General features: G+C 34.7%; 5 protein-coding genes and 1 long non-coding RNA gene across 11 annotated transcripts; 2 read left to right on the top strand and 4 right to left on the bottom strand.

Moving 5' to 3' along the window:
- Positions 1-7,333: 7,333 nt before the first annotated feature.
- On the top strand, positions 7,334-7,957 carry LOC140814356 (B3 domain-containing protein Os01g0234100-like). Its single transcript, XM_073173304.1, has one exon. The coding sequence runs from the start codon at positions 7,334-7,336 to the stop codon at positions 7,955-7,957; it is 624 nt and encodes a 207-aa protein (XP_073029405.1).
- Positions 7,958-10,466: 2,509 nt separating this feature from the next.
- On the top strand, positions 10,467-23,505 carry LOC140813764 (autophagy-related protein 2-like). Of its 3 annotated transcripts, XR_012114006.1 has the most exons (15): positions 10,467-11,035; positions 11,414-12,465; positions 12,942-13,090; positions 13,770-13,945; positions 14,081-17,308; positions 17,396-17,508; positions 18,367-18,574; positions 18,794-18,907; positions 21,424-21,531; positions 21,616-21,748; positions 22,034-22,236; positions 22,471-22,667; positions 22,795-22,870; positions 22,950-23,069; positions 23,275-23,505. XR_012114006.1 is itself a non-coding variant. In XM_073172476.1 (14 exons), exons 1-13 carry the CDS (start codon positions 10,832-10,834, stop codon positions 22,868-22,870), a joined length of 5,961 nt encoding a protein of 1,986 aa, XP_073028577.1. In that variant the 5' UTR covers positions 10,467-10,831; the 3' UTR covers positions 22,871-22,919; positions 23,275-23,505. The 3 variants fall into 3 exon arrangements, 1 of the variants encoding a protein (XP_073028577.1); XM_073172476.1 differs by lacking the exon at positions 22,950-23,069 and having other exon boundaries at positions 22,795-22,919; XR_012114007.1 differs by lacking the exons at positions 18,367-18,574; positions 21,616-21,748; positions 22,034-22,236; ... (2 more) ...; positions 22,950-23,069; positions 23,275-23,505 and having other exon boundaries at positions 21,424-21,485.
- A 369-nt stretch (positions 23,506-23,874) lies between these two features.
- On the bottom strand, positions 23,875-29,272 carry LOC140813765 (uncharacterized). 2 transcript variants are annotated; one of them, XM_073172478.1, is made up of 5 exons: positions 28,872-29,272; positions 28,193-28,251; positions 25,966-27,313; positions 24,085-25,866; positions 23,875-23,986 (listed from the first exon to the last, which is right to left on the bottom strand). In XM_073172478.1, the coding sequence occupies exons 3-4, from the start codon at positions 26,249-26,251 to the stop codon at positions 24,113-24,115; spliced, it is 2,040 nt and encodes a 679-aa protein (XP_073028579.1). In that variant the 5' UTR covers positions 26,252-27,313; positions 28,193-28,251; positions 28,872-29,272; the 3' UTR covers positions 23,875-23,986; positions 24,085-24,112. The 2 variants fall into 2 exon arrangements, with proteins under 2 accessions (XP_073028579.1, XP_073028580.1); XM_073172479.1 differs by lacking the exon at positions 23,875-23,986 and having other exon boundaries at positions 24,270-24,332; positions 25,093-25,866; positions 28,872-29,271.
- Positions 29,273-29,544: 272 nt separating this feature from the next.
- LOC140814944 (uncharacterized) lies at positions 29,545-30,087 on the bottom strand. Its single transcript, XR_012114214.1, has 2 exons — positions 29,865-30,087; positions 29,545-29,770 (listed from the first exon to the last, which is right to left on the bottom strand). It is a non-coding gene; the product is annotated as an uncharacterized lncRNA (long non-coding RNA).
- Positions 30,088-35,025: 4,938 nt separating this feature from the next.
- LOC140815117 (protein CHROMATIN REMODELING 25-like) lies at positions 35,026-50,516 on the bottom strand. Of its 3 annotated transcripts, XM_073174230.1 has the most exons (22): positions 48,761-50,516; positions 48,346-48,400; positions 42,466-42,843; positions 41,993-42,079; positions 41,639-41,879; positions 41,451-41,576; positions 41,300-41,356; positions 41,133-41,219; positions 40,945-41,040; positions 40,685-40,735; positions 39,925-39,999; positions 39,733-39,819; positions 38,636-38,727; positions 38,424-38,556; positions 37,294-37,413; positions 37,100-37,213; positions 36,897-36,980; positions 36,759-36,830; positions 36,616-36,674; positions 35,954-36,110; positions 35,772-35,870; positions 35,027-35,694 (listed from the first exon to the last, which is right to left on the bottom strand). In XM_073174230.1, the coding sequence occupies exons 3-22, from the start codon at positions 42,765-42,767 to the stop codon at positions 35,332-35,334; spliced, it is 2,502 nt and encodes an 833-aa protein (XP_073030331.1). In that variant the 5' UTR covers positions 42,768-42,843; positions 48,346-48,400; positions 48,761-50,516; the 3' UTR covers positions 35,027-35,331. The 3 variants fall into 3 exon arrangements, with proteins under 3 accessions (XP_073030330.1, XP_073030329.1, XP_073030331.1); XM_073174229.1 differs by lacking the exons at positions 48,346-48,400; positions 48,761-50,516 and adding an exon at positions 43,552-43,764 and having other exon boundaries at positions 35,026-35,694; positions 35,954-36,032; XM_073174228.1 differs by lacking the exons at positions 48,346-48,400; positions 48,761-50,516 and adding an exon at positions 43,552-43,763 and having other exon boundaries at positions 35,026-35,694.
- A 3,685-nt stretch (positions 50,517-54,201) lies between these two features.
- Positions 54,202-58,949, bottom strand: LOC140815118 (protein CHROMATIN REMODELING 25-like). Its single transcript, XM_073174231.1, has 11 exons — positions 58,805-58,949; positions 57,754-58,131; positions 57,289-57,375; positions 56,934-57,174; positions 56,746-56,871; positions 56,595-56,608; positions 56,426-56,512; positions 56,239-56,314; positions 55,977-56,027; positions 55,223-55,297; positions 54,202-54,558 (listed from the first exon to the last, which is right to left on the bottom strand). The coding sequence occupies exons 2-11, from the start codon at positions 58,053-58,055 to the stop codon at positions 54,466-54,468; spliced, it is 1,152 nt and encodes a 383-aa protein (XP_073030332.1). The 5' UTR covers positions 58,056-58,131; positions 58,805-58,949; the 3' UTR covers positions 54,202-54,465.
- Positions 58,950-60,948: the final 1,999 nt, after the last annotated feature.

Genomic DNA, 60,948 nt, shown 5'->3' with positions numbered 1-60,948 from the left:
AGCCTAGGCGCTAAGGGACAAGCGCTGCGGCGCTAATGCTCACGAACGACCGGCGCCTAGGCGCCACATACTCAGCGCCGCGGCGCTAATGGCGGCGAAACAAGACTAAATGGCTTCGACTTACGGTCCAACGGAGGGATTAAAAAAGAAAAGAAGGGTTCAGAATTAGGAAGGCCGTTTTGTGGACGAAAAATACAGGGAGAAGAGTGGGAGTGAAGGCGAGAGGAAGGCAAGACACTGCGAAGATCAATTACAAAGACGAAGAGTGACGAATCTGGGGACAGAGACGACACTTCGGATTTGTTATCTGTCTTTCGTGTTTATCATTTCTCGTATTTCAATGTCTAAAACTTTGAACATGCGTTGTTTTTATTTCAATTTCGTCATGAACTAATTCTATTTTCTAGAGATTGACGTAGTCCTTGTCGAACCTATACTATTGACGTTTTGAATTTTCATTGAATTAATTCTTCATGTTTATTTGTGATTTCTCGTCTTTAATGATTTTGGATTACTGGCAATAATTCGACTGACTTGATAATTGAGATCTAACACTCGAGAGAGGTGATCAAAATTAGGACAGGGGAAATCGCATTGTCAGATGTTTATAGCGTGCGAAAGACGTATAACTTTGGCGAATCCATGAGAGAACCTTGTGTGCATTTATTACGTGTTACATGATTTTGAATAAACATATTAAAATCGGTAATAGAATATGCATATCTGCTACTACCATCTTATGCATATGGAATCTTGTCGTGGCTCAAAACTCAGAGTCATAAAACATAGCTGGTCGAACATTAATCTTATAACATTTTGCTTTCAATACCGTAGGCACTCTTCTATCGCATAAAACTCCTTATGTTATCATCCATTTCATCCATCATGCTCTAATCCTATGGACTATATCCTCTCTAACGTCCCTAGTCTATTGGACGATAGATCCTAAATAGTGAAAAGCTTCACACTCTGTGACGTCTATATCTTGGATCTCAATTGAGCTACCCATTCGTCTAGATTCAGGACCAAATTTACTAGCTAGGTATTCTGTTTTTAACGACTAATTCTAAAAGTTTTACTTTCAAGAGCTCTATGCCATCTATCTAATTTTTTTATTTAAACCTTTTTCAGTTTCACCCATTTGAACAATAACATATGCAAACAACGTACACCAAGGTACCTCATTAAGAATATGTCCCGTCGGCTCATCCATAACCAAAGCAAATAGGTATGAACTTAAAGCCCATCCTGATAAAGTCCTACTGTTACAAGAAATTCAAATGACATCCATCTAACAGACCTAACACTAGTGATTACTCTTTCATACATATCTTTAATGATTTCGACGTAGCATTGATGCACATGCTTCCTTGTAAGTGTCCACCAGTTTAATTCTACGCACTATATCGTAAGCTTTCTCTAAGTCGATAAATACCATATGTATATTCTTTTGTTGTTCTATATATTTCTCTATCAGTTGTTAAATAAAAAAAATAACTTCCATTGTAGACATACCCAACGGAAAACCGAATTGATTATGTAATATAGTAGTTATACTTATAAGTCTCTGCTCTATGACTTGCTCACATAGCTTCATCGAATGACATAAGCTTAATTCCTCTACGATTTGAGCAATCTTGTATATCCTCTTTATTCTTATAAATCGGTTATACAATACCATGCCACCGAGATTCTGGTATTTTTCTAGTATCTAAAATCCTATTAAAGAGCCTAGCTAGCCATTGGACCTTAACTCCACCTAGACATTTTCATACTTCAATTGATATATCATCTTGTCCAACTGCCTTCCCCAGGTTTCATCTTCTTCAGTGCTTCTCTTACTTTCTTAACACTAACTCTACGATGGAAAACTAGATGTCTTTACTTATTCCATCTCATGTTTACCAACGCTTAACTCCTCCGTATTTGTCCCATTGAGTAGGTTCTTAAAGCAACCCTCCCACCTATTTAGAATAGCTTTATGGAACGGATCATCTGCTGTACAGAGGACAACAGCACAAAGTGATGTTCTATTATTTTTTTTTTTTGGTTTCAATTGGACTTGATTTCAATTGAGTTTGCAAAACACAACCCAAATTGTATTATTATTAAAATTTAAAAATAAAAAAAATAATTCAATGATAAATAATTGAGTAACTCTACTTAAAAAATTAAACTAGAAAAATTTAATTAAAGTATAAATTTTTAATTATATATAATTGAATTTATTTTATAGGAAATAATATATATAATTTATTTTTATTAAGTTAAATTAATTTTAAAATTAGATATTATTATATTAGTAATAATATTTTTACTTGTTAACAAATTTTTCATATCAAGAAAAAAAATTCTACTCCGATCTTAAAAAATGTTTACTTGTTAAAAAATTCCATACTTGTTAACTTAAAATTTGTACATACCAAATAAATTTTAAATATCAAATTCAAGCAATAAATGTGTGATATTAGATGTCATTCTACTAATATTTTCAATAAGGAGCTGCATTTAGAAAAATACACTTTCATGAACCTTGTGAAATTATTTTAGTAAGTATAAGGAAAACATTTTTACTCATTGGCATATAAAAATTTTATAAAAAAAATGACTATGTGTTGGAACTTTTCAAGTTCGCAATCTTGATTTTGATGTTAACAAAACTTGTTATTGTGTTTCTAACATATTTACTCAAGTGTGAAGTTGCAAACACAAGAAGCAAGCTGAAACTGAATTTTGCACAAACTAAATTTCTGGCGAGCTTCGGTGTTTTGAAGATATCTCTCAACTGGATGATCCAAATGACAATCCGTGAATTGGAGTGATTAGAAAACTCAATTTGGAACAAATCGTATTTCACGTCAGTTGGGCAAAATCGGATGTTATCAAGGGCTAACTGATCGCTGAAGTGACGAACTGATTGCACGAAAACAGCAATCAGTTGGCTTTGAGCAGCTGTGGTATTTTGGTCATATCTCTCAGCTCGGTTATTGAAACGAAGCGATTCAGTATGCGTTGGAAAGATAAGACAAAGATCTACAAATCATTCTTATAAGTCAAAGTCTGAATCGAAGCTTACGATGCTGATAAATGACGATGAAGCTACTGGTTCTGCACAGCACACCAGTTGACCTGCAGTTGAGATGCTGACCAGTTTGAACCGCTGACCAGTTCAACCGCTGACCAGTTTTCAACCGCTGACCAGTTTGAACCGCTGACCAGTTTTCAACCGCTGACCAGTTTTCAACCGTTGACCAACCAGTTTAAGCTCGGGAAAATGTCCAGCAAAGCGAATATGACCGTTGAGAAAGTTTCTGTACTGTTTCTGGAGTTGCAACGGTCAAATTCGCTTTGCTGGACATTTTCCCGAGCTTAAACTGGTTGGTCAACGGTTGAAAACTGGTCAGCGGTTGAAAACTGGTCAGCGGTTCAAACTGGTCAGCGGTTGAAAACTGGTCAGCGGTTGAACTGGTCAGCGGTTCAACCGTTGACCAACCAGTTTAAGCTCGGGAAAATGTCCAGCAAAGCGAATTTGACCGTTGCAACTCCTGAAACAGTACAGAAACTTTCTCAACGGTCATATTCTTGTGTCCAACGTATATATCAGTATTGGGGCTTATAATAGCTCGGTTCTTGAAATATTGAACACCGATGAATTAAATCAAGTTTGGTTAAAAACCAAAATCAAGATTGCGAACTTGAAAAGTTCCAACAATCTCCCCCTTTTTTATTCACACAAAAAGGGGGAGAAATATGTTAGTTGAGTTGATTGTTTATCCAAGTTTTGTGATCATCAAAAAGGGGGAGATTGTTGGAACTTTTCAAGTTCGCAATCTTGATTTTGATGTTAACAAAACTTGTTATTGTGTTTCTAACATATTTACTCAAGTGTGAAGTTGCAAACACAAGAAGCAAGCTGAAACTGAATTTTGCACAAACTAAATTTCTGGCGAGCTTCGGTGTTTTGAAGATATCTCTCAACTGGATGATCCAAATGACAATCCGTGAATTGGAGTGATTAGAAAACTCAATTTGGAACAAATCGTATTTCACAATGTTTTACGTCTTTGTGTAAAGACTCACTCAACTAAACTTGTAAGCTCAACTCTCTCATATATGTGTGAGTGATTGTGTGTGTGAGGAATTTATCTTTTACAGTGCACATCTCAAATGTATCCTCACACAAGGGCTTGTGCTCTCAACTAGCTGATTTCTTCATGCTAACTGCCCATGCTTTGAATCCCCTTCCAAAGCTCTTATTTGATCTTCAAGATGTTGTATTTATAAGCCCCAATACTGATATATACGTTGGACACAAGAATATGACCGTTGAGAAAGTTTCTGTACTGTTTCTGGAGTTGCAACGGTCAAATTCGCTTTGCTGGACATTTTCCCGAGCTTAAACTGGTTGGTCAACGGTTGAAAACTGGTCAACGGTTGAAAACTGGTCAGCGGTTCAAACTGGTCAGCGGTTGAAAACTGGTCAGCGGTTGAACTGGTCAGCGGTTCAAACTGGTCAGCATCTCAACTGCAGGTCAACTGGTGTGCTGTGCAGAACCAGTAGCTTCATCGTCATTTATCAGCATCGTAAGCTTCGATTCAGACTTTGACTTATAAGAATGATTTGTAGATCTTTGTCTTATCTTTCCAACGCATACTGAATCGCTTCGTTTCGATAACCGAGCTGAGAGATATGACCAAAATACCACAGCTGCTCAAAGCCAACTGATTGCTGTTTTCGTGCAATCAGTTCGTCACTTCAGCGATCAGTTAGCCCTTGATAACATCCGATTTTGCCCAACTGACGTGAAATACGATTTGTTCCAAATTGAGTTTTCTAATCACTCCAATTCACGGATTGTCATTTGGATCATCCAGTTGAGAGATATCTTCAAAACACCGAAGCTCGCCAGAAATTTAGTTTGTGCAAAATTCAGTTTCAGCTTGCTTCTTGTGTTTGCAACTTCACACTTGAGTAAATATGTTAGAAACACAATAACAAGTTTTGTTAACATCAAAATCAAGATTGCGAACTTGAAAAGTTCCAACAATCTCCCCCTTTTTGATGATCACAAAACTTGGATAAACAATCAACTCAACTAACATATTTCTCCCCTTTTTGTGTGAATCAAAAAGTCATATTTTCAAAACCTTTTAACAAAATTTTCTCCCCCTCAATATTTAAAAATAATAACTCCATTAAAATCTTAATGAGGTCTCCCCCTATATTTTTGAAATTTTGAAAAATGTAAAAGAAGAGAGATAACTCACCAATTTTCTTCATGGCTCATTTTCTGCTGCAGCACATATGCTCTGTCTTCAACAAATAAACTGTATTTTCTCGGGCATAATTAGGCTGCAAATTTTATACCGCTGTAAACCTCTACGAGTCTAGTTTGCAACGCAAAAAGCGGTTTGTCATTTGGACACTCGAGCAAGGAGATATGCCATTTTTCCCATGGTCGCTACAAGCTGCGCGAAAATTCAGTTTTGCATATATATGTGTAAAAAATCTGAAATTTCGAATTTTAAACATCAAAATCAGTTTCAATGTTCTTTCAAGAACAACCCGCTCTGATACCACTTGTTAGGATCGGTTAGGGGGATCACCGTTGAGCTACAATAGCTCGGTTCTTGAAATATTGAACACCGATGAATTAAATCAAGTTTGGTTAAAAACCAAGCGGAAGATACTCGAAATAATCCTTCGTAGAAACAGATTAAATAATTTGTAAACCATTTAAAATATATGCAAGTTGAATGAGTAAAAGTATTTCAGTTGAAGCATTTTATCAAACACTTGGTATGCAATATTTCAAGAACCGAGCTATTGTAGCTCAACGGTGATCCCCCTAACCGATCCTAACACTATATATCAAATATCAGATTTTGAAAAATCTCACTCATTTTTCATCTATAAGATTCATGTTGAACAATTCTCGAATTCTAACAAATCAATATCAGATTATGAAAAACTAAATTGATGATTTTTTTGTTTGGTCGTTCGAAAACAGTACATTTAGCTTTATTTGCAGATATTTATTTTTTATATTTTTATCATATGATTAAAAAAAATTGTCTTATATTTGAGTTGATGATTATTTATCATAATACAATTTATATAAATATAATTTTTTTAAAATAAATTAAATAATCTTGAAAATAAAAATGTGTACATAATCGAATTTATTAATGTAGTTGGATTAAAAATAATTTAGGTTAAGAGTAAAATTAATATTTAACATTATAATACAATTTATATAAATAATAATTTTTTTTATTAATGTGTTTTGCAAGCCCAATTGAAACCAAAAAAAAAAAAAAAAATAGAACAGCACAAAGTGTCCTAGCTTTATCTTGCATTAAAACATTGACATCTTCATGTTTGATACGCTTGATATAGCTCAAGTCTTTGGTGTTTCAATTTTTAGCATTCGCTGTCTTAAAAATATATTTCTCTCGTTCTTTTGTACCTAACCTCTCATACAATAATTATAAACTCTTTTATCATTATCTCATACTGCTTTACTATTGAGTCTCTTAGCTTGTGTATACAACTCATACGATTTTTGGTCTCTAACTTCTAGTAAGTTCTTGAACCTTATTTTCTTCTCCCTAATGGCTTATTGCACCTCATAATAATAATAATAATAATAATAATAATAATAATAATACATATACATAAGCATAAATGAATAAAAATATATTTATATTAACGTCTACTGCTTGGTAATATAGTTATTATACAAAGATAGAAGTCCAAATTTAAATAAGTAATATAATTAATTAGTTTGATTAAACTAAACGGACAATTTACAAGTGCAACATTTATTTATTTTGAATATAACTCCGCAAGGGAAGTTGGAAGGATAGCACCCCCCACCAGTACCTGACTCCTCGGATTCTGAGGTCTGCTTCTTTAATTTCTTGCTTGATTTGAGGTAGCTAACCTCCTAAAGAAATGGAGACCAAGCAGAAAACAAAGAAGCAAGAATATTAGAGAATTAGCTTTATTAAACTGGAGTTCAATGTTTGGAATGGAGTGCCACGTTTCGTATAGTATAACTACCCTTCTGTTTTCGTTTATTTCACGCAGCCGCTATCTTTCGGAACAAGTGGTTATGTAATCTTGAATTTTCTTGGAAACTTCCTTCACTTTTTTCGTCATTTTATGTGGAATGCTCTTCATCCAGGCTCTCTTCAATTTAAACAAACTATTTTGTTTACTCATAATTTTGTTTTTGACCACTAGCTTTACCATTGGACTAGGGAATTAAGCGCTTTTTATTACCAATATGTCTCCTAATTATGGCGATCTTTATCTACTCTTAGAGCAATGGGAATGGTGCGAACTCGATCGGGTGGTGGTATCAGTACTTCTAAAGGATCTGTTGTCAAATTTCAAGATGCGAAACAATTCAAGGATTTCAAGATTTGCGTTGATGCTCTAGTTGTTGACTCCGAATTACCAGCATTTGAAAAATTAAAGTACTATGAGCTCTGCTGCAGTCAAAAAATGTTTCTTCATGGCCATCTTATTCAGGGTCTTGGCAGTAAACTAGTTGTCGCGATGATTTGCAAAACAGCAAATATTGCTGCCGCAATCAAATCTTTGAGTCTAGTTCCCTCTCTTCAAGATTTGAAACGTTGGGATATAACTCTTAAATCTTTTGAAGACTTGGGCATGGGCGTTGGATTTCTACGTGCACGGATAGATAAGCTAGTCGAGATTTCGCGCAAATACGAAACTGTCAATGAATCATGGTATGCAATATTTGAGCATGTTGAAGAGAAGACAAGAGCTTTAAAGAAGGAAGTTTCGACCATGGACGCATTGGCAGAAAGCATAGCGGGCCTCAAAGCATCAATAGAAAGCGTGGAGGATGAGATGGATGCCATCAAGGAGGAAATGAAAGATATCGACACAGAGTACTTCGAAGCCGCCGCTGCTCCTTGGTGATCATAGCTTGAAATTATGTGGGAAAATTGGATGACACCGGCAGGCAAAGCTGCGATCCTTCTGATATTTAAATTACGTTTGTTCATGATTTAAAATCTTGGTGTAGTTATTTGACTACATAGATTCTCGCATGAACATATTTTGTAGTGATCTTTAATGTGGAAATCAAGTCATATTTATTCTAAGTAACTGTTTTATTAGTTTGTAATAAATAAATGGAAAAAATTACAATTTTGGTCATATGATTTGTCTTTTCTCTATTTTGGGTCATGTTATCGATCTATTTACGATTCCAAAACAGACCTACTTTGTTTACATATATATATTTGTGTGTGTGTAGATATAGTGTATATTTCAAATTTTACGGTCAATGAGAAGTCTCTATTCCAGGTTATGATTAATTTTATAAATGATGAAATGAATACATTTTTAAATAATAATATGTCAAAAGTGAAAATTTTACAAATTTATTCACAATAAACTTGAAAATTGATCCACACCGGGGCCTTTTCTACTTCTTTCAATAGTTTGTCTTCGAGGCAGAGTATATCTTTCTTTTTCATCCAGTGATGTCGGCATCTCCTCCTTATTCTAAGCTTTTGCCAATTTTTTTAGAATCAAGATGGCTTTCATCTTTAAAATCGTTTTTTTCCAGTGAAATTGTCTATATCGAACTTCGTTGATTCCATCGTGTGTTAGGAACTAAATTATCAAATATCTAACTAATTTGAGAGAGAAAACAATCTATTCAATTCATAGATTTAATTTACAGAAAAAAATAAAAAACTCTCAGATCGCACTCTCAAAGCTCTCGTCTACTTGGGATTAGGATTCCTCAACTGGGAATGAGATGATTTAAACAATGAGCTGAAGCCTCTATCTATAGAGGATATTCTGCACATGTTAATGGGTGTGAATGGAAGATGACAGCCATTGAAGAATCAACAATAGCTGCACCTACCGTCGAAGAAGTGGACCCTCTAGACGGTGGCTGTAGATTTCCAATTTGAGTTCTTCGTCGTGTTTTCTTTTCCTACATACGGAGTCACTTGTAATGGGATCAAGTTTTTTCTCACGAACTCCCAATTTTCAAGAACACCACAAAACCAGAAGGCCTAGAGCTTATCTCATCCTTTAATGAGCATATATCTTCTCCCACCCCTTTCTCTCTGTTGCTTCCTTTTTGTCTGGAATCAGCTCCAAAGGCTAATCACGATTATGGGCCTTTTCCTTATTGGGCCAAAATTTAAGTCCTCGGCCTTCCAATTTTCAAGCCCGAACCATTTCCAATCGATATAAATTCTCGAGACAGAAAAATGAAGTTCTAGGCCTTAGAGTTCGACGAGCTGCTGCTCTATGGTAAAAATAACTTTCCTTCATTCTAGAAATTTTGTATGATAAACGAGACAGATAGTTTCGATCAACCTACGAGGTGTACTTGTAGAATTTACTAGTTCGGTTTAGCTACTTCATTTTGACATCCTTGATAATTAGGATGGCTTCAAATAAGTAGAAGATCTCGAACTCGATATCTCGTCTTAAACTTGAGACATTGATGTCAGATGAACATACATTCAATCTTTTATATCTTGTGGGTAATAATTGTTTTTGTCGGAGAAAACATCTTCTCCGATTGATGTTTAATAGATAATTTAAACCCCGTTATAAGTTATTAAAATAGTTTTTTTTTATATATATATTTTCAGTTTTTTTAAGGTGCTTATTTTTAGAACTGTTTTGGGAACGTGGTTTCTGGAAAATATATTTCGGATATAAGTGTTGAAAATTTTGGTATTGCACCTTGGTTCTCCTATTTTTAGGTAATTTATTTTAAGCCACAATTTTTAATTTTTTTTATTGTAATAAAGTTGTTTTCATAATAAAATTTTTTGTTAGAATATATTTGAAAATATAATAGTGGTTATGATTTTATATGTATGTATCAAGCACTATATCTGAATTTAATTTTTTGATATTTAATTATTTTTATAAAAAAAAATATTTTGCCTCCCCAATTTCAATTTTCTAACTCCGTCCATTGAAGTAAGCTCCAACTTTCAACATCCGAAATTCTGTTAAGAGCAAATGATAGTTGATGCAAAAACCATATTGAAAAGACTAGCATGAAAAAAATTATCCCCACGTGATTATTCGAGTTGGTATAGTAGAATAGACCAGCTAAGCACTTGATCGGTATTTATAGATTTGATTCATCCCGATCAGCAATTCTTTCTCAGACGAACCAATCTCTTTTCAGTAATATATTTATAGATTTGATTCATCCAGACCAACAATTCTTTCTCAGACTGAACCAATCTCTTTTTCAGTTATTACTTAACTTAATTCTCAGTTTGAATGAGAATGATCGTTCCCATTTTCAGGTATTACTTAATTTATAAAAACTTTAACTTATAGTAACTAATTTAAATCTATATATTCATTAATAATTATAAATATTTTATGTATCGTTTCATTCTATTTTTTCTCTCATTCCTATCATGTCCTTGATCAAATGTAGGGAAAACATCCGAGATGCTTCCCAGTAAATCATCAGAAGTTTACGAACCAACATCGTTATAGATTAAAGAAAATGAATTTCCAATGAAATTATCGTTTCCAAGCACGGGTTCCCCGGAAACACAAGTCATCTCGATTTAATCTCAACTATTTTATCCCCGAAAACCCGGCAAAGTTTGAATCTTCTTTTATCTATCGGGTGTTGATTTCTTTCTATCTTCTGAATATTGCTTTCATGGAGGCTGAAGCCTTCATATGCAGAGTTCTCGTTCAGCTGTTCATATACTTCGCTGAAACCCTTATTTTTCACGAAATAACAAAAGGGTTTGAAGCGAGTTGCAGGTAGATATAAGGAAGATGTTCACGTGGAGTATCGCCAAATCCGCTGAGGCGATGTTCTCTCGCTGGGCGGTGAAGCGTCTTTGTAAATTCTTATTGAAGAAAAAGTTGGGTCAGTTTATATTGGGAGATATTGATCTTAACCAGCTTGATGTTCAGCTCAGAGCAGGAACTATTCAGCTCACCGATCTTGCGCTAAATGTCGATTATATAAACCATAAGGTAGGGGGAATATGTTTTGTTCGTTCAATACCTTATTTTATTGTTTTGAATACTTTATTGGAGTGTTGTACTGATTTTCAATTATTGCACTGAATTTGGTTTGGTGTCTCTAGTTTTAAGAGAATATATAGTTTATGGAATCATGTATGATGATAAGTTTGAAGCTGGTTTGCTGCCGGGAATCTAGTTTAGTCGATTGTAATCATTAGTTTTAAATGATCCCCCAAAAGTTTGAGTACATTCGCTCTGCGTCAGTGCCACACCCATGAATTTGGATCCACAGGGTGCATTTTCTGGATTTTGTTTGGACGAGTTAAGGTTGGGGATGCATGAAGAATTTGAATTATTGTACTGCTATTGATAGTTGTTATTTTTCAGTTAGGGACAGCAGCAGTTTTTGTGAAAGAGGGGTCCATTGGATCGCTGAAGGTGACTATGCCTTGGAAGGATGGTGGTTGTCGAGTCGAAGTGGACGAGCTTGAGGTCGTTCTTGCTCCACGAAGAGTGAAGGTTTCTGAAGATAAACACGAAAGTTGCAGCGACCCAAAAAAGGACCATACTAGTTTCAGCCATGTTTCTAGCAATCTAGAAAATGAAGTTGTGAACAGTGAGATGACAAATGTTGTTGTAGATGTTCATGAAGGAGTTAAAACTATTGCCAAAATGGTGAAGTGGTTGCTAACCAGTTTTCATGTGAAAATTAAGAAACTAATTGTAGCATTTGATCCACTTCTGGAAGAAGAAAATAAAAAAGGATTAGATCAAACATTGGTACTTCGAATCGGTGAAGTAGAGTGTGGAACACATATCTGTGAAGATTATTCTTCTAGCAGTTCCACCAAAGTTCATAATTTTCTTGGCTTTAGTCGGTTAACAAACTTCATGAAATTTCAGGGAGCGGTTCTTGAATTGCTTCATATGGACGGTCTTGATCACCAGTCACCGCCTGAAGTTCGCACCGAAACAACTCATGTTGACTGGTTTTCAGGACACAGTTCATCTGGTTCCATGACTACGATAGTTTCTGGAGAAAAAGGAGGTTTTTCCGGGAGTCTCAAATTAAGTATTCCGTGGAAAAATGGTTCTTTAGATATCTGTAAAGTGGACACAGATCTTAACATTGAGCCTCTTGAATTAAGACTTCAACCTAGCAGCATCAGATGCTTCATCTTTCTGTGGGGTCTATTCAAAGATATTGGTGAAGAATGCCAAGACCATAATCATCATGGACTGCCAAACAGTTTGTTGGCTCCAAGCTATTGCATACCTCCTGACAAGGGGACGTTAAGTAATGAAGGCTTTGCTGGTAACTTCTGCGTGATGGAGAAAGAACCAACAAATGCTCTGCTATCGGAGTCCCATCTTATATCTGATTGGGTGAGTAAAATCCAGAAAGATCGAAATAACGAAGAACCAGACTTTGGAGCAAGGTAGGTATCTGTGTTTGCATTTAAAGTTTTCTGTAATCTTTTCTCAACCTAATGGTTTTAGAACAAAACAATCTACGAGTCTGGAACAGACAAAAGAGACCAATTGTCAATTGAGAAAGTGGGAGAGGTACAATGCCCTTATCAAATCTAAGATAGACTTTTTGTTCCAGACTCTTAGATAGTTGGAAAATCAGAATGGCCAGAGGACCAATCACCAAATTTTCAACCTTCTTATCTGACCACTTTCATATGTTCTTGATTAGAAAATGCAACCAACTTAAATGACTTGTATAATGTGTTAGTAATTGAAAAGTCTTGTGACATTTTGTTTATCTGTGCTATTAAAATAATCTCGTTGTAGTTTTTCATTGAGACTATAAATGTCCGCTTTTTGGTCACCAGATCATATGTTAGCTTTTCGTCAATAGTTTAGTCCATTTAAACACTTTCCTTATATGTTATTCATTTCTTGGCAGCGTGGACCAGTTTTTTGAGTGTTTTGATGGGCTAAGAAATTCACAATCAGCTTTAGGGAACAGTGGCATGTGGAATTGGACTTGTTCTGTGTTTAGCGCAATAACTACTGCATCCAACCTTGCGTCTGGATCGTTACACGTCGTCTGTGGTATGCACTTTACGTCTCGGACCTTCGCATCTATTCATTTTTTAAATTCATATGATTATATATGATTTCAGAATTAGTCTTTTTTCACCTTTTTTCACTTTCTCGTTTACTCCTCTTGTGGCTAAGTGGGCGAGCGAAGAAGTCGGATAGTGAAATGTGGTGTGCCATGTGGTGAACAGAAGAATAACGTTAATTTATATGTTTGGTGGGTTGGGAGTTCTGAATTTATTTCAGTGAATGATTGATGTTAACTTTGCCGAGCATTCCCTCATCAACTGATAACTGATGATAGAGATGATAGCACCATTGGCTTCACTGCTTTGGTGCTCTGGTGTTTAATATCGTGAATATAAGTGGTGTGAGTACATTTTCTATTGGCAGTTATAAAAAAACAGTGGCACTTGGATCATCTTATTGTTGCAAATGCTTTATTAAGCATGAGATTCATTGTTTTATGCACACTCCATATGAAGCTATGGAGTGATTATGTTGTGGAGTGCACCTTGTTTGGATTTTGTTTTGTTGTGCTGGTGTGCCTTCCAATTTTGTTTTCATAATTGAACTACATACCCTAATTTCTTTACATTTTCTTCCTATGCGAATGCCTGTTAAATTTTGCTTTTTTGGTTTTGTATTTATCATAGAAAACTGATATAGCTTTCTCTTCTCCTTGGTGCAGAGCAACAGCATGTTGAAACAAATTTTAATGTGAGCATTTCAAAAATATCCCTTCTTTTTTCTTTTACTGATGAAGACCAGAAAGAGCCCTCAAAAATCAAGAATGATGAGGGCGATGCTGCTTTTCATATTCGTTGTGTGTGTGCCCAATTGGTGGACCTCTTGGTTGTCTTCCAGGTATTTGGATCAGGATATTTTATTACTCATTTTTTTATACGACATTCTCTTGCTGTATTTTAGTAATAATATGTGATGAACTTGATTTTCTCAGTATTTTACCGCTTTAACATAAATATATTGCAAGGTTTACAGGTACGCCCTCGAGAAATGAAATTTGAATCGACTGTGCACCATATCCAAGTAATCGATCACTTGTATTCCGAGAATGAATCAGAAAGTCTCCAGGCTCATGGTTGTAATGGGAATTCCAAAAGTGAAATTTCCTTGATCCAACAAATGCAAGATGGTGTACAAAGTGCTCTCCGAACTTTTAAAAAGTCGAGTAAATATCAAGGATTAGATCATTGCAGTGGTTGTCTTGTTGATATTTCATTGAGTATCCGGGACAACAATAGTTGTAGTCATATATCGAATAGAAATGATTTTCATGGCAAAGACGCCAGTGTAAAGTTGCTTCAGACCTCTGGCATCAGTCAGTGCCATGTCACAGTGAACTCGGGTTCTTCTGGTGGCTTGTTACTGGGACCAACATCTTTTTCCTTGAAGCTGGCGCCTTTTGTTTTCTGGGTGAACTTTGATTTAATCAGTATGGTGTTAGATTTTATGAATGAAATGACAAGTTGTATCAAACAAACTGCCTTGGAGAGTGGTTTTGTGTTGAAATCAGAAAGTAAAAGATACGGGCCCTCGCCTCTGGGTGATCAAGGAAAGATTTCACTTCAACAGGGATCCAGTATGACTAAGAAAAGCCTGGAGGGTCATATATTCTTTCCAAATGCTAGAATAATACTCTGTTTCCCGCTCAGAGGGCATAAAAATTATAGCAACTACTTGTGTGACGAACAGTTTATTGCTTTTGACATTGTTTCATCCAAAATTGGAGGGATGGAGAATCAGTCTGCTAAGACAAAGCCTTTGGAAACAAGCAAGAGAGATGTTATGGATGCATCATGCTCCTTGCATTTGTATTTGGGTAATTTATTTTTATTTTACATCTCCTCAAGTTTAGTGGATAAGAGTGTTGGAAGTGGAACCTACAGGCAGGAGCCCAGATTTGCTGTTGAGAAGATCGCTTCTGTTACGAAGGGAACTGGTCATCTGCCTATCATTTGTATGTTTTGGCAGGAGGGTGCTGTGACTGGTCCTTGGATTGCAAAGAAAGCCAAGCTTTTGGCTTGTCCACCGGAGAATGCAAGGAGTAAAGATAATCCTGGTGGAAAAGGTTTTGAGTTTGCCTCAGTAACCACTGTTAAGGATATTACTGATTTTGATACTCATTGTCGACAAGAGATTAGGTCGAGCTCTGCATATTTTTTGCATGCACAATTACCTCCTATAACCATTGATCTAGGAAAAGATCAGTATGAGAACATATTTGTGCTCCTAAATCAAGTGATAGAGCATTTTCCGTGCATTGTTCCTGATCCAGTCCGGACAGAAGAAGAGGATTCTACATCTCAAACATCAGTTTTAGTGGAATGCGGCTCTATTACACTTTCTGTTAACATAGAACAAGCATGTGATGTCAAGTACTCTGCACTTAAGGAACTTCCTGGTTCTTGGCATGGTTTGACACTCCAAGTGTACAATTTTGAATTACTTTCTGTGTCAAATATTGGAGGAATAAGGAGTGCCAATTTCCTCTGGGTGTCCCATGGTCAGGGCAGTCTGTGGGGTTCAATCACCAAGGGTGTACATAGAGAGTTTCTTTTGATATCATGTGATGACTCTACAATGGGGCGAGGTAATGGAGAAGGTTCGAATGTTTTGTCATCTAAGTATTCAGGTTCAGAAATTATAAACTTGTGGGATCCAGAGGGTAGTCATAATTTTACTTCAATTACTGTCAGAAGTGCCACTTTCATTGCCATCGGGGGGCGCCTAGATTGGTTCAATACAATATTTTCTTACTTTAGTCTACCATCTTCTGAACCTGATCAAGCAGGTGATAAGAGTCTGGATGAAATTCGTGGATCTTCTTTTGTTCTTAATTTGGTTGATGTTGGTTTAAACTATGAACCATACTTTAAAAAACTGATGGCTGGTGAAAGTTCAGATGTCATATCTTCTGAAATGAACGCCAGTGAAGCTATGGGTGAACTGTACGTTGCTTGTCTGTTGGCAGCATCTTCCTTTAAACTTTTTAACACAAGTGTAGATGATTGCACAGCAGGGGAGCACAAAATTAGACTTCAAGATCTAGGTTTGCTTCTATGTACAGTTTCTGAATCTAAGTTAGTTAGTGGTACCTACAGTGCAGAACATCTTAGGAAGACTGGTTATGTCAAAGTTGCCCATGAGGCACATGTTGAAGCACTTCTAAGGACAAACTGTGAGAATGGCCATGCATGGGAATTAGAATGTGAGGAGTCACACCTCGTGTTGAACACGTGCCATGATACAACATTGGGGTTGGTTAGATTGGCTGCCCAACTGCAAAAACTTTTTGTGCCTGATATGCTAGAACATGCTGTGCACTTGGAGAATAGGTGGATAAATGCTCAACAGGTACATGAGAACATGGATGAGAGGACCTTAGGTAACGAGTCTCCTCCATCGGTTTCTCACACTCGGACTTCAAGTCTAGATAATAAACCCAAGACAGGCAACTTGATGGATGAAATATGTGAAGATGTCTTTCAGCTGGATGTAAACGCAGATGGCCAAGCTAAATTTTTTGAACCACATCTTCGGTCGTTGTCAACTGATATTTCTTTTGGCGAACAAAGTTGTGGAGATGTAGAACATCTCTCTGCGGATCTGCCTCATACTAGGAATTTTTCGGCTCTTGAAGTCCGAGCTAGCATGGCTACATCATTAGATGAAAAGATCCCTGAGTTAATCGAAGAATATTTCTTGTCTGACCTACGCCCACTTTCGGAATTATCTTTGAAGAGCCAGTCATCTGACATGTTTTATTGCAAGTCTGGTACTGTTGGAGTGGCCCAAACTGGAAAGTGTGGCTGGTACGAGGATACATCACTTAGAATTTTAGAGAATCATGCTTCAAAAGTGAATGTGCAGTCTAATGTTCGGCAACTTGTTGAGATTGAGGCGTCTTCAAGTGATTCAAATAATGGTTATGTGGGTAAAGCAGAGGGTTGCATAATTTTGAAGAATATGAATGTTGTTTGGAGAATGAATGGTGGTTCTGACTGGTACAACTTTCAGAATATTTCTCGGCCTTCTGCAATACTGACTTCTGGAAGGGATGCAACCATATGCTTTGAACTTGCACTGTCTGGGATAGGATTTGAATACAAATTTTACCCTGATGGTGAAATATCTGCATCCAGGCTCTCTCTTACTGTTCATGATATCTGCCTGAATGACAAAAGTGATCATGCACCTTGGAAGCTGGTATTACTCAATTTACTGATATTTATTGTACTGATCAAATATTTTGTTAGCGCTATTATCTGATTTGTAACTAATCTGATTGTTAAGGTGCTTGGTTATTATCAATCTAAAAAGCATCCAAGAAAGTTCTCTTCGAAAGCAGTGAAGCTAAATTTAGATGCTGTTAAACCAGAACCTTCAATTCCTCTAGAAGAGAACAGGTATAATTTGTCCCCCACCCCCTTGTTTTTCTCTTTAATTAAATTTCTTGGCTTTGATGAGTACGCTGCTGTTGCTTTAATTGGTTAAATCAATGAATGTAAAAGATAGAAGGAAGGTGAAAGGAGGGGCAAGATTGGGATGGGGGAGGATGAGGCATCCCCTCACCACATTCAATTTTAATTGTTACAAGAGCCATTCTGTTTATGTTCTTTGCCCATGTTCAAATGATAAATACGCACCAAATAGTGGCCCCTCCATAATTTTGTCACAAATTTGCATTGAAGCTCCATAGAAATGTAAGTTGCATGTTGTGATCTGCAAGCGCATGTTCATGCTCATGGAATTAGATCATTTCAATAGGATGCATAAAATAGAATTCTCTATAAATTATCTGTGAAGTGGAAAGAAGGTTATGAAAGAAATGCAATTAAAATAGAGATAGCAGACACGTTGTTTGTAATAAGTTGAACCTTCTGAGTTCAAGCTAATTGTTTTCAAGCAGTTTTATTCTCTGATCTGAAGTATTTATGTTTGAGGATTGATTATCTTGTGGAATCGATAATTTCTGCTTCCTGTGCCACAGCTGGTCTCTTAAGTTTATCCTTTTGAAAATGACACGAACATATAATTCTTAAGTGTTCTTTCCCTGCGTGTAATTCGTTTGGTAATGTTGTCAATCATCAAACGGCATTCCTATAAATTTTGGATATTGATGAATGATGCACCCCTTTTTCTCTATATCATCCGTACAAGATTTCGTACCTAATAGCTGAATTGAGTGACCATATCTTAACCATGTGTGTACGTTTGTTGTTCCCATACGGTGCTTTATTTTCTTATTATTATGTCCTTGCCAGGTTACGCATTGCTTTACATCCCATGCGGCTGCATCTTCATCAGAGTCAACTTAATTTTCTCATCAACTTCTTTGGAAATAATAATTCATCAAGTGAACCCTCCCCCAATACTTCTTCCTTTTCTGATAAACCAGAAGAGCAACCAGAGACGAGTGGCAATATTCTGGGTTCAGTCATCAGTGTAGAGGCATTCCTTCCTTACTTTCAGGCTAGTTTGAGTATAATTTCTGAGTAGGCCTAGTTTGAATTCATATGTTAATAGCTAGGTATCTGGACACACAATTGAGTGTCTGTATTTATCAGGAAAAGGACGGTGTTAGCCCTCTCTATGTGATATGTGCTCTGCTTATATCGATGTTGCATAGCTGATTGTTTCAATTCTAACTCTCTCGATGTCACTTGCTCATCATTCTTTGCTTTCTTACAGAAATTTGATATATGGCCTTTGCTGATTCGAGTTGATTATAGTCCTTGCCATGTCGACTTAACTGCTTTGAGTGGTGGCAAGTATGTTGAACTCGTTAACCTTGTTCCTTGGAAGGTAATTTTTTATTTGTTGATTTCAAGTATGTTAATGATCCGCTGCTTAATTTTTGGGGTCCACCAAAATTGAAAGAATCCCATGAATTAGTGAATTGATAAACTAATTGATTAATGAGGCCGAAAACTATTACACTGGAATCCACAGAGTTTCTGATATTCACGAAACATGAGTATGTGGTGTTCTGCATGGCTACTGCACTAATCTGACATGGATTTGGGTGTATCTAAACTTTAGAAGATTATGAGAGATAACACATTCGTGTAGATTATGGTTATATTCGTCGTGCCCTATATGTGTCATTCGCCTTTCCTATTTAGAGCTACATAAACAGGTTGTTAGAACTAAGTTAGTTCTTAAATACATCTTTTTCTAGAAAAATAATAAACGTAATTAGATTATTTTCTTCTGATGTATTACTGTTTATTGTTTTTACCCAATGCCGTAAATGATGGTAGGTGGTAGCGGGGCGGTCAGTGACCGCCTACCGTCTTGGCCCCTAGGCTGTTGAATTTTTTTTACTATTTTTATACGTAATTATATATAATCCTGCAATATGTGCATAAATTAAATGTGGGTGAATGAATTGGCTATTATGTTTTGAATAGAAAGTATATAATGTATTAAAAATTAGGTTTTGTCTAATTTTGTTGACTTTTGCCCGCCTCACCCTCCCCGCCTCACCTTTGACCGCTTACAAAACCGCCCAAGGCAAAGGCGGTGTAGTCAATGGTCCCCTCCCGCCTAGACGGCCGCCTCAGCCGCAATTGATAACACTATTTTTATCATATAAAATATTTTTTATTGTTTCTCATCATACGGCATTTTGTTATTTTTACGTACTTCATTTATTTCATGCTTTTCTGATTTTTTTTTATTTTTAAAATATACTTTATGAATTTATGTGATTTATATATACAAATTGTATTTTATGTAAAATAGTGTTAATTTGAAAACATAGCCAGATCAGTTCAGAACTAGATTAGTTGCTTCTGATATATATGTTTCTGGAAAATAAATAAACATATGTCTAGCTTCTTCTGATATACTATTGTTTATTGTCTTACCATATAATTTTTTTTATTTTTTTCTTCATAACCAAAATCACTGTTTTTACCTGGTTCATTTTGTCCACACTTCTCCAATTTTTTTTAATTATTAATCTTAATTTTTCTTTAAGTGGTTTATATTTACAAATTATCTTTTTACGTAAATCCAATTAATAAATTATAGTTTTTCGCGTGTTTTTTCTTAATATTTATGCTTGGATATTATTGATTTATTTAATTTTATTCAATTTTTTATATTTTAGATTTAACATATATTATAAAATTTAAATTATTTCGAATATTAACATTTTATTGATTATTTTTACTTAGTTAAAAGTAATATCCGCAAAAAAAAATATCTAATACTTGGTCTCTTTGGCCATTTAAATAATCAAGACCTATTTTCGAGTATTTTTCCCAAACAAGCACTCGTTTCTTTGTTTTATTAAAAACATTTTCAACTCTCAAACAGATAGATGTCCACTTGTTATTCATTTTTTTTTAAAGAATGTTTCTCCAATAAGTAGAAGAAAGAAACAAAATAAAACACGATGGCTCCCAGATAGAACCATTGGACTTATTGATAGTTGCCATTTGCTAAGTCAGTATCATGATTTACCCCATGTCTAAATATCCATGTATACCGGCACTGGGATTCTGAGAAAAGAAACAAGCAGCATGCATTGAGTTGTGAACTTGTAGATGTGTTGATCTGCACGTTCATTTTACCTGTTTGGTTTATTACTCTCCACATTTACAATTTTTCGTTGCTAAATCTTGTATCTGTCAATAAGTTTAGTGTTTTTACGTCTTGTTTGCAACTTTGGGTGCTTACATTTCAAACAAGGTTTTCTTTAACACAGGGCACTTAACATTTGTAGTTTACTCCCTTTACTGCATATATGCATGCATGTCGCAAATATGGAATATTTGCTCCAGAACTTTCTGATTCATTTAACATCAGAGAGATCAAACATCAGATTAATTCCTACTTTAAAGTTTTTCTCAACAAACGTGCTAGCTTTGTGATAGATGTATGGATATGGACATCTATTATCCCGCTCCTAATTTTTGTTTGATATGGTGCTGACGAGGCCCTTTGTCTCTCGTTTTCACAAGAAATTTGTGAAAATCATAATCAATCTTGGTATGGTTTTGCTAAAACTATGGTTAAATGACTGGCTTCTTGAGGGTAGTTCTGTGTAGTAATGCGTATACTCGTGTAACTATTGCAAATTTAAATAATGGACGATGCATAGATTTGCCACTCTGATTGTTTGCATGAATTTGTTATAACCTCATAATCTTCATAGTATTTTTTCTCCTTGAGTGGTGTCATTGATTATTGAGTGGACCTGGGTATGCGAGTTTTTCTTTGACTAATAAGCTAAACGAGCTGGAGAGCCAAACTGTTTATCCCACTTTATTTTCCAATTAAATGTTTCATCTTCATGGCTTCTGATGCAGGATGTCGAGTTGCAACTCAAACATGTGGAAGGAGCTGGCCTCTATGGCTGGAACAGTGTCTGTGAAACAATATTAGGAGAGTGGTTGGAAGATATTTCTAAAAATCAGGTTGAACAAAATTTTACTGTTTCACTTTCTATGAATTCTGATACGGTGAATCCACCGAGACTTGACGATTTACATTTTCCTTAGATTCATAAATTGTTGAAAGGCCTCCCTCCTATCAAGTCACTGGTTGCTGTTGGTTCTGGCGCTGCAAAGTTGGTGTCTTTGCCTGTGAAGAATTACAGAAAAGATCATAGGTTAATCAAAGGAATGCAGAGAGGTAAATACTGTGAAAAACATCTCTTCGACTCGTGATGTGAGTTAAGGTGACAAGAGGCTAATTTGAGTTTTCTTTTGTTTACATGCGTCTGTCTTCCACACATTTTTCTCTTAAAATTTATTTGGCTTATTCATTACCTTTTTTCCAGACCACCAGAACTAGGGCTTGTTTTTTCCTTTCGGATGAAAAACGACATATATATATATATATATATATATATATATATATATATATATATATATATATATATATTTCACGCCTCTTACATGCTTGCTGATAATTTAGGTACTATTGCGTTTCTTAGAAGTATTTCGATTGAAGCCATTGGGCTAGGTGTACATCTGGCTGGGGGAGCTCACAACATCCTCCTCCAAGCAGAGTATATTCTGACAAGTATTCCACCGTCTGTACCCTGGCAAGTAGAAAGCAGAGTAGCTACATCTGTGAGAACAAATCAGCCCAAGGATGCCCAACAAGGAATTCATCAGGTTAATAATAAAAAAAATTATTAAAAAAATTCTAGATTTATTTTTTAGTTTGTCAGGTTTCAAGAGAAAAAATCAACTACTGATGCAAGTAAATCTTTATTGTTCATTAATAGATGCACAAAACTTCTTACTTCTTCCCCGCAGCTTAGTTTGAAAAAGTACAAAATTATCGTGTATTACCTACCTGATCCTCATGTATATTTGAGCAAGATCTGACGAATTTTTCAATGACAGGCTTGCCAGAGCATGACCGATGGCCTAGGAAAATCAGCTTCTGCCCTTATTCAAACTCCATTGAAAAAACTCCAGCGTGGTGCTGGCGTGGGTTCTGCTTTGGCAACTGCTGTGCGGGCTAGTCCAGGAGCAGCTATTGCCCCTGCTTCTGCTGCTGCACATGCGGTCCATTGTGCTCTTCTTGGCTTTAGGAACAGGTCCAGAATCTCTCTTCGTTGGTTCCCTAATTTTTTACCGGACAATTCTGGACTATTTTGCTTCAACAATCTCATTACCATCCACCCATAAATCAAGCCTTATAACGATTAATTATTGGTTGTGCAGCCTTGACCTGGAGCATAAAAGAGAATCACTAGAAAAGTACTTAGGCAGAGCCCCACCTCGGGAATCGATGCAATAGGTGTCCACAAAAGCACAATTCTAATGTTTCTTATTGACATGATTGAGAAGTTAGTTACTTTCCTTTCATTCATAAGCAGATGAATAAGAGGAGAAATCTGTTCATATCAACAACGATCTGTTCATCTAGTCAAGTATTTTTTGCAAAACATAGCATGCTGTTCATTCGGGATACACAGATCACCATTTAATATACAAAGGTAATGACTAATTTCTACCTTCTAAGATAGCTTCTCTCGTTAGTAATTCTTCTAATGTAATATTTAAGAAATTTTTCTTGTTAATTTGATATTACTCGGAAAATTACATGGTCGACACTAAGCAAAAGCCTGTTCTTCCATTTCTCAACTTATGACTTGTGAGGGGGAATATGTCAACTTACAGTACATATATTCTTGTTTCCAGGTGTACATATGTAAAGATATTGTACAGACAGGAGACTCGATTTATGGGATTTTTTTGCAGTCAGAAAGGCATCTTGTGGGTAGTGTGAATATGTTGTGATTGATTGATTCATGGTTTTAGCACAACAATTCAATCAAAACCTTGTAATTATTTGCTTCAATTGATTGGGGTTTTATTTGACCTCCTTGTGACGATTTATGGTACCACTATATTGCTATTTATTTACTGTGTGGCTAAATTGTTGTTTTGGAAGCCTTTCGAGTCATGGCATCGGCGTATATATATATACTAGATAAAGGGACCTCAATTCTTGAGGTGTCTTACCCAGATTTGTAGTCCAACATATGAGCATTTATATTTATCTCTAGACGAGTATATAAAAATTATTTAGATAAAAAAATATATGATACCGAAAGTACCTTAAATCTGAGCTTATGCTCAAATGACAAATATTCAAATAGATACAATGAATATTTACACTTGTTATATTGTATATGTTTTGGCATTAGTCAGTATTTTTTGGTGTTACGATACAAAAAGTTAAAGAGTTCAAACCAATGAAAGATTAACCGAGATCCTTATATATTTGTGTGTGTTGTACCTCTTCGAAGTTCCTGGTATTCTTCTTATACGTAAGAGATCAAACACGTTTTGCTGACTCATTACATAACTGGAAGCCCTGAATATCTCCATTTTTAATACTTGCTTCGAGCTGCCAACAAACAAAATAAATAATAAATAATAAATAATAAATAATAAATAATAAAATAAAGGGGTTAAAACAATGAGTCAGATTTAAAAGTCGTATACCTGAATGTGAGCGATGCAAAGAAGAATGCTACCAATCGGCAGCCAGAGTTTTGTTTTGCACAAAATCTTCGGAAAGAAAATCTTCGTATTTTAGCCACAATTGTTTCGGATTGGGTGGATTACAATGAACAAGGACAGTAGCAAACAGTTGACGCAAAGCATGATGTAGTAAGTAAGTAGCAGCCTCTTGGATACACATATCAGCAGTGTTGTCTCCCTCCATTAAACCTAGCTTTTGTGCAGCTTCTCTAAATGTAGAAAATGTTTCACCATTGACTGTCCTTAGGTATTTAAAAGAGGTAGGTTTTGGCACATGCATTAACAACAACTTTAAATAAAATTTTTCACCATCTGAGGGACGACAACTATAAATCCGCCCTATAACCTCTTGTTTTTTACGTGGTTCCCATTCTTTTGAATCACTATGCCACGTAAAGTATTCAGGAAATTCAATATACAAGCATTTCATTTTTTTTGCATATTCATTGTATTCATTCATGAAAAAAAATTGTGTTAGCATAGTTTTTTTGAGTGTTAAGTTGTTGGCAATGCTCGTAAGAGATTGATTAGAAGGGAAAGTAACTACTTGTTCATTCTCTAAATGAATTGGTAAACATATTACGGATGGATGTATATGATTTAGCTCAAATTTGAAAATACGCCAAATTGCTTCAGGTGGTGAAATCCATCTTGCACACTGGAAGTTTTTAATTTCATCAACTACGGGATAGCTCTCATTTGCAACTAATGTATATAGAATCTTATCATGACCCTTGTAAATGTATTTGTATATATATTTTAGAGCCTGAATAGTGGAACATATTTCAACATTAATGTGACAATTAAATTTGGCTAAGAGATATGGATTAAAAGGCACAACCCAACGGTTATCAAGTTGTGCCCCCCTAATAGTAATGGAATGATTGTTATTTCGCCGACGATATATAGGGTATGAATTTGTTCCATATTTAGTGGTCTCGGAGAATTCTTTAGGGTAATTAAACTTACATGATCTATTTTTCATACAAGGGCATGTTGGATTCAATGAGCCACAAGGTCCATGCATCATATGCTTAACAACAAGGGAAAATAGGTATGGTCGAGCATGCGGATCAGGTAATTCAGCACAAACGATTCTATCAAATGCTTCAGGATGAAATAATTTTGAAGCTTTATTCAAAATAAGAAGAAAATGCGCATGAGGTAAACCTCGTTTTTGGAATTCTATTACGTAAGCATAAGCAAGGACATGACCAAAAATTTCTTTGTTAAACAATTCGTTTTTTAGAACTTGTAATTTTGCACGAAATATTCGAGAGGTTAAATCAGGCCTGTTTTGTATTTCATCAAAAGGTAAACACAAACCCTTTATTTCTGGCCAATTTGGATTCGAAGTTGTTGTTAAGAAAATATCAGGTTTTCCATAACGTTGAACTAAAGTTATAGCATCCATATATCTTTTACGCATATCTCTAGGTCCCCCAATAAATGACGTAGGTAAGATTATGCGTTTTCCAACATCGAGGCCCGTTTGGCAACCTTGTGTAATACTATCTAGTAAACCACGATAGGCATCATTTCGTAAACGGTTTTGTATGTCTGTAGTACTGAAAAAATCTAACCTCGATGTTTCAATTTTGATGTACATATCAACTACATATTGTTGAAGAAGCCTTCCAATATGCAATAGAAAAGATTTATCATTTTCTCTTATTTGTAACTTATAACAGTAATACTCACGACATGATACCGTTGACCTTTGAGTTTTGCGCTTGCTCAAATCTACATGAATAAAAAAACAACTTTATAACATAAGTAAATGCACACATTGAAGCACTGTAATTTAATTTTATGGTTGGAAAATTTACAAGCTAGAATCACCTTCGTTTTCAGTTTGTATGCCATGTGCAGCATTTGTGGAGCTTTGGATGTCGTAAATGGTTTGGCCTCTGCATATCGGTTTAGGGCGCATTTTTTTTTGCATTTGATTCAACCTCGCAATTTTACGATGCCAACCAGATTCCCCATTAGGAAATATGAGAGGATATTGCATAGGATCATAACAAGAAAAGTAGTGTTTGATTATCTGAGGGCGATTATCTTTTGGATAAACTTGTATATGTTGGCTTGTACATTGTTTGTTGGCTTGTACATTGTTCATGTTCATTAGATTCTAGCCATATTCCAGCAACTTGAGACACTGTAGGCTTAGTAAGACTTCGTTGGTCAATAATAGGGTCAGCTTGCAAGGAAATTTTATATTCGCTCAGATTTTTAATGCTATTAAGGCTCCGGAAGAAACTTGCGTATGGGTTCAGTGCTAAAATATGAATCAATTTTTGTATAAGGTTTTCTTTAAACTTTGTGCTTACACACATTCGATTCGATATTTCATGTTCTACAACTGCAAGTTTTTGGGAATTTCGTTATTTGACGGTATTAAATGATCCATGAAGTGATAAAGTTGAACTTGTACACGGAATGTGTAAATGCCATCATTTCGTCTAGATAAAGATTTGTCGCAATGGACTCCAAGTGATGTAAACGCGAACATATTATTTTAACTACGAACACAGTTATTGAATTCTCTAGCATCTTCAGCACTACCACAATATAATTGTACTAAATCGGAAGGCATTTCTGTAAACAAAAGATTTATTTCTCCCGAGGCACAACAGAATGCCGAGGGTTCTAAGTAAATACGCTTTGCATCACAAAATTCACAGTTAGGCACATCAGGTAGCAGGTCTGGACAGTTCACTATAGATTGTAACAAGTCTGCCTCAACACAATTCGTATCACTGCTCATACATATTTGTAACTGGTTTTTTTTATTTCACCGGCTATTTTTTTGCCATTCTACGATCTTCTAAGCAAACATATTTTCTTTTAGGCGTGTTTTTTTCCATATTGACATCTAAGGAATTTTGTTTGTGTGAGTGTGACATTACTGGCAAAATTACTCACTAAACATGGGAAACTTTTATAGTGTAAAGAGGACAAACATTTATGTAGTTTAAAAAAACGAAATAAAGCGCAATATGGCACATAGGCAAGGTGAGTAATTTCTGAAAGGTTGCAAGCCAAACAGGATATACAGTGAAAAATCTTAATCGAAAACCAAACCTATATCCTGGTCGGGTTGAAGAACCTAGCATTTTTCCTGTAGGCAACTCCTCAATGAGGGTGGACTGCACCTTTAATTTGCTGCAATAGTGTCCAGGCAATTCTACAAGGAAAGTTATATTAATAAAATACAAATTAAAAGAACACTTTGACTCATACTCAGATTTTCTATCTTAGAACGGGTATATTGCAAAGAAAATTAGACATGCGTCATTTCAGGTATTCTTAAGCACGGTGACACACGAATTCACGTATAACGAAAGACAAAGATCATATAACCATGGGGATTTAGTCGGTAGGAGACTTATTCCACAGAGCATGCCAATCCAATGCGTTTAAAAAGCAAATAAGCCAACACAATGTTTGAGAAGAACGACAATGATAAGACTAACTGAGGCAAAACGAAGCTCCAAGGAAAAGCACAACAACTGACCCAGGAAACACTTTTGAATCCCAAACCAACGAGGCCAGGGTTTTTATTTTACTTAATACATGGGTTTAAATAACAGTCTGGGCAAGGGCCATTCGTCGAAAGGAGACACTTTAAGATAGATGTAGATAGGTGTAAGTCTTTGTTATTATATTATTAATTTTATTTGAACTACGTGTTGTGTTTTATAAAAGCTAGATATTAGTTGTTTTTTTTAAAACTTTACTGTTTAAAAAAATGAAAAAATAATTTATGTTTAATTTATAATGAAGTTGAAAATAAGAAAGACAAAGTGGTTTGTTTGCGCAAAACAAGAAAAACTGTACAATTTTATCGTTCAAAGCAAGAGTTTATAAAAGAGTTAAAATGATTTAATGTTTTGCACAAATAAAAAATGAAATCTTGAGGCCAACATCATTTAGCTTAAAGTCCGTTTATAATCAGGACAAAATCACAAAGCCTGCTGGCTAAGCAAGGTAATAACACATGGAATGCAAAGTGCCAATAACATATTGAAGCAAAACTGAGGCAGGAGGAAAAACATTAACTCACCCAGGGAAAGTTTTCGACACCAAGAAATAGATAACGCCGTTGATCCAAAAGCAAAGGACCTAGAAGAAAACCAAAATCAATATAAGCATCTACAGTCTCAAAACAATGGCAAAAAAAAAGCTAAAAACAGATACATCATAGTTAATAAACAACGAGAAATAAATAAGGTAGAAAAAAGTCTTATAATTTTAAAAGCCTAGACGAAAGCGCGACAAAGTTTTTCCATTAGTAACTCAAATAAAAAGCAAAAGTTACAAAAAAAAAAAACGAAAGCTCTCCCTTCAAGCGAAGGATAACCAGAAGCCATCTACGAAAACATAAGAAAAGTGACTCCAAAGCAACGAAGCCTACGGCACCGAGTAAAGCTTTGTAGAACGATTAATATAGCTACAAAAGGAAGAAAATACATGAAGAACAACAGATGCAAAGACAACAAAACAGAGGGGAAGGCAAAAAATCTTAAAAGCCTAGACGAAGGCACGACAAAGTGTTATTCTTTAGTCACTCAGTTGAACAATAAAAAAAGGCATCTACAAAGGCATAAGACCAAATAACTCCAAAATAACGAAGTCTGTGGGACCGAGCAGAAATTTGCAGCACGATTAATATAGCTACGACAGGAAGAAAAGATATGAAGAACAGCGGAGTAGAAGACAACAAAGCAGACGGAAACACGCACCTATAAAAACCGGTTGGGTCTGCGGCGATGAAGCAGCGACCGGAGCTTTTAAGGAGAAATACTCACAAGCAAAGGCAGGCTTGGAAAGAGACGAACAACAAATGCAGCAGCTGAAGGGAGAGGAACAAACAGATAGAAATGGAAAAGAAGGAAGATGTGGAAAGAGCCGGTTGCAATAACCCCTATGAAAAAGCCCTCCTCTTGACAGCACGAATTCGTGAGTTGTTGGGCAAAGAAACGTAGGCCACGTGTACTTACTTTTGACCGGGAACTCGCCACAAACCGGAGGTGGAAAGAACCGGTTGCAATAACCCTTATGGAAAAGCCCTCCTCTTGACAACACAAATTCGTGAGTTGTTGGGCAAAGAAACGTAGGCCACGTGTTATTACTTTTGACCGGGAACTTGCCACAAACTGGCCAAAAAAAAATTATTCTCTCTTTTATATATATATATATATATATATATATATATATATATATATATATATATATATATATATGCTGCACACCTACAGTGCACATCTATATGAACACCTATTGGATACGATGAATATATATAATTATTATTCATGAAAAAGGTTTATTTGCAAAAACCCATTATTTCTCCACTTTAATTATCCACCTCCCCTTGACTACACACGAAGAATCAACCCAAAAAAATCCTTCCGGGAATAGAAATCCAACACTTATATTCATTAAAATACCACAAAATACATAGACAAAACAAAAACCAAATTACAGGTGCAAATTAATACATATTGAACTGCGGACATTTATACACTTTCTGCAGAAACCCCAGACCTGACATTTAATTCTTTTCGTGTTACCAAAACCAATCAAAATTTGAAAAATATTCCTAGCCATGATCAAGAAACATGCTGCATCAGTTAAAAAGCCCCTGTAACACGAAGAAACGAAATCAAATTCAGCACAATAATTTATACAGTTTTATAATCTTATTAAAAAGAAACTGTATATTATCTATCACTCACCTTTAAATACATTATTATCATGAGCCATTTCATGTGCCTTCAATTCATCGATTCTTTCTAATCCTCGATCCATATTCTTATCTATTTTCTTAGATACGACGTTCGATCTGTGTAGGCCGAACCTCTCCTTCCACCGGCTCGTCCCTTTGGCTATTCTTGGTGACACATTTCCGTAGTCGTCACCACCAATAAGAAGCTCGTCTCTAGGGGTAGCAGAGCCACCTTTTACGCCGTTTTCCTTCGTGGGAACCAATTTCCCTTGGAAAAAAGCTCATCAGCAGAGATCATGGTGTAATTTGGGACAGAGAACTCGAAATCTGAGGAAACAGGGGCTTCCCTATAGATGTTTTCGAGCTTAATCGGGGGCTGTTGATCCGCAAAGTCGTTAGAAAATGAGATTCTTGGTGTGATGTTGTAGAGATTCTGTTGTTGTGGATCATTGTTGAACATGTTTAAACATGCCATGAAACAACAGTAGCTAGCAAGAAAGCTAACACACACTTAAAGGGGTTTGTATTCTTGTTATATATGTTGGCCTATTCTTGGACTCCACATGCAATGTGATAAGCCTTCGAATACAGGGAATGGTACTCTTTCATGTGCTTGTATCATTTATATAATAATACACACACACACACACACAAAAATATGTGTTTGTGTGTGTATTATTGTTATATAATGCTAATTATTTTAACCAAAAACTTAAAAAGTTTCGAAAACAAAAAGGGCCCTCATTTTCACTTATATACGGATTTTTTTTTCACATTATATGATACATGCATTGGATCAATTTTTAAATTATTTATTTCAAGTTTACAATGTTTGAAAATGGAGCCATGATAAAAAATAATATATCTAACTTCTTTCGGTTTTGTCTTTATAATATCACGTTCTCTTTAAATGTTTATGTTATTCGTTCTCATAATTATCCATCAAATTGCCACCAAAAAAATTCAAGTACAACTTGCGTTCATTGCTGGTTACTAGTATTTTTTTTAGTACGAACGAACTCGCAGTCGGTTTATTTTGTATGTATTGTGTAAACTTTCATGATATTGCAGTAGCCTGCAAACCACACTAGGAAAGTAAATCAAACTGAATAAATCTTGTGCGAAAAGCTAATCCGATAAAGTGTTGCTATGAAAAATAGAACCGTTAATTATTGATCAAATACTCACTTCTTCGTCAATTCGGACACACGTACAGTTGAAGGTTGGTTACTAGTATGTCATATAATGTATGTGTGCACTGCAGAAATATTCAACATTTATATATTATTTGAGGGTTGATCAATTTAATATAAAAAAAACTTAGTTTTTGGATAGCATAATTTTTCTATTTATTTATTTAACAAATTTAATTTCGTTGCCCATACTCACCCGTGTGAGTTTGCTACGAATTAAAGTGACATTTATGAGAATTTTAAATTTGTTCACAGATAACATGCACGACCTCAATTATCGTGGTCTTTGGATGGTTATTATATGATACATTTATAGTATTTCTCCCTTTATTATATGGTCAAATATTACATTTTAGATCCACGACGTATATGTCATCTTCTATAAAAATATGAGAAGATCCGTAATTTCTATAAAAATATGAGAAGACTCGCATGATCTAATAATATTGAAACGTAAAAAAAAATACTCCTGATATAACATAGACCAAAACAAAATGTAAGGAAAAAATATACTAAATTATTGAATTGAGACCAAAGTATGACAAATAACGTTATCAAAAGCAAAAATAGGTAACTTACTGGAATGAATTTGAAATTTTCTCTAATATAAGATATATATGATCAAATTTAACTTTTAAAAATTTATATATAGGATTTTTATTTTCACCAACAAAAATTAATTTATGCTCAACATTAAAATTTCACAAGTACAGTTGGAAGGCATGTGAGTACATTTAAAATGTCTTTATGGTTAAACTAGGTTCATTCACTACATGTTGACTAAGGCTTGTGAATGTTTATTATTATTTTCCTCTTGATTATAAAATAATGGATAGTGTAACATGAAAAGTTCAATTAAAATGTAAGCAAAGCCATTCTAAAGATGGTTTTGGATTCTTTAAATTCTAATGACAATTTGTTGGATTAAACATGTATGAATGAGAGTAGTATTGAGATGAGTGACCTCCTAGGAAGTTCTCATACGTCAAACTGTTGCGCCGCTTGATCTGGTTCGCTAAGTGGCCGTAAAAGAGTGACATCAAATCTTAACGAGTAATACTGTATTTGCTGGGGACATGGCCGACGGTAGGGGAAGGGTAAGACTGATTTCTAAGGGATATGAGATATCACCAGCAGATAGACACGCACATTCTCAGACTCATGGGCCTAACAGTCCGACTCATTAGCACTCAAGTAGGCGCACTCTACGCTGCCACAAGTATAAAAAAATAAAATTGCGTTTTGGCTAACAACTATAACTTTTGGCCTAGTGATAAGCGCTTGATCCTAACACAATCGATCGATTTTATAATAGTATATCGTAAGATATCAATACGAAATATGTACACTGACTAAAAAAATATAATATATAGATGAAATTTCAAAAGGTAGGGGTGAAATGAAAGGAACTTCCCTTGATAATTGATGCATTTTCACCCCTTGTGATATATAATGCATTGTTCAGAGGTCCAAGATCCATAATTTCTTATTCAAAAGTCATTTGACTAGTAAAAAGTAGCAAATAATCCGCCACAAAATTAATTAATTTAATATCAAATGTCGCTTAAAATATATTAGAGAAATATTTTAAAAAATAATTGGTATATTATAACTTACTGTTAAATTAATTTATACATCATATATTCGGCCTCCCTCTTATCCATGAAATGGAAATAGATGAATCATAAAATTATTGCACATTTTTTAAGATCTAGATTTTGACGTTTTCTTTATGCAAATAATATGGTTATTTTACCTAAAATTGAATAAAGTATATATCACCTCGAGTAACTTCAAATTAATATTAATGTTCAGTAATAATGATAATAAATAAATAGAGTTGATAGGACACGTAGAGCAAAAGAGAAAAGAATTAATTAAGAAGTCAATAATAATTACTCTACCCATATTTTTATACATTATATTATTATTATTAATTGCCTCCAATGATGTATTCTTTCCCCTTAATTAGTCTTAAATTAAGATTTAACAATAAGTATTTGTTTTTTAAAATAAAATTTATTTTTATTATTATTATTATTATTATTTTATAGTATAAAATTAATTATTTTAGACACATACTCATTTGTCATTTTACGAAGATTTAATAATACAATATAGACATACGTAGATACACACACCGCAACTCATCGTGCGTAGATTTGTTGCCTTTAGGCCAAACTGGCAACAACGTAAATCCAGTGGCACATGCAAGTTTAGTTACATTATCATATTTCAATAAGTTTCTTATGAGACGGTTTATGTGAGACGGATCAACCCTACTGATATTCATAATAAAAAAAATAAAACTTTTAGCATAAAAAGTAATATTTTATCATGGATGACCCAAATAAGATATTTGTCTTATAAAATACGACCCGTGAAACCGTCTCATACAAGTTTTGCCATCATATTTTTAAGCTAAACTTTATTATAATTTAGGTGGGAATTTTGAAACGAAATCGAAAAACTTTCATTTTCGAGCCGGCTGCCCCTTGATGCTTCGTGTTGGATTACACATTAAATCGAACGATTTATTTTAAGAGGAATTAATCTACTCTTAAGTGAATTTTACATCTTTCGTGCTTTTTTTTCTTGTCAAAATGAAAGAGGTAATATATTGTAATAAAATCTCTTGTGAAATAAAACTACATTATCCACCTATACTCGGACATTCAATTTTGGCTATAAATTAATCGAATACAAAATGGGTATTCGTGAAAAAAGATTCGAGTTGAATGGGTGGAACTCACATGGTTAATCCAATGCTTTGGATTAGTCAAATGGCTTCAAAACAGTTGGATGATTCCCAAGATTCAAATTTACTAAAATGAATAACTTAATTTTGAAGAAAATGTTTGGTCTCCCATTAAATGGACAATCTTTTTTCGTCTTTTTACTCCTACATTTTGTAACAATTTTTTCTACTATTTATTTTTATTGAGGGTTTTTTTTAAAAAAAATTAACTAAATAATGGGTACCTTGCATTTTGCCCTGTTTAATAATTGAATAACAATGTATGGATAAGTTTCTGGCCACCTATTGGCTTTCCCCTCTTTTGTTGTATTTACAATTAAAGTTAAAAACTTGGTCAAATTCAAAAGAACATCGAGGAGATGATGTAATTTCTTTATTCAATCAACTTTCCGAATTATGGGTAGCATGAACTTGGTCATTGTCATCACAATCTCCAAAAAATTTAAATTTTATATAAATTTTTTTGATTACGTAGACGGTTAAATGGGAAGAAGTATTGCACCGAACATTAACATTAAGAATGGGTCTCATGTGAGACCGTCCCACGGATCTTAATCTGTGAGACGATTCAACTCTATCCATATTCATAATAAAAATTAATACTCTTAGCATAAAAAATAAAAAAATTTCATAGATGACTCAAATAAGAGATTCGTCACACAAATACGACCCGTGAGACCGTCTCACATAAGTTTTTGTCTAACATTAAAATCTCAAGTTTGGAACAGATCACTTCAAGATATAATTATAATAAAAAAATTTCCCCCAACTAAAAATAAATTTAATATCAATGTATAGAAATTGGAGGTTAAAAAAAAATTAAAATTCAAGGACTGTGAATTCACGCAGCAACTCACAGCCCAAGCCAGATTCCTACTTCAAACAAATACCAAAAATGTTGTAGGCCATCAACGTAATGCAGATTTTTATTGCAATAAATGTAACTTAAATGGAATACGTGTGAATGAGAAGCATCGCCGATTAGTTTCAGCTAGCATAGAAGAACGAAATTCAACATTAAAGTTTATTGAAATTTTTTGAACGTGGTGATGTTTTGAGAAAAAAACATAATATTGCTTCGAGTTTCCTTTTATTTTGACTACGTAAAAAAATTCATTTATCTTAAGAAAATAGTTGTTTTCGAATTCTGAATTCAAATTCAGTCGTTTAAACTGGAAACAGACAATAAATGCATTGGTTAACCCTGTGAGTTGGGACAGTGTACTAATAGTGTATCACTCACATGATATTTTTCGTTTACAAAACCAACAATAACAAATATCACAAACAAGTATTTACAAGATGAAATTCTCTATACAAATATGTAGATCATGCTGGTCGCAGCCAGAACCCGATTATTGTCCGTCTATCAATCAATATGGCTACTCTAATACCATCTGTAATGTAGCATCATAACTCATAAGCATCTTCGTTTCTTAAAGAAACAGGATTGTAAAGACGACTATGTTCTCATATCACAGGAATTCGAGATTATGAATCTATGTTGAAAATTATCCAAAACAAATCTACTCAAAATTGTTGTCGTCGTCTATCAAGCGAGCAGGGGATATTCGTTTTGAATATATTTCATTATCGAAGGAAATTTTAGGCAGCAGACTGACCGGGGTTCTACCTTCTAAAGTTCTCATTAACTTTGAGCATGGCTTTTGCAGAGGCTTCAAATTAAAGGAGTCAATCTCAGCATCTCTGCTAGGAACGATCAATGGCAATGTTTTGTTGTTTTTATATGACAATATTGTTCGTTGAGGGAGAGCTTTTCTCAGATTGGTTCGGTTTGTATGTCCATCCGTCTCCGTTGCCTTTGGTCTAATGGTTGACTCAATTGGGGCAAGTTTCCCATCCACTTGATTTGTAAATACAAATGAAACCTGCAAAATGTACTTTCAAATGCCAATTCCTTGAAATGGAAATCAAATGAACAAATAACTAACGACAAAATTCTCACATCATCGCCTGCTGAAGCCTGGAATATACGATCAGGTACAGATGATGGAACATGATGATGCCCCCATTGAGCTAAATCCTCTTCCTTTGGAGTTCCGACCTTGAGATCGAATATTTTGTCAAATAAAAGAGCGTAAAGTTACGCCTAAAAAGTAAAAACCCAATGCTATTGCATTCGCTAACCTGTTTCTCATGATTTTTCAAATTATGTAAGCAGCCAGCAATGCTTGCAAATCCCCCTATATCCTCGTCCTCAGGCTGACTGCCATCATTTGAATATTCAAACTCGATCTCATTTTGTTTGCAACGGTAGCAGCACATCTTTTCATGAATTTCTGAGCTATGTAGGTGTAACATAGGTTGGAGGGAAAGAACTTTTCATCAAAATAAACTATAGGAAAGATAATTGCTTAAATCGCCGTGGAAAAAAGTAAAACAAGAAAAAAAGGAAATGTCTGTTGTGTGCTTGGTTTTTCTTGAAGGTTACAACAGTTCGCATCATCGCCTCTAAATGTTCTCCCATATAACTTACGTACCAAAGATGACATATTAGTAAACCATTAATGGATTTTTCTCTTGACGCAAGATATGATGTAACAATTGGCTTGCAGATGGTTAAATGTTGACATTTGCTAGGTGTTGAACATGTCGTAGAGGGCCATCATTCTGCTTTAATTTTGTTTAAATTTTCATGGAAATCTATCATCCACGAGATATTATATTCATGAAATCAGAATGGTACCCACATGTATATCGGGGAAAAAAAAGAATGCTACCCACGTGAATTCAATAAGCGTCAGGTTTAACTTTTTCATTAACAGAACTTTTAAAAAGGACACACACACCTCACACTCTCCTGAAAGGTGAACAAGTCACGTAGATCTTCTGTTGATACCAAATTTCCCTGTGATAAGCCAAGCATATCATCGAAATAAGAGCAATGACACGTTACATACAACTTATAATGAAATCCAACCGGCAAACATGCCTTCTCTGAATCCACGTGCTCTTGCTGTATCACTTTCTGAAGCCCTTCTTTCGACATCTGGCGCTGGTATACCTACAATTTTTTTTGAACAAGTCATATATGAAAAGGAAAATGCATCAAGAATTTGCTGCATCAAACCTTCTCTTCTATGGTTCCAGCACTTAAAAATCTATAAATGTAGACTCTCTTCTTCTGCCCATCCCTCCAGACCCTTGCTGCAGCCTGCAAAGTTTAGGGAATTGGAGAATAAAGCTCGTTTCAAATTCTACATGGTAGTAATATCTTATAATCACTAAAGGCAGGCTATGAATAATGATCGTTAGTATAAAATGACTGTTTACTTGTTTATCATTGGCAGGATTCCAATCAGGATCAAACAGAACCAGCCGGTTTCCACCAATCAAATTAAGACCGCAACCTCCAGCTTTGCTACTCAAGAGGAATACAAACTCATCCTGAGAAACATAGTTTTGTGATCCAACCTTGAAACAAAGCATCCTTACATGACCAAAAGCTTTAAGGACAATTCACCTACCTTTGATGGATCATTGAAACAATTAACCAGCTTTTGTCTTTTGCTGATTGATGTAGACCCGTCGAGCCTTAAAAAAGGATATCTTCTTTCACGGCATAATTGAGCAAAAAGGTCCAATGTCTGAGGGAGGATGACAGAACAAGATAATGTATACTTAAAGAGTTAACGGGTGTAAAAGTTTGTAGGTAAAAACCATAGCTGTAAAAATCTTTGATTTGGTTTGAGCATCCAGAGGTCAATTGATGCACTCAAAATAACATTAAGCTCGTATGTGTCAAACATTTTAATGCAGACTTTACATAAAAAAAATTATGACACAAAAACATATCTGCCTGCACTATTAAAACTCAGTATCAGCACAAAACAATGAGCAATGTCTAATGAAGTTCCACCACAAACCCAACACATCAACCAGAGACGAAGAAAATTAAACCTCTCTCTCTCTCTCTCTCTCTCTCTCTCTCTCTCTCTGTGTGTGTGTGTGTGTGTGAAAGTAGTTTTAGAATTTTATCATAAATGTTAAACATGTATTAAAGAAATAAAACTATTTTATGTTTATGATTTAGAAAAATTGGTATTCTTTGGAAAAATTAAAAATATATATATTTAATATTATCTTTAATTAGTTCAAGTTAATTTGATGAAAAAAATTCTTAGGGTTAAGAATTTATCAAAATTTGTGGAGGACATAGAGGGAATTTAAGAAAATATATAAGGATATTTTTTATAAATAAAATGTTAAAATAAGATCTTTTCAAAAAATATTTGAGATCACCTAACTTTTTTAAAAACAGCTTATAAGCTATCAAACAACTTATTTTGACAACTTATATGTTTGCAAAAACTTGTGCCAAACATATTTTAAGTTGCTCTCCCCTATCAATCTCGGACTACATAGTGAAGATCAGTAGCTATCTTTCATAAAAATATAAACATATCTAAGAAGGGTTAAAATGATGATCTCCATTTGTTAGCACCACAACTGATATCTGGTGGAAAATTGAAGATGAAAAATCATTTGAGATTTTGATGGTCCTCAACTGAGAGATGAAGAATAAAATGCATCAAGAAGTTATGTTGATAAAATAAATTGCAGAATCAATTAGTTAACCAAGGTTGTAATTTGTTACCTGTGTGTAATTTGAAACTAGGACAATTCTATCATCTGTTCTTTGACGGAGTTGAGCAAGTAATCGAGCCAAGACGTTCATTTTTCCTGATAGTTCAACCCAAATCCCATCGCCACCTGCCCATGATCCAGTTCTGAAAGAACATTGTAGAAATACTCATAAAATTTCGTTCAATTATAAAACATTAAATTTGAACAACAGGCAAGATTCACCTTCCAGAGAAAATTTCTGCTGGAAAGAAACGCAGACAGTCCTCAAACCCTGACGCCCCGGAACTCCCACTCTTTATCGTGTCATATATTAGCTTCAAGTTAATTTTTTCTGGAATGAGTGAACGTTTAAAAAGATAACAGCATCAAAAAGAACCAAACAACAAAAAGGGAAGATATAATTCAAATGGTCAGAGAAAAATATAATGAAACGAAGCATTTCATGTTTCACAAAATATTTTCACTCATTACAGGGATTAAGAGATGTAGGTGATAAAACTAAGAAGGCTCAAAATCTTGTTCTGTAATTGGTCCATTACGTGCTTAAGACAACGGGAATAACATGCAAGGATATATAAAACATAAGTTCTAGAGACCACTGAGTTCGTAAATACTTCTGATCGACCATATCAAGCAAGAAGCATGATTCTCATTTCACAGTACTACACCATAAAATGAAGAAAAACTCACTTTTATGAGTAACAAATTAAAACCGCTGCTCCAAATCAAGATGCTCCTTTTCTTCTATCATATGAGTTTCCTTGAGATTTTGGTTGTATGATATTTGGTTAAATTTGGTGCTATAAACCTCTAATGGGACGGTTGCAGTGATATGAATGTAGTGATAACCTCCACTCACAATATAAAATGTTCAATTGTCTCGTTTATAAACAGAGCAGACACATGCTATCCAAAACTAGTAGAGAATAAATATGTTAATGCTTTTTTAAGTTGGACCATCAACATACACAAATGACTGAACAGTGTCATTCCTCGGTGACGTGTACTCGTGTATTTTTTTACCACAATATTTTTGATATCGCATTGCAATCTGAAAAACGTAGTAAACAAGAGTTCAGATTTTTAATTGCAGCATCACTTGAAACAAAATGTGCGTAATCCATGTTTCATACAGTCATATAAGTGCACAAAGCAACTGATGTATCAACAAAGTTCTGTTATTCATGAAACACTTGAGCATCTTTTGATGTGACAAAAGAAATTTATGCTCAACAAGGATTTGTCTTTTCCAGTCCATAAAAAAGATTAAGCTCAATAAGTTAAAAACTCAAAAAGACCATCTTCCAATAACAGTATACCTTTGGGTGATTGCATAACTTCTTGAGAGCTGTTATATAAGCTAAGATCTTTGATTGTTTTGTGTCTTCTGAAATAGCTCGTTTAACCTATACTTAAAAGTTTGGAATGTTAGAATTATCTCATTGTTAGGAAGAACCATAAGCTTAAGCACACTGGCATGTGCAAATATATAGAAGGAAAATGAAAATTACATTTTTTGAATGTATAAAATGGTTGTAGAGCTCAGCTTGTAGAGTCGTCAACTTGCAGCACACTACTTCAACCATCTGAAGAGAAAAATAGATACTTTGAATGATGATCATGCCAACACACCAAGATGAAGATGTTTACTTCAAAAAGGGATTTTCAGCAAACCCAGAATACTTTCTATGGGAAATATTGAACTTACTGCCAGAACTTAATTTGGGAACTGAATAGGTTCACAATGTCGGCCTAAAGCAAAAGTAAAATTCATAAAGTGTCTCCATTAGATCCTAAGAGAAGCTGAGATTCAATGGAGCTAATTAGGTAAGTCAAAGTTATGCGTTCTCACTATTAATATGGTACTACATAAAGAAAATAACCTATGTGGTTAGTAAATGAATCAGCTAGATTTGTCTCAACAACAATCAAAGAAATCACGTACACGAAACAGAATTCGTTCCTACACTGACATGTAATATACCTTCCAAAAAGAGTGTGGACTAAATGGAAATAGTTCAATAAACATTTCCAGACTGAGAAAAAGAAGAGAGCAGGTGGGAAGAAACGTCCGTAAACCCTAATGAGCATTAGTAATCTAGCAGACATATCACAGAAATAGTTCAGATTTTTTCAGAGGAAAAAAATAGTTAAGCAACGAGTGCCTTTGGCTTCCAATAGTTCAACTGCAGTAAGAGGTGGAAGACGATATGTGGTTCCATTAATAAACAACACAATTGTAAACAAGAAGGGATGATAAAACTGAAATACCTTAGGTGGTAAGTGGTTAGATAGAAGAGAATTAGTCCTCCGCAGTATAAACTGAAAACCAAGCAGTGAACATTTGTGAGGAATTAAAGCCATATGATATATATTTAAAAAAAAAAAAGACATGGTATTGGTATATCACATGTCAGTATAAACCCATTTCTCAGTTCTGACAGTGAGAGATCTTAAACAAAGGAAAGAAAGTATGGAACTTAAACAAGATTGTGTTTCAATGGAAAAAAATCATATCGAGATGTAGTTACCTGATTTACTTTGGCACTTAACTCTGCAGATCTCTCTGAACCGAGCCTTTTCTCTTCTTCAGTAGCTGTGGGCTCTCTGCCGGACACAATTGGCATCTTCAGGACGTACACGGAAAACCAAATATTATGGAAAAAAACCATAAAAGGGTATATTCCACTACTAAATTCCAAACACCCTGTGTACCTACCTCATAATATCGTCGAAAATATGCAGCATTGCCCAAGACTCCAGGATTTGTGAAATTAACCATGGCGTAGAACTCCTCGAGATCATTCTGAGTTTTGATAATAAGAAAGGAACAATTGATAAATAAAACAAAAAAATTAATGAGAAATAATTTATATTTTTCCTCACCTGTATTGGAGTCCCTGACAATAGAACGCGGCGTTTGCAGGATAAAGCAGCTAATGCCTGGTCCAGAAGGTTGTGAAAGTATCCAAATTTACACATTTATCATGAACCCATCCTACTAAAACTACAATAAATGAAAAATGATGCATCTTACTCGATTGGTCAGTGTTTGATCATTCTTCAGCCTGTGAGCTTCATCACAGATAAGCAGATCACATGATCCACTTTGATTGAATTTTGAAGAATGCATTCGAAATGTCTCATAAGAGATGATCAATACCTGTTAGAAAGCCTGTTGATGTGTTGCTTCTTTCTAATAATTCAGAATGCACCAAAAATTACCTGTAAAGGGTTGAAAGGATTAGTGAAATCGTCAATTCCACTGATGACATCTTCTCGAGTACTCTCACATAGAGCAACAAGCTTTACTCGCTCCCCAACCCATTTCCTGATTTCATCTTCCCAGTTACTCACTAGACTGGTGGGAGTTACAATTATTACTTTCTTTGCCATTGGTTTCCCATTGAATCCTTGATGAAGAAGAGTATAACATAGCGTGATTGACTGTAAAGTTTTCCCTAACCTGCACAGTAAAAATGCAAAATTGGAATAGAGAAGACATGCATGGGTATGTGCTAACTTACTTTCACTTAAAAGCTGGAAACAAAAGCATTACAAGGGTTGCAGAACTTTTACCCCATATCATCAGCTAAGATGCACCCATTTATATTGGCATCACTCGAAACACCCGAGACACAATCAAACATGAACTGCACCCCTTCTCTGCAAGTGAAAATCAAATGCATCTTCCAATCAAGTAAAAAAGTGAAATCACCAGGATAAATTCGTTGTCAACGCAATTTGTTGAGATGATATCAAAAAGAATTATAATGGGGAAAGCCACAGACATAAAAGACAAAATTCAGAGTACACAATTTACAAGGATTAAAATCAGTAGTATGAGTATCATAGTATTACCTATCCAATTGAACAAATGCAAAACAGAACTTTAATGAACATGAGATCTTTTTGAGAACATATTGAAGATCGAGAGTCAAGATCCCACCATTGAACGAAAAAAATATCAGTTAAATTTACTAATTCAAGAATTTTTAGCTAGGAATTCTAAAGGTACTTAACAAAAAGCGTGCAATATTTTTCAACTATACCTTTGATGGGGACGAAGATACTTTACGAGCATGTGATCTACCATTATAGAAACCAAGTCACTGTCTCTTTCATTGGATATCTCGGGCTGCCATAACACCAAAGGCTCAATTCCTGGAGGCAATGATGTGCTCTCCTCTAGATCTTCTTTCTCAATAGTTATGGGGATATGAAATTTGTTAGTGATGTTAATCAGGACAGGTCTTGTAGATCCCCATGGGACAAACCTCTTACGAGCCAAAAGCTTGCGTGTCAGTTCTTTGTTGTCAGAGTAACCAGTGGAAGAGGGAGGCTTAAAAGGCATTCGTAAAGAAGCCTCTGCATCTTTCACCGAATATATTCTAGGAAATAGAGACTGTCTTTTCACTTCTATGTTCCCTCTGTGCAATAACAATTAACAATGTATGACATGAATTAAATCACCCATAACAATGGAACTTAATACACTCAAACCAGCATGTCGCTGACGTTTCAAAAAAATTTCATACCAAATTTCACTTGTAAGAATAAGTAACTCAGATACACAAACACATACACACACATGCATCTGCAAGATAACCAATTAAAAGATCATTATTGAGTATGGACAACACTCAAGGAATGGTCTCGGTGGCCATTAGGTATGCCACCATTCAAGTTCTATTACAATACTTTGGATCGAGAGGAGGAGCCGCTCTACATGATTTCAAATTGAAGAAATTAGCATGATAATTTACAGAAAACCACAACCATTGCCCATATTCAGTTCTATTTTTCCACTTTATCAGCCACTAATACAAGTTCCAACTTACTCGTGCTCTCTCATAAGACGGAAAATAGCCATCTGACTCCTATTCCATCCAAAAAGGTACTTGGTTACTTGTGAAGCATTTTTGCTAACGAAACACGAGAATCAATCCTAAATCACATCACACATGCAAACCCTGGATTAATTACGCATATGGGTCAGACCTTAATGTATCCTAAGTCACTGAAAATTGAATCCGGAAACATTATACCCAGAAGACTACAAATATGTAGGCGACGAAGTTAATTAACTGAAACAAATTGATTTTACTCGTAACAAATAATACAACATAACAGCGAACCTTACTAGGGCTGCTACGTTTTGCGACTTCAATTCACAATCCAGTGAAGGGGATGAACGGACAACGGATTTCTCTTCGTCTTCGGCGTCGGCGTCGGCTGTGAGATTGTAATCAGATTCAGATTCAGACTCTGCTGAATCGCTGTGCGAGAGATATTCGCTTTCAAGTTCCATCTCTAGTTCTCTCTCTCTCCCCGCGCCAGCTTTAAATTCACATAGCTTGGCGGTAAAGCTTTATTTGTCCCCAATCGGAATTTTAAAAAATAATAATTTTATAATTGCATTTATAGTTTTATTTTATTTCTTCATCTCAATCTTTTGTTAGTCATCATTTTTCAATTTACATTTTCGTCGTTCTTAAAAAATAATTGATAGTTACAATAAAATATACATAAAAACTCTTGTAACATTATCTCACGAGTCAATTTTGTGATATAGATCTCCAACTTCGACTTAACTAATAAAAAATTAATATTTTTTATGATAAATATAGGTCACATCAATTAATTTAATAAATACATATTTATGAAATTGTATCACAAGAAACATACGCTAACATTCATATAAATATATATATATATATATATATATATATATATATATGTGTGTGTGTGTGTGTGTGTGTGTCTATTACTACTGCTGTAACAAACTAACCAAGTAGCACATTTATCTACCAAAAAAGTCTGTAATGTATGTTGAACTATCATTTTACGATATAGAGTTTATATTTACTTTAGATCAGTCAGTTGATTTGAAAAAATTAAATATTTTTATTTCAAAATCTAAAAAACATTAAGATGAAACATGAGAAAAAACGTGAATTATATTGCAAGACGTAATTTCTTAGAATTATTTTTTTTCTTTTAAATAAGATTGTGCAATAAGAGTTTTGCATTTCTAGAATATTGAGTTTTTTATATTCTAGATTTGATTTTTAATATTTAAAAGAGTTTGTTTTTTAATGAAAGCTAATTTCCTTATCTTGTAAGGATCTATTCAAGGAATCAGATCAAGATCAAAACAAGTTTTTGTATATTGAAAAATAGTTGTTAGACAATACACGAGCGAGATACGAAAGAACAAATATAAAGCTCGGGAGAATTTTCTGAAGAACTCGCAAATACGAAGCATCGTTGTTTTGCTGCACTGTCGTGACATGTTGGAGACAACTGAAACCAACACTCGTACAAAGTGTTTATTGAATAATTGTTTTGTTACTCCAAATTTCGGTCACACGCATTATTATTCTTGTGTTTTGGTTATTTTTTATTGATATCTTATGATGTAATTTACTTCATTGACTAGTAAAGAAATATAGTTTTTCGTTTATTTACTATTATTGATTTTGTAAACTCGATTTATTTTCTAGTGATAATTTTATCCTGAGATATCGTACAAATGTATTCATTTATGCATAATTATCTTTGTGCTATTTTTAATTAAGTTATTTATTTGTATGTTATATTATTTCGTTGATATTTACAATATGTTACAACATCGGAGACAACATTTATATCCGATACAGACAATTCTTACTATTATGTTTAAAAAAATATTCACTTGGTGTCAGAGCCAAATATTGACTTTACTAAGTGAGATTCTAGTTATATTTGTTTAACATGTAAAAATTCAATGGATGTGTCGCTTGCTAACGCTGCACTACGACCACCTGTCTTTGATGGATCTACTACGCTATTTGGAAAGTAAAATAAGATTCTATATCAAGTACATAGATGAAAGAGCATGACAATGAGTTGTCTACAGTTGGACTCTATCAAAAAAAGTTGATCATGAAGTTAGTGATAGCCTGATCAAATCATAAATGAATGGACAACTGATGAAGTCCAAATTTCGAACTACAATTCAAAGACAATAAATGTCATCTTCACATCAATTAGTATAAACATGTTTACTCTGATTACCAACTGCGTTTTTGTTAAGATTCCTGGAAAATCCTTCAAAAATATTATGAAGGATTTGAAAGTGTAAAAGGAACGAAGTTAAAATTTTTAACCTCTAAATTTGAAAGTTTGAAGATTGAAGAAAGTGAGACAATCACCGAGTATGATCATAGCTTGAGAGGATAACCAATAAATCATTCAGCCTCGACGATCCAATTTAAAATGAAAGATTTATCAGCAAAGTATTATGATCATTTCTGGAGTGCTTCAATATAAAGATTTGTGTAATTGATGAAGCATGATATAGAACTCAGCTCGCGCTAGATGACTTGAATAGCTCCCTACTCGCAACTACCGATGAGGAAGAGATCTCTCTTGCCCAATTTCTGGTAAACCTGAAGAAAGACAAGGGCATTGCCTTTTGTATCTACTCATGACGAATCTGACGATGAACCTGATGTAGAAAGCAGCAGGAATTCGCATAAAACGGGGATGAGTCTTCTGACAGTTCGCCATCCACCGCCAACTCCGACTCTCAAGAATCCAGTGAGGATAATGATCTTGCTGCTGCTTCTAGTGAAGATGTTGAGTGTGATGTTGATGACACCTCAGACAACATTGATAATGAAGATTATGACTTGAGCAAAGCCTTCTCCGAAAAGTTCTAAACAGAAAAATTTCTGGCTCAGTGGTTTGTATATGCCAACCGAAAGTTCATTGATGAAAAAAGAATGTGGATATCGCTGATTTTGCTAGGCAGAATCTGATGGTTTTTCTCAAACTTCACGAGATATTTTCTATTGTTTCTGTCGTGACCCCGTATTGCCACAAGGCTATTCTTGAGTTCTACATCGATCTCTCTCCCAATGAAGGTGATGAGAGGTCAAGCAAGTTAAAAAAAAAATTGTGATAAAGTATATAACTTCAGCCCTGAATCATTTACAACATCTATCATACTCCTGTTGATGTAGAAAGTCTTCAATCGGACATTCATGAAGTTACTTTAGTATTAACCAAAGGCTTGATCACTCAGATTTCGGCCCATCCAAGCCGTCTTTCTGCAGCCAACTTGACGTCTTTTTACTCAATTATTCACAAACGTCAGAAGTAGGACCATTAGGAACAAGAGAAAGCGATAACATTAAAGATGAAGCTGAAAAAACTCCTAACACTGATAGTGATAAGTGATTTTATTTTATTTGCTCCGAGTTTGATTAGTTTTAAGCTCTTTTCATCATGTTTCTGAATTTCTTGTTAATTCATTAGCTGTTAAGGTTTTTTAATGCTATGCTCTTATTTAGTGCTAATTGGTTAATGTGTTTGCTCTCATGTTATCAACACTGTTAACAGCACTCAAGCTAATTACATGATCAAATTCAGGGGTTAAATGAAGTTGCTTGGAGTTGAATCAACTTGCATAGCCTTTTTTGTGTTTATTTTGTCAAGCACGACACAAAAACAGAGATTGAAAGGAAAGACGAATTGTATCGTAAGACATTATTCCTAAAAATTATTTTTCCCTTTTAAATAACAATGTATATTATGAGTTTTGTATTTTTAAAATATTGAGTTTCTTAAACTCTAGATTTGATATCTAATATTTAAAAGCATTTTTTTCATAATGAAAGCTATTTTCTTTATCTTGTAAGAATCTATTCAAAGAATCCTATCAAGATCAAAACATTTTTATATATTGAAGAATAGATGTTGCACAATACGCGAGCAAGATATGGGAAAACATAGATAAAGTTTGAGATAATTTTCTAAAGAACTCGAAAATACGAAACATCGTTGTTTCACTGTGTTGTCGTAACTTGTTAAAAACACTTGAAGACGACATCTATACAAAGTGTGATTGAAAAATTATTTTGTTTTTCCCAAAAGACATCACACAATGTGTTCACTTGTACATAATTATTTATGTGCTATTTTTTAACTAAGTTATTTAATTGTATATTATATTATTCTGTTTCATGTTCTCACGAGGTGTTACAACATGTGATACACACTATCTTTATTATTATATTAAACTCGATTTTTTCAAAACATATTATTTAAAATCCAATGCATATTTTTATCATTTTTATTTTCATGTATGTATCAATATTAAAGGATATCGATAAATTTAATATCATTTTCTTAGTAACTAAAAATTTATATACTTAAAATATAGTATGAAAAACATCAACCAAAATAGGGAAAAAAAATCCAACGCTTTAACGTGAAAAAACATCAACCAAAATAGGGAGAAAAAAAATCAACGCTTTAATTCATACAAAATTTAACAAGTATTCATTTTCTTAGTACCTGATTTATGCCTTTTTATATTTCAGATACTTATGCCGTGTAAATTCTCAATATGTAAGAAATATATTGAGTGGAAATTTGCCTCGCAATGTAGTATATGCGATGAATGAATCGTTCAAAATAGTTCTAAACCCACTTGTAACAAATTCTCTCTCCGGATTCACGGATCGTATCTTGTGAGGCATAAGATCTCTTATCTGGGTCATCCACTAAAAAGTATTATTTTTTTATGCTAAGAGTATTACTTTTTATTGTGAATATCGGTAGGGTTTACCCGTCTCACAGATAACGATTCCTGATACTGTTTCACAAGAGACCTACTCAAAAAAAAATCCCACCTATAGCAATTAAATGTTCAAAGAATGAACGTTCCATCAATCTAAAAATCAAGATAACACCAAAATTTGACAAACATTGGACTAGATAACATCATGTACGTGAAAACTGAAACACTAGGAAGTGCTACCTATGTAATGTAATGATACAAGGAATTGAGTATCCAAATAAATATGATGGGGATAGTTTACTGATTTAATTTAACCAATAAATCATAAGAACAGAACTGCAAGATATGTAGTAAACTTTACCAAGCAGACACATTTGTCTTCGAGTCTGATTCCAACTAGTCCTCATCTTCTGAATCTGTGCAAGGATATACCAGTATTAGTAGATCTTAATGAATAATCTTTATCTAAAGAACAAACAAGAACTCACGGCTACACACTTGGAATCGGGTAGGTATACGAACAAAAAATCAAGATATACGAACAATTTCTAACAGTCGAATGCATAGAGCTAGTGCGACTGACACGCAAGACCCAAGTCATTATACTCTAAAGATACTTGAAGGGTCAACCCAACTGAGTGACAAATCGTCATCTGTAAACGGGAACTAACATTTTAACAGGATTTGAAAATTCACAAGCATTGAGACGAAGGGAAAACTCACATTCAATTTGCAGGCGAGTGAATTATTAAATACATGTTTGAATCAACGCTTACCTGATCGTATATCTTCCCCGACTTTTCCTTTCTTTTTCAGCTGTCGAGTGATCATTGACCAAATGAGGATCCACCAGTAGATGTGAAAAACAAGCAGGGTCAATAACATTGTATTGAAGACATAGTATATCATCATCATTGAAGAGAAATAATGTTTTCCAAGTTTTTCGATTAATATAGTTAATTATTTCCCTAATATAATTTTTCTTGTTGATTTGATTGTTTAAATATCTTTTACTATTAGTAAAGTTGAGTCCCATATAGAAACTGCTTTCGTGTCTTCGTCTGTTTTTCATTTTCCCAAAAATGCCCCTCCATCTCCTTTTATTCCCTCCCCCACGTTCCTCTCATTCTCCTCTCAAAACCAACGCCTACATCGGCTCCTCTTAAAACAGAAAACATCTCCTTTTAATTTCTACCCCACGTTCTTCTCATTCTCCTCTCAAATCCAACGCACACATCGGCTCCTCTTAAAACAGAAAACCAGATCTCTCAAATACTATGTATCGTTGCTTTCAAAACATAAAATCCAGATAGCGGATTTTCTGAACAGATCACCCGCAAATCTATCAGGGTTGTTGCTTCCTCTTCCGCAGTACTTAAAGAGACACAGAACATGACAACGAATTCCACAAACAATCAGTCAATATTCATCGTGTTCTGTGTAGATTTATTCATGAATTAACGTCTCCAAATACAGATTTCAGAATTTGGGTTTCGGTGAATTCAATCATTTTGGGTTTCTAACACCAAATTATCATTGACAGGGAGGTTCTCACTCACACCGCAAAATGGATGCAGGTACGCGAATAAACCAAATCTCCTTTTTATTGTTTTATCCATAATATTGATTGTAAGTAGTGTTTCAATTATTAACCGCGGGTTTCGTGAAAAATTGACGATGTTTAAGCCTATCTGCTGAACTTCTCTGTCCACAGAGTTCATTAATCTGGGGAAGATGAATTCATGTATTGGAGTGTTAGTTTAGGTATACGACGCTTGGCCATTGTTTATGTTCTTGGATCAATCAATTCCTAGATTATATGAGGTATGCTGTCTGATTTTATTCAAAAGTCAATATGTTGTGGTGTATATGAAATTTGTGTGTTGTTCGGTCTTCTTGCTGATGTTGTGTTTTTCTTTTCTCAAGTTTTTCATGTTAGTCGTAGGATACTTCATCTACTGCACTCTGGGGTTTTTACTATTTCAACAGAAAGTTGAAATTTCATTTCCGTCGGCTGAAGCGGATAAGTTTGTTATTCTTTAAACTGCCGAATCACTGTCTCTATTACGTTGTGAATTTACAATGTGAAATTTTAATTGGAGAAGCAGTAAAGATGATGTTATCTGCTTCTCTTAATCGATTCATTTATTTGCATCACATGGCAAAAAACTTGTGTCGTTAACTTTGATATCCTCCCATGATTCAATGGAGGAACTGCGATTAATAAGTTGGGGAGATGTCCAAAGCTTAAACTTCCATAACTACACTCAGTACCTTCAATATTTACAAGCGATCAAATTTGCTGACATTGCTATTTGTTAATGCCATTTAATTACGTGAAATAATAATTAAATTTAGGGTCTTCACACCGAATAAATATCGTGAGTAGATATGGTGGTGTATTTTTTGAACCATGTGATGGTTTCAATTTGGATTCGAGGTCTACTTGATTGCATTTATTATATTTTGTTGTGTTTTTAGTTTTATTTTCACCATTACTCATTGTCCTTTAATGTTTTATAAAATCTACAGAAATAATCTATTTCATCATTAGTCGTGTATTTGCCAATTTCAATAGAATGGTATAAAATTACACTTTTTCATTCCATTTGAATTGTATTGAGTTAGATTTTATAGTTTTCAATTCTAATATATTTAGTTTATATTTTTTAATTTTTAAGTGTCAAGGATTGAATTTTTTTGTCATTGCTAAAATATACTTTTCATTGATTCAATGACAAATGTTCAATACATTATATATTTGGTGAAAATATCATTCGTGTTAATAATAGAAAATGTTGGTTTCAGTTTGGATGGTAGAATTTTATATCGCATCAGGTTGAGTTTTTTGTCTACACGGTATAATTAAGTGTTGTGGTTTTGTAAAAACATACTTGCAATTCTTTAGGGACGGGAAAATTTAAACTTCTATAATTTCATTATGATCTTTCGTTTGTCTCAGAAAAAAGATTTCCTTAGCTCATACTTTGTCACATGACTCCATTATGAAACTTACAAATTTGTTTTTATAATATCTGCGTTCTAATGATTTTATTGTAGAAGTAAGAGTAAGTCAAAGAGTGATCAACACTGCAACTCAACAAATTGATTTATGTATTCATATCAGGTTTGCATATTACTGAGCAATCTCATTTTTAAATTCTCATTCATGTATTGATGATTTTACTATTATCTTTCTTTATCAATTCATATTAAATTACATGGTAACACAAAAAATCTTTTGGATTTTTATAAGAAATGTTTATTCCATTCATCAGTGAAGCTAAAAGGTATCAACTTCAGATTTCATTAGCATCTCTTAAATTATAAAATAGTATCATAAAATCATCATTATGTAAATTTAATCCCTATGTTCAATTGTCTCGTTTATAAACAGAGCAGACACATGCTATCCAAAACTAGTAGAGAATAAATATGTTTATGCCCTTTTAAGTTTGACCATCAACATACACAAATGACTGAACTGTGTCATTCCTCGGTGACATGTACTCGTGTATTTTTTTACCACAATATTTTTGATATCGCATTGCAATCTGAAAAACATAGTAAACAAGAGTTCAGATTTTTAATTGCAACATCACTTGAAACAAAATGTGCATAATCCATGTTCCATACAGTCATATAAGTGCACCAAGCAACTGATGTATCAACAAAGTTCTGTTATTCATTAAACACTTCAGTATCTTTTGATGTGACAAAAGAAATTTATGCCCAACAAGGATTTGTCCTTTCCAATCCATAAAAAAGATTAAGCTCAATAAGTTAAAAACTCAAAAAGACCATCTTCCAATAACAGTATACCTTTGGAAGATAGTCTTTTTGAGTTTTTAACTTATTGAGTTTAATCTTTTTTATGGACTGGAAAGGACAAATCCTTGTTGGGCATAAATTTCTTTTGTCACATCAAAAGATACTGAAGTGTTTAATGAATAACAGAACTTTGTTGATACATCAGTTGCTTGGTGCACTTATATGACTGTATGGAACATGGATTATGCACATTTTGTTTCAAGTGATGCTGCAATTAAAAATCTGAACTCTTGTTTACTATGTTTTTCAGATTGCAATGCGATATCAAAAATATTGTGGTAAAAAAATACACGAGTACATGTCACCGAGGAATGACACAGTTCAGTCATTTGTGTATGTTGATGGTCAAACTTAAAAGGGCATAAACATATTTATTCTCTACTAGTTTTGGATAGCATGTGTCTGCTCTGTTTATAAACGAGACAATTGAACATAGGGATTAAATTTACATAATGATGATTTTATGATACTATTTTATAATTTAAGAGATGCTAATGAAATCTGAAGTTGATACCTTTTAGCTTCACTGATGATTAGGGGTGGGAAAAAATACCGAAAAACCGTGCCGAAAAAAATACCGAACTTATCGAAAAAATCGGTATACCGAAAATTTCGGTACGGTATGATACCGTACCGAAATTTTCGGTATCGGTATCGGTATGAAATAATTTTTTTTTCGGTATTTCGGTATATACCGAAATACCGAAAATAATTTTTTATTATTATTTTTTTTAAATTTAAGTTCGGTATACCAAAAAAATGTCGGTATACCGAAAAAATGTCGGTATTTTCGGTATACCGACATTTTTTCGGTATACCGACAAAATTTTCGGTGTCGGTACGGTACCGGTATGAGTTTTTTTCATACCAAAAATTCGGTATACCGCACATGCGGTATACCGAATTTTCGGTATCGGTATCGGTATGAAAAAATTTCATACCGATATTTTCGGTACGGTATACGGTACCGTAGTTCGGTACGGTATACCGTACCGTACCCACCCCTACTGATGAATGGAATAAACATTTCTTATAAAAATCCAAAAGATTTTTTGTGTTACCATGTAATTTAATATGAATTGATAAAGAAAGATAATAGTAAAATCATCAATACATGAATGAGAATTTAAAAATGAGATTGCTCAGTAATATGCAAACCTGATATGAATACATAAATCAATTTGTTGAGTTGCAGTGTTGATCACTCTTTGACTTACTCTTACTTTTACAATAAAATCATTAGAACGCAGATATTATAAAAACAAATTTGTAAGTTTCATAATGGAGTCATGTGACAAAGTATGAGCTAAGGAAATCTTTTTTCTGAGACAAACGAAAGATCATAATGAAATTATAGAAGTTTAAATTTTCCCGTCCCTAAAGAATTGCAAGTATGTTTTTACAAAACCACAACACTTAATTATACCGTGTAGACAAAAAACTCAACCTGATGCGATATAAAATTCTACCATCCAAACTGAAACCAACATTTTCTATTATTAACACGAATGATATTTTCACCAAATATATAATGTATTGAACATTTGTCATTGAATCAATGAAAAGTATATTTTAGCAATGACAAAAAAATTCAATCCTTGACACTTAAAAATTAAAAAATATAAACTAAATATATTAGAATTGAAAACTATAAAATCTAACTCAATACAATTCAAATGGAATGAAAAAGTGTAATTTTATACCATTCTATTGAAATTGGCAAATACACGACAAATGATTGAAATAGATTATTTCTGTAGATTTTATAAAACATTAAAGGACAATGAGTAATGGTGAAAATAAAACTAAAAACACAACAAAATATAATAAATGCAATCAAGTAGACCTCGAATCCAAATTGAAACCATCACATGGTTCAAAAAATACACCACCATATCTACTCACGATATTTATTCGGTGTGAAGACCCTAAATTTAATTATTATTTCACGTAATTAAATGGCATTAACAAATAGCAATGTCAGCAAATTTGATCGCTTGTTAAATATTGAAGGTACTGAGTGTAGTTATGGAAGTTTAAGCTTTGGACATCTCCCCAACTTATTAATCGCAGTTCCTCCATTGAATCATGGGAGGATATCAAAGTTAACGACACAAGTTTTTTGCCATGTGATGCAAATAAATGAATCGATTAAGAGAAGCAGATAACATCATCTTTACTGCTTCTCCAATTAAAATTTCACATTGTAAATTCACAACGTAATAGAGACAGTGATTCGGCAGTTTAAAGAATAACAAACTTATCCGCTTCAGCCGACGGAAATGAAATTTCAACTTTCTGTTGAAATAGTAAAAACCCCATAGTGTAGTAGATGAAGTATCCTACGACTAACATGAAAAACTTGAGAAAAGAAAAACACAACATCAGCAAGAAGACCGAACAACACACAAATTTCATATACACCACAACATATTGACTTTTGAATAAAATCAGACAGCATACCTCATATAATCTAGGAATTGATTGATCCAAGAACATAAACAATGGCCAAGCGTCGTATACCTAAACTAACACTCCAATACATGAATTCATCTTCCCCAGATTAATGAACTCTGTGGACAGAGAAGTTCAGCAGATAGGCTTAAACATCGTCAATTTTTCACGAAACCCGCGGTTAATAATTGAAACACTACTTACAATCAATATTATGGATAAAACAATAAAAGGAGATTTGGTTTATTCGGGTACCTGCATCCATTTTGCGGTGTGAGTGAGAACCTCCCTGTCAATGATAATTTGGTGTTAGAAACCCAAAATGATTGAATTTACCGAAACCCAAATTCTGAAATCTGTATTTGGAGACGTTAATTCATGAATAAATCTACACAGAACACGATGAATATTGACTGATTGTTTGTGGAATTCGTTGTCATGTTCTGTGTCTCTTTAAGTACTGTGGAAGCGGAAGAGGAAGCAACAACCCTGATAGATTTGCGGGTGATCTGTTCAGAAAATCCGCTATCTGGATTTTATGTTTTGAAAGCAACGATACATAGTATTTGAGAGATCTGGTTTTCTGTTTTAAGAGGAGCCGATGTGTGCGTTGGATTTGAGAGGAGAATGAGAAGAACGTGGGGGAGAAATTAAAAGGAGATAAAAGGAGATGTTTTCTGTTTTAAGAGGAACCGATGTAGGCGTTGGTTTTGAGAGGAGAATGAGAGGAACGTGGGGGAGGGACTAAAAGGAGATGGAGGGGCATTTTTGGGAAAATGAAAAACAGACGAAGACACGAAAGCAGTTTCTATATGGGACTCAACTTTACTAATAGTAAAAGATTTAACCTATACTTAAAAGTTTGGAATGTTAGAATTATCTCATTGTTAGGAAGAACCATGAGCTTGAGCACACTGGCATGTGCAAATATATAGAAGGAAAATGAAAATTACATTTTTTGAATGTATAAAATGGTTGTAGAGCTCAGCTTGTAGAGTCGTCAACTTGCAGCACACTACTTCAATCATCTGAAGAGAAAAATAGATACTTTGAATGATGATCATGCCAACACACCAGGATGAAGATGTTTGCTTCAAAAAGGGATTTTCGGCAACCAAATACTTTCTGTGGGAAATATTGAACTTACTGCCAGAACTTAATTTGGGTACTGAATAGGTTCACAATGTCAGCCTAAAGCGAAAGTAAAATTCATAAAGTGGTCTCCATTAGATCCTAAGAGAAGCTGAGATTCAATGGAGCTAATTAGGTAAGTCAAAGTTATGCATTCTCACTATTAATATGGTACTACATAAAGAGAATAACCTATGTGTTAGTAAATGAATCAGCTAGATTTGTCTCAACAACAATCAAAGAAATCACGTACACGAAACAGAATTCCTTCCTACACTGACATGTAATACCTTCCAAAAAGAGTGCGGAGTAAATGGAAATAGTTCAATAAAATTTCCAGACTGAGAAAAAGAAGAGGGCGAGTGGGAAGAGACGTCTGTAAACCCTGATGAGCATTAGTCATCTAGCAGACCCATCACAGAAATAGTTCAGATTTTTTCAGAGGAAAAAAATAGTTAAGCAATGAGTGCCTTTGGCTTCCAATAGTTGAACTGCAGTAAGAGGTGGAAGACGATATGTGGTTCCATTAATAAACAACACAATTGTAAACAAGAAGGGATGATAAAACTGAAATACCTTAGGTGGTAAGTGGTTAGATAGTAGAGAATTAGTCCTCCGCAGTATAAACTGAAAACCAAGCAGTGAACATTTGTGAGGAATTAAAGCCATATGCCATATGGTATATATTTAAAAAAAAGACATGGTATTAGTATACCACATGTCAGTATAAACCCATTTGCAGTTCTGACAGTGAGATATCTTAAACAAAGGAAAGAAAGTATGGAACTTAAACAAGATTGTGTTTCAATGGAAAAATATCATATCGAGATGTAGTTACCTGATTTACTTTGGCACTTAACTCTGCGGATCTCTCTGAACCGAGCCTTTTCTCTTCTTCAGTAGCTGTGGGCTCTCTGCCGGACACAATTGGCATCTCCAGGACGTACACGGAAAACCCAATATTATGGAAAAAACCATAAAAGGGTATCTTCCACTACTAAATTCCAAACACCCTGTGTACCTACCTCATAATATCGTCGAAAATATGCAGCATTGCCCAAGACTCCAGGATTTGTGAAATTAACCATGGCATAGAACTCCTCGAGATCATTCTGAGTTTGGATAATAGGAAAGGAACAATTGATAAAATAAAACAAAAAAAATTAATGAGAAATAAGTTATATTTTTCCTCACCTGTATCGGAGTCCCTGACAATAGAACGCGGCGTTTTCAGGATAAAGCAGCTAATGCCTGGTCCAGAAGGTTGTGAAAGTATCCAAATTTACACATTTATCATGAACCCATCCTACTAAAACTACAATAAATGAAAAATGATGCATCTTACTCGATTGGTCAGTGTTTGATCATTCTTCAGCCTGTGAGCTTCGTCACAGATAAGCAGATCACATGATCCACTTTGATCGAATTTTGAAGAATGCATTCGAAACGTCTCATAAGAGATGATCAATACCTGTTAGAAAGCCTGTTGATGTGGTGCTTCTTTCTAATAATTCAGAATGCACCAAAAATTACCTGTAAAGGGTTGAAAGGATTGGTGAAACCATCGATTCCACTGATGACATCTTCTCGAGTACTCTCACATAGAGCAACAAGCTTTACTCGCTCCCCAACCCATTTCTTGATTTCAGCTTCCCAGTTACTCACTAGACTGGTGGGAGTCACAATTATTACTTTCTTTGCCATTGGTTTCCCATTGAATCCTTGATGAAGAAGAGTATAACATAGCGTGATTGACTGTAGAGTTTTCCCTAACCTGCACAGTAAAAATGCAATACTGGAATAGAGAAGACATGCATGGGTATGTGCTAACTTACTTTTCACTTAAAAGCTGGAAACAAAAGCATTACAAGGGTTGCAGAACTTTTACCCCATATCATCAGCTAAGATGCACCCATTTATGTTGGCATCACTCAAAACACCCGAGACACAATCAAACATGAACTGCACCCCTTCTCTGCAAGTGAAAATCAAATGCATCTTCCAATCAAGTAAAAAAGTGAAATCACCAGGATAAATTCGTTGTCAATGCAATTTGTTGAGATGATATCAAAAAGAATTATAATGGGGAAAGCCACAGACATAAAAGACAACATTCAGAGTACACAATTTACAAGCATTAAAATCAGTAGTATCATAGTTTACCTGTCCAATTGAACAAATGCAAAACAGAACTTTAATGAACATGAGATCTTTTTGAGAACATATTGAAGATCGAGAGTCAAGATCCCACCATTGAACGAAAAACATATCAGTTAAATTTACTAATTCGAGAATTTTTAGCTAGGCATTCTAAAGGTACTTAACAAAAGTATACAATATTTTTCAACTATACCTTTGATGGGGACGGAGATACTTTACAAGCATGTGATCTACCATTATAGACACCAAGTCACTGTCTCTTTCATTGGATGTCTCGGGCTGCCATAACAACAAAGGCTCAATTCCTGGAGGCAATGATGTGCTCTCCTCTAGATCTTCTTTCTCAATAGTTATGGGGATATAAAATTTGTTAGTGATGTTAATCAGGACAGGTCTTGTAGATCCCCATGGCACAAACCTCTTACGAGCCAAAAGCTTGCGTGTCAGTTCTTTGTTGTCAGAGTAACCAGTGGAAGAGGGAGGCTTAAAAGGCATCCGTAAAGAAGCCTCTGCATCTTTCACTGAATATATTCTAGGAAATAGAGACTGTCTTTTCACTTCTATGTTCCCTCTGTGCAATAACAATTAACAATGTATGACATGAATTAAATCACCCATAACAATGGAACTTAATACACTCAAACCAGCATGTCGCTGAGGTTTCAAAAAAATTTCATACCAAATTTCACTTGTAAGAATAAGTAACTCAGATACACAAACACATACACACACATGCATCTGCAAGATAACCAATTAAAAGATAATTATTGAGTATGGACAACACTCAAGGAATGGTCTCGGTGGCCATTAGGTATGCCACCATTCAAGTTCTGTTACAATACTTTGAATCGAGAGGAGGAGCCACTCTACACGGTTTCAAATTGAAGAAATTAACATGATGATTTACAGAAAACCACAACAATTCCCCATATTCAGTTCTATTTTTCCACTTTATCAGCCACTAACGGAAAATAGCCATCTGACTCCTATTCCATCCAAAAAGGTACTTGGTTACTTGTGAAGCATTTTCGCTAACGAAACACGAGAATCAATACTAAAGCACATCACACATGCAAACCCTGGATTAATTACGCATATGGGTCAGACCTTAATGTATCCTAAGTCACTGAAAATTGAATCCGGAAACATTATACCCAGAAGACTACAAATATGTAGGCGACGAAGTTAATTAACTGAAACAAATTGATTTTACTCGTGACAAACAATATAACATAACAGCGAACCTTACTAGGGCGGCTACGTTTTGCGACTTCAATTCACAATCCAGTGAACGAGATGAATGGACAACGGATTTCTCTTCGTCTTCGGCGTCGACTGTGAGATTGTAATCAGATTCAGACTCTGCTGAATCGCTGTGCGAGAGATATTGGCTTTTGTGAAGAGTAATCTGCCTCTATATGCTGAAATGGACGGCTAGGATTGCAGCAGTACATTAGTGGTAAATCTAATGGTTATTATGCATTAATCTTCTGGGCCCACATATTAGTTAAAAAGGAGATGAGTTGGTTAAGTTGACACTTAGAATAAGGGAGTCAAGAATCTCTCTGCCATAGTGTGGGTTATACTATATGTTTTCTGCCCTCTTCTGAGAGATACAAGTTTGCGTATTTTCATTTAAAATCCTGCTGTAAAGTTGAGGGATTTTGTACTCTTCCTGTGAGATTCTGAGTGCTGTAAACTCATCGTTGATAGTGGATTCAATTGGGGTTGTAACCCTGAACCTTGGATGTAGGATTATTCAAATCCGAACCAAGTAAATTTCGTGTGTTCTTGTTCTTGATTGTTTGGTGATTCTATTTTCTTGTTGGCTATTCTGGAGATTTCTTCACAAACTGGTATCAGAGCCAGGTTCCTTCAGTGTCGGTGAATCTTGATTCTTTGTTCAGAAGGTGTTTGTGATTTTGCCTGTGAGAATTCTTGCGTTGATTCGTTGAAGAAAGTCTACTGGCCAGGGACAATCTTCAATATGTCGACATCAAGATATGAGGTGGAAAAATTTGATGGCAGAAATGACTTCAACCTGTGGAGAGAAAAAATGATCGCTCATTTGGGAAATTTAGGGCTAGACGAGGCTCTCAAGGGTGAATCGAAGATGCCAGACACCGTTGCTAACAAAGGTGAGATTTTAAAGAAAGCTAGAAATACTATCGTTCTGAGTTTAAGCGATCAAATCCTTCGAAAGGTTGTGAAAGAAAAATCTGCATGTGATATGTGGAATAAACTTGAGCAACTCTATATGACTAAGGCCCTACCAAACAGGATCTACTTGAAACAACGGTTCTATAGTTTCAAGATGGATGAGAACAAGTCCATAGATGAAAATATTGATGAATTCACTAAGTTGCTATCAGACTTGGAAAACATGGAAGTAAGAATTGATGAAGAAGATCAGGCTATATTTTTACTGAATTCTTTGCCAAGAGCCTATGATCATTTAAGAGACACTCTTAAATATGGAAGGGAGACTTTAACCCTTGAAGAGGTCACGGGCGCTGCCTACTCGAAAGAATTGGATTTAAGAGCAACTGGGAGACATTTTAAACCTGCTGGTGAAGGTTTAAATGTGAGAGGAAGGTCCCTTGAAAGAAGAGTAAATTTCAACAAGGGCAAAAACCAGCACAGATCAAATTCAAGAGCGAAGAAAACGTGCTGGATTTGCAAGAAGGAAGGACACTTCAGAAGGAATTGTCCCCAGAGAAAGGCCAATCAAAAATCTGATACAAACCCTGTTTTCGACACTGCAAATCTGTCGGATGGGTATGATGATGCAGAAGTTCTTACCATTTCCATTGATGATCCAAAGGAAGAATGGATAATGGATTCTGGTTGCACTTATCATATGTCTCCTCGAAGAGACTGGTTCTTTGACTTCAAAGATGTTGATTCTGGACAAGTTTTAATGGGAAACAATGAATCTTGTACAATTCATGGTGTTGGGTCAATAAAGTTAAAGATGTGGGATGGATTTGTGAAGATGATCACTGATGTCAGATTCATACCTGACCTAAAGAGAAATCTAATATCCTTGGGTACTTTGGATAAAAGGGGGTTCAGTTACAAGGCTGAAAATGGTGTTCTAAAGGTTGTACAAGGATCCCTAATTGTTATAAAAGGGATTCTCAAACAAGGGCTGTATGTACTGCAAGCTACTACCATCACTGGAGAAGCTAGCCTAACTACATCACACAAGGATCAAACTGAGCTTTGGCACAAAAGGCTTGGACATATGAGCCTTAAAGGACTCCAGGAATTAAGCAAACAAGGCCTATTGGAATCGAAACAGATAACCAATCTTGAGTTTTGTGAAAATTGTGTACTAGGCAAGGCCCACAAACTCAAGTTTAACACTGCCACGCACAGGACAAAA

Source organism: Primulina eburnea, chromosome 15 (assembly GCF_022965805.1).
Source record: "Primulina eburnea isolate SZY01 chromosome 15, ASM2296580v1, whole genome shotgun sequence".
Classification (NCBI taxonomy): Eukaryota; Viridiplantae; Streptophyta; class Magnoliopsida; order Lamiales; family Gesneriaceae; genus Primulina; species Primulina eburnea.
This window is presented reverse-complemented; position numbering and strand designations above follow the sequence as displayed.

Coding starts and splice junctions, on each gene's coding strand:
- LOC140814356 (XM_073173304.1), top strand. CDS start 7,334: ATGGGAATGGTGCGAACTCGATCGGGTGGTGGTATCAGTACTTCTAAA.
- LOC140813764 (XM_073172476.1), top strand. CDS start 10,832: ATGTTCACGTGGAGTATCGCCAAATCCGCTGAGGCGATGTTCTCTCGC. Junction 17,309..17,395: donor ATCATGCACCTTGGAAGCTG/GTATTACTCAAT, acceptor CTGATTGTTAAG/GTGCTTGGTTATTATCAATC. Junction 18,575..18,793: donor CATTCCTTCCTTACTTTCAG/GCTAGTTTGAGT, acceptor GCTTTCTTACAG/AAATTTGATATATGGCCTTT.
- LOC140813765 (XM_073172478.1), bottom strand. CDS start 26,251: ATGAACATGAACAATGTACAAGCCAACAAACAATGTACAAGCCAACAT. Junction 25,867..25,965: donor CATACAAACTGAAAACGAAG/GTGATTCTAGCT, acceptor TTATTCATGTAG/ATTTGAGCAAGCGCAAAACT.
- LOC140815117 (XM_073174228.1), bottom strand. CDS start 43,724: ATGGAACTTGAAAGCGAATATCTCTCGCACAGCGATTCAGCAGAGTCT. Junction 42,844..43,551: donor AACGTAGCAGCCCTAGTAAG/GTTCGCTGTTAT, acceptor GTTATTGCACAG/AGGGAACATAGAAGTGAAAA. Junction 36,981..37,099: donor ATCCTGCCAATGATAAACAA/GTAAACAGTCAT, acceptor TAAACTTTGCAG/GCTGCAGCAAGGGTCTGGAG.
- LOC140815118 (XM_073174231.1), bottom strand. CDS start 58,055: ATGCCTTTTAAGCCTCCCTCTTCCACTGGTTACTCTGACAACAAAGAA. Junction 56,028..56,238: donor TAAGTGCCAAAGTAAATCAG/GTAACTACATCT, acceptor CTTGGTTTTCAG/TTTATACTGCGGAGGACTAA. Junction 54,559..55,222: donor ATTTTATACATTCAAAAAAT/GTAATTTTCATT, acceptor TATCATTGACAG/GGAGGTTCTCACTCACACCG.